This window comes from Triticum urartu, chromosome 4, assembly GCF_003073215.2.
Source record: "Triticum urartu cultivar G1812 chromosome 4, Tu2.1, whole genome shotgun sequence".
In the NCBI taxonomy this organism is placed as follows: Eukaryota; Viridiplantae; Streptophyta; class Magnoliopsida; order Poales; family Poaceae; genus Triticum; species Triticum urartu.
In genome coordinates this window covers 47,743,206-47,815,294 of record NC_053025.1, presented here as the reverse complement: position 1 = coordinate 47,815,294, position 72,089 = coordinate 47,743,206, and positions in this window count along the sequence as shown.

Below are 72,089 nucleotides of genomic sequence, written 5' to 3'. Positions count from 1 at the left end.
GATATGGAGATGGTGATATTAGAGTCATGCTAGTTGATTAGTTTTGAATTTGAGAAATACTTGTGTTAAAGTTTGTGTTTCCCGTAGCATGCACGTATGGTGAACCGTTATGTGATGAAGTCTGAGCATGATTTATTTATTGATTGTCTTCCTTATGAGTGGCGGTCGGGGACGAGCGATGGTCTTTTCCTACCAATCTATCCCCTAGGAGCATGCGCGTAATACTTTGCTTTGATAACTTGTAGATTTTTGCAATAAGTATATGAGTTCTTTATGACTAATGTTGAGTCCATGGATCATACGCACTCTCACCCTTCCATCATTGCTAGCCTCTCTAATACCGCGCACCTTTCGCCGGTATCATACACCCACCATATACCTTCCTCAAAACAGCCACCATACCTACCTATCATGGCATTTCCATAGCCATTCCGAGATATATTGCCATGCAACTTTCCACCATTCCGTTTACTATGACACGCTCCATCATTGTCATATTGCTTTGCATGATCATGCAGTTGACATTGTATTTGTGGCAAAGTCACCGTTCATAATTCTTTCATACATGTCACTCTTGATTCATTGCATATCCTGGTACACTGCCGGAAGCATTCACATAGAGTCATATTTTTTTCTAAGTATCGAGTTGTAATTGTTGAGTTGTAAGTAAATAAAAGTGTGATGATCATCATTATTAGAGCATTGTCCCAAGTGAGGAAAGGATGATGGAGACTACGATTCCCCCACAAGTCGGGATGAGACTCCAGACAAAAAATAAAATAAAATAAAAAGAGGCCAAAGAAGACCAAATAAAAAATTAGAGAAAAAGAGAGAAGGGACAATGCTACTATCCTTTTACCACACTTGAGCTTCAAAGTAGAACCATGATCTTCATGATAGAGAGTCTCCTTTGTTGTCACTTTCATATACTAGTGGGAATTTTTCATTACAGAACTTGGCTTGCATATTCCAATGATGGGCTTCCTCAAAATGCCCTAGGTCTTCGTGAGCAAGCAAGTTGGATGCACACCCACTTAGTTTCTTTTTGAGCTTTCATATACTTATAGCTCTAGTGCATCCGTTGCATGGCAATCACTACTCACTCACATTGATATCTATTGATGGGTGTCGGTGTCAAAACCGGCGGATCTCGGGTAGGGGGTCCCGAACTATGCGTCTAGGCCGGATGGTAACAAGAGGCAAGGGACACGAAGTTTTACCCAGGTTCGGGCCCTCTTGATGGAGGTAAAACCCTACGTCCTGCTTGATTAATATTGATGATATGGGTAGTACAAGAGTAAATCTACCACGAGATCGGAGAGGCTAAACCCTAGAAGCTAGCCTATGGTATGGTTGTTGTTCTGTATGTTTTCCTACGGACTAAAACCCTCCGGTTTATATAGACACTGGAGAGGGTTAGGGTTACACAAAGTCGGTTACAATGGTAGGAGATCTACATATCCGTATCGCCAAGCTTGCCTTCCACGCCAAGGAAAGTCCCTTCCGGACACGGGACGAAGTCTTCAATCTTGTATCTTCATAGTCCAGGAGTCCGGCTGAAGGTATAGTCCGGCCATCCGGACACCCCCTAATCCAGGACTCCCTCAGTAGCCCCTGAACCAGGCTTCAATGACGACGAGTCCGACGCGCAGATTGTCTTCAGCATTGCAATGCGGGTTCCTCCTCCAAGTACTTCATATAAGATTTTGAACACAGATAGTGTCCGGCTCTGCAAAATAAGTTTCCACATATTGCCATAGAGAGAATAATATTTACACAAATCTAATCTGCTGACGCATTCCGTAGTGTTTCACACCACGGCCAAGCCTTTATCCGAGTTGTTTCATTATCCCACCTCAGCGCGTCATGCGAGGCGGTTTCCTTGGCACGTCTTGTTAAAGCAGAGATCGTGTCCCCTTATTCCAGGATTCTCATCAATACGGGCGTGGGTAACCCAACCGCGCCATTGATTACAGTGCTTGGAGATAAGCGAGTTTTACCAGGCTGGTGGGGACACGTAGTTGCGTCCACCCATATAAGGGGATAAGGATCCACCTTTTCACCTACGCCTTCTTCCTCCTTTGCCTATCCATTCTCGCGCACTCGAGCTCCAGCGCCCAAGTCTGCACTCCCCACCTCAACCTTCTCCAGCCATGTCCGGAGTGGGAGGCAAGTGGATGGTCTCCTCCGTCACGGAGGGACACATCAAAAAACCGAGGAAGGCCGGATACTTCTCTAACGACATCGCGTACCGGCTTTCCGAAAAGGGGTAGCTCCTCCCCACCCCAAGGCCCCATGAGAGGGTAGTGTTCCTTCCCCACTTCCTCCGCGGACTGGGCTTCCCGATCCACCCATTCGTCCGGGGACTCATGTTCTACTACGGCCTGGATTTCCATGATCTGGCCCCGAACTTCATCCTCAACATCTCGGCGTTTATCATCGTGTGCGAGGCTTTCCTCTGCATCCGCCCCCATTTCATCCTATGGCTCAAGACTTTCAATGTCAAGCCGAAGGTGGTGCGCGGCAACCAGGCGGAGTGCGGAGGCGCCATGGTGGGCAAGATGCCCAACGTCTTATGGCTCGAGGGCTCCTTTGTGGAGACCCTGAAGGTGTGGCAATCGGGGTGGTTTTACATCACCGAGCCGCGCGACCCTGAGTGGGTCACAGCCCCCGAGTTCCGATCCGGACCCCCAACGCGGCTCATGTCCTGGAAGGAGACGGGCCTGTCGTGGGGCAACAAAGGAGAGGTCACTGGACTGCAAACATGCATCCAAACCCTGGTGGACAAGCAGCTCAGGCTTGTTAACATAGTCCAGGTTATGCTCATCCGCCGGATCCTCCCGTGTCAACAACGGGCCTTCAATCTGTGGGAGTTCAACCCGGCGCAGCACCGAACTCTGAGCAGGCTCTTCGACACGACATACGAAGATGTCTGGAAGGTGCTTTTCAAGGGCGCCGAGGCTCCTGCATCCGCTACCGAGGATCGCGAATTCAGCGCGTAGCGTCACGCTAGCGCGGTAAGTTGTTTGTATCTTTTACAGGGTATTAGTTTTCCATAGTTTAACTCTATGTGGGATCTAAGCTCCCTTAACTTTGACAGAGTTGGAAGGTGAAGTCCGGACAGATCGACTGTCCGGCTCCTTTGCCCGAAGACCCAGCCAATGCCCGCTTAGCGAAGCTGCTGGTTCCGGCACCCTATGTGGTGCTGGAGAAGAAGGCCACGAAGAAGGCCACGGGGACTCGAAAAAGTGCCTGACGCCAGGAGGTGTTGGGTTCGTCATCTGACGGCTCCGAGGCGCATTCCTCCTGTGAAGACGAGGAGGAAGAAGAAGAGACCTCTCCCCCTCCAGCGGGAGGAGAGAAGAAAAGGAAGTCCGCCTTCTTTGGGGAGGCCGGAGGGTCCAAGAAGGGGAAACCCTTCCTCCGGACTACTCCAACGACGCCAACGACGGCGGAGAGGAGTGGCTGCCCAGGGTCAAGCCCCTGGCGAAATTGTAAGTATCCGGATACCAGAGTAATTCATAGTATTCCTTCATCGCACAGCTTTCCCTTATGTCGGATATGATTATGCAGCCCACCCAAATACCGGCTCGACGCGTCGTCGAGCGGTTCACTGGACTCGTTGGATGTGAATTCGCTTCCGGCGGTACCTCCCCCCGCCCTATGGATGACACCGAAGTGTTGTCCCAACAGGTTCCAAGCCAGGAGGAGGTGGTCCTGGAGGCGCCGCAAGGCGACCTCCCGGATTCCAGGAGTGAAGGGGATAAAACCCCCCAGGGCTCCAAGTCCGGCTCAAGGCCGGACACCGCTCCGGAACCTTCAAAGGTTCCAGAGTCCGGCGGGCGACCTCCTTCCAAGAGGAGCAAGCCCACTGTGCCGGTGACCCCCGTCCAACCGGGGGCGCCGGACAATCTGTTGGAGGTGCTCGAAGGCGCCTCCATCGATGAGGAGCACCGCACTATTATGAGTGCGGTGGTCCAGAAGGCTCAGTCGCCAAGAGCGGACTGACTGAAGCTTGTACTAGCCTTTTAACAGGCTTTGAGGTAAGTAAAGAATGTGTAAATAATATTACCGCATAGACAGTAGCCCCTGATGCTCTGTTTGGCGTTCGGGAAGAAAAGCCAAATAGAGGATCAAATAAAATTCATAGGAGTCTAACAAAAAGGAGTCAATATGCGTATGCAGGCTTCCCTGCTGGCGTCCGCCGCACTGACTGCGGAAGTGGACACGCTAAAGCAGAACCTCGAGCAGTCCGGGCAAGAGCTCGAGCGTGCCAAGAAGCAGCTCGAGGACAATGAAGGTAAGAAATACCTTGTTTAAATATATATAAAAAGGTGCAATTGCAAAAAATGACTGGATTATCGTGGCTATTGTAGGGGCCACGTCTGAGGTGGCGACCCTTAAGCAAGCGCTGGTCGATGCCGAGAAGAGGGCGGCCACGGAGCGCACCGAGCGAGAGAAGTATGAGGCCCAGGTTGGCAAGGTGCGGCAAGAGCTCCAGGCTATCATGAAAAAACATGAGAGTTTGGAGCTTGACTCAAAGACGCGAGCGTCTGAGCTCGCGGCGGCTATTGAAAATGCCAAGTCTGCCAAGGCCGAATCCCAGAAGGCCCTCCAGGAGTTGGATGAGGTGAAAAAGATAGCGGCGGGTAAGGCATTATTTATGCAAAGCAAACACATAAACATGAGTTACTTGTTACTTACCCGAATCCGGAGCTCTCCAGGAGCGTTTGTAGATCTTCCCCGGAGTGTGTCTGATGCCGCCACATTCTATCGAGCCGAGGAGGGCAGCTCGACAGAGAAGGTGTTCTGGTCTCAGTACGTTGAGGCCGGACACCCCGTGCCCGTGAGCGACCAGCTGAAGCAACTGGTCGAGCTCCACAAGGCGGCCGAACAGGCCATGAAGGGCCTCATAGTTCGGCTGTGGCCTGGAGAGGCTCTACCTGGGAGCTATTTCGGGCTGGTGCGGCGGCTGGTGGGGGCCTGTCCGAGGCTCGAAGTCATCAAGCGCTCCGTCTGCATTGAAGGTGCCCGTAGGGCCCTTGCCCGTGCAAAGGTGCACAGGGGCAAGCTGGATGCTGAGAAGCTTGTGAAGCACGGGCCACCGCCGGGGAAAGAGCATCGCAAGCCCGAGAATTACTATAAGGATGTTCTGAAGGGTGCCTGCCTTGTGGCAGATGAATGTTCCAAGGATGTATTTTTTGAGTAAAACTCGCTCGTTTTGTCCTGTGCACTGAAAACTTGTTCATATGCGCTAAGCAATGCTGTTGGAATTTAAAATATTACCTTCTGTGCGGCTGTTTATCAATTCTGAGAGATGGCGAGTCGTCGGCTTCTGCCCCCGTGCCGCTAGTGCTGGGGTGTTCAGGGATAAACCTGAGCGTTCTTTTTCCCATGTTGGGTCCTTCGAGGGAGGCGCTCAGCCCAACGAACAAGGCAATCAGACTATAATGCGTGAACACTCTCACTTAGCCATAGAATTCTATAATTTCAAATTTCGGCGAAGCCCCTGGTATTCGGAAGACCGAGTTCGGGGCGCTATCCACGCCTTGGCCGGACAGAGCCGACTCCTCGCTCTAAGCGGCATAAGTCTTTAGGGACTCAAAAAACCCTCTCGAACAGCGACCAGCTCTCGCTTCATCATGACAGTCAGTTTTAGCTTTCTCCGCTGAGGTGCTCGACCCAGCTCAACTAGGGCACAATCGCAGTGGTTCTCCTAGTGCTACCTTAGCCGATATAACGGAATGTAAGGCACCAAAACATAGGAGCCGGGCAAACCCAACTATTGACCCAAGACATGATTCGGAGCCGATGCATATAATGCTATAAGTTCGGGGTGCCGCACTTGTTAAAGTGTTCGGACTTCTCACACCATATTGGTGGGTACTAAAGCCCCTGGCGTATTTTGACCGTACCAAAGTGTACGGGTGCAACATGTCGTTAAGGAACATATATTTTAAAAAAAGAGTAATGTGACGATAGGCAAAAGCTATGCATTGTTTATTAAAAAGGGGTGCGATCAAAGCAGAACGATACAAACAATGCGATAAGCAAAAAGGTTGGACTATTTAACATGTACGTTCTAGGGGCAGGCTGTGGAATGGTATGCGAAACAGGTATACTGCTCATGATAGAGACCACCTGGGAGTTCCGTAATGCGGCATGGCTTGTCTGCTTCCCCGGTTCTTGCATCGTTTGTGCGGTAATTGAATTGCCGAACAGGCCTTCCGAAGAATGGAGTCCTGAAAGTAAGACAGAATTAAAAAATTGGCAGCCCCTGGTGCGGTTTAAGCCGTGTTTCGGGCGTGCCGTGATGGTGCCCCTCCCCCTGTGCCCATGGTATTTCTGGAGCGTAGTTATGTACATGAAGCACCGGTGTCGCATTTTTTGAGGGCTGGGGCTGGGGCCGCATTGCTACGCCTGCTCGGAACATGCCAGGCGGTCTTGTTGTAGGTTACTCCGGGCACGCTTGACGGTGTCCGGACGTTTAATGGCCGGACTGGAGAACTGCCTGGAGAGGCTGCTTTGTACTTCTGCTTTAAGGGCCGCCGTGTGCTCCTCCGTTCTGAGGGAGCGTTCGGTGTTTCCATTGACCATAATTACTCCTCGAGGGCCTGGCATCTTGAGCTTAAGGTATGCGTAGTGCGGTACCGCATTGAACTTGGCAAATGCGGTTCGCCCGAGCAGTGCGTGATAGCCACTGCGGAATGGGACTATGTCGAAGATTAACTCCTCGCTTCGGAAATTATTCGGAGATCCGAAGACCACTTCAAGTGTGACTGAGCCTGTACAGTTGGCCTCTACACCTGGTATTACGCCTTTAAAGGTCGTTTTGGTGGGCTTAATCCTCGAGGGATCTATGCCCATTTTCCGCACTGTATCCTGGTAAAGCAGGTTCAGGCTGCTGCCGCCATCCATAAGGACTCTAGTGAGATGAAATCCGTCAATAATTGGGTCTAGAACCAATGCGGCGAATCCGCCATGACGGATGCTAGTGGGATGGTCCCTTTGATCAAAGGTGATCGGGCAGGAGGACCATGGGTTGAACTTTGGGGCGACTGGCTCTACCGCGTATACGTCCCTTAACGCACAGTTCCGCTCCCTCTTGGGGATGTGGGTTGCGTATATCATGTTCACCGTCCGCACTTGTGGGGGAAAACCCTTCTGTCCACTGTTGTTTGGCAGCCGAGGCTCTTCGTCGTCATCGCTATGCAGCCCCTTGTCTTTATTTTCGGCATCTAACTTGCCTGCCTGCTTGAACACCCAACAATCCCTGTTGGTGTGATTGGCCGGCTTTTCGGGGGTGCCATGTATTTGGCACAAGCGGTCGAGTATTCGGTCCAAACTAGACGGGCCCTTAGGATTTCTTTTGAATGCCTTTTTCCGCTCACCGGATTTATAGCCTCTGAATCCGGCATTAACTGCCGTATCCTCAGCATTGTCACCGTTAATGCGGTGCCTCTGCTTGTTGCGACGCGACCTGCCACTATTGTCCCTAGTATTCGAATTACCAGGGTTCTTGGTCATATTATTGCTACGAGCAAGCCAGCTGTCTTCTCCCGTGCAAAAGCGGGTCATGAGTGTCGTGAGTGCTGCCATAGATTTTGGCTTTTCCTGTCCAAGGTGCCGGGCAAGCCACTCGTCACGGATATTGTGCTTGAAGGCTGCTAGGGCCTCTGCGTCCGGACAGTCGACTATTTGGTTTTTCTTTGTTAGGAACCGTGTCCAGAATTGCCTGGCCGATTCTTCTGGCTGCTGAATTACGTGGCTTAGGTCATCGGCGTCTGGTGGTCGCACATAAGTGCCCTGGAAATTGTCGAGGAACGCGGCTTCCAGGTCCTCCCAACAACTGATTGATCCTGTTGGCAAGCTGTTAAGCCAATGCCGAGCCGATCCTTTAAGCTTGAGTGGGAGGTATTTGATGGCGTGGAAATCATCGCCGCGGGCCATGTGGATATGAAGGAGATAATCCTCGATCCATACCGCAGGATCTGTTGTGCCATCATATGATTCGATGTTTACGGGTTTGAAACCCTCGGGGATTTGATGATCCATTACTTCGTCTGTGAAGCATAGTGGGTGTGCGGCGCCTCTGTACTGGGCTATATCACGACGTAGCTCCAATGAGCTTTGTCTACTGTGTTCGGCCCTACCGGATTTGTGTCCGGCGTGACGGTTACCGTCTCGAGTCATGGGGCGACCACGCGATCCATAGATCGATCTTGTTTGCCTTGCCTTGTCCTCCAACATACCTCGCAGGTCAGGCGCATTTTCCCGTGCCTTGGTACGGGGTGCGGCTTGAGTGGAGGGCCGAGAGGCCTCTCTGTCGCGGCCACGAGGTGGCCGGTCGGCCGTATCAAGTGCTTCCTCCTCTAATCGGGGTAGCAATCTGCGCTTTGGGTAGCTCTTGGAGGGGCGTTCGAGTTTATGCTCTTCGGCCGCAAGGACTTCAGTCCATCTGTCGACTAGCAAATCTTGATTAGCTCTAAGCTGTTGCTATTTTTTCCTGAGGCTTCTTGCCGTGGCCATAAGCATGCGTTGAAAACGCTCTTGTTCGACGGGATCCTCTGGCACGACGAATTCGTCATCGTCGAGGCTTGCCTCGTCTTCGGAGGGAGGTATACAATTATCGTCCTCGACCTCTCTGTCTGCCGCTCTCTCATGAGGGCTGGCTTCTCCATCCTCCTGTGCTGAATCTTGCTGGAGGGGGTTTTCTTCGGCACTCTCCGGAGTATTGTTATCTCCCGTGCTGGAATCGCCGTATTTGTTTTGGCGGGATTTTGAGCGGCGCCGCTGACGCCGGCGCTTAGGCTGTTTCTTGGAGGGGTCATCCTCCACTGTTCCATCGCCATCTCCTTCTTTTGGGGTGTCCAACATGTATATGTCATATGACGAGGTGGCTTTCCAGGGCCTAATAGGCGCTGGTTCTTCATCGTCTCCTTCATCGGCGTCCATACTGTCGATGTCTTCGGAGTTGAAGTCGAGCATGTTGGTTAAATTGTCGACATTGGCTACAAAGTGGGTGGTGGGTGGGCTTTGAATTTCTTCATCGTCCGTACCCCAACCTTGCTGACCATAGTCCGGCCAGGGCTCTCCTGATAAAGAGAGAGACTTCGGTGTCTTCAGAATATCGCCGAAAGGCGAGTGCTGAAAGATGTCCGCGACAGTAAACTCCATGATCGGCGCCCAATCGGATTCGATCGGCAGGGGCGCGGAGGGTTCGGAGTCCGGCTCCTTGTATTCATGAGTCTCGCGGAGTGCGGGGCTGGTGTTCGGCATGATCGCCGTTGGGATCGCAGCCCCCGAGGCGGTGTCCAACCACCCATCCTCGATCGGCACAGTTGGCTCTGAATTAAGGGTCGAAGCTGATGCGGGTGCGGCCTCCAGGGCACTGTTTGGCGGCAGAGCTAGATCATGCTCGTCGTGACAATGCGGCACGCTCGGCAGCGGCTCGAATCCGTCGAATATCAAGTCCCCGCGGATGTCAGCCGTGTAGTTTAAACTTCCAAATATGACCTGATGGCCAGGGGCGTAGCTTTCGATCTGCTCCAGATGGCCAAGTGAATTGGCCCGCAGTGCGAAGCCGCCGAAGACAAAGATCTGTCCGGGGAGGAAGGTCTCACCCTGGACTGCATCGCTATTGATGATCGTAGGAGCCATCAAGCCTGACGGCGATGACACAGAGGAACTCTCAATGAAAGCACCAATGTCGGTGTCAAAACCGGCGGATCTCGGGTAGGGGGTCCCGAACTGTGCGTCTAGGCCGGATGGTAACAGGAGGCAAGGGACACGAAGTTTTACCCAGGTTCGGGCCCTCTTGATGGAGGTAAAACCCTACGTCCTGCTTGATAAATATTGATGATATGGGAAGTACAAGAGTAGATCTACCACGAGATCGGAGAGGCTAAACCCTAGAAGCTAGCCTATGGTATGGTTGTTGTTCTGTATGTTGTCCTACGGACTAAAACCCTCTGGTTTATATAGACACCGGAGAGGGTTAGGGTTACACAAAGTCGGTTACAATGGTAGGAGATCTACATATCCGTATCGCCAAGCTTGCCTTCCACGCCAAGGAAAGTCCTTTCCGGACACAGGACGAAGTCTTCAATCTTGTATCTTCATAGTCCAGGAGTCCGGCTGAAGGTATAGTCCGGCCATCCGGACACCCCTTAATCCAGGACTCCCTCAATGGGAATCTCCATAGCCCGTTGATATGCCTAGTTGATGTGAGACTATCTTCTCCCTTTTTGTCTTCTCCACAACCACCATTCTATTCCACCTAAAGTGATATGTCCATGGCTCACGCTCATGTATTGCGTGAAGATTGAAAAAGTTTGAGAATGTCAAAAGTATGAAACAATTGCTTGGCTTGTCATCGGGGTTGTACATGATTTAAATACTTTGTGTGGTGAAGATAGAGCTGATACATCCATTCCGCAGCATCATGCTTTTATATCGATATTTATTGCATTATGGACTATTATTTCACTTTATGTCACAATACTTATGGCTATTCTCTCTTATTTTACAAGGTTTACAAAAGGAGGGAGAATGCCGGCAGCTGGAATTCTGGTCTGGAAAAGGAGCAAATATTAGAGACCTATTCTGCGCAACTCCAAAAGTCCTGAAACTCCACGGAACGTCTTAAAAGAAATAAAGAAAAATCCACGCCAAAGATGAAGGCCAGGGGGCCCACACCCTGCTCACGAGGGTGGGGGGCGCCCCCCCCCTAGGGCGCGCCCCCTACCTCGTGGGCCCCCTGGTGGCTCTCCGACGTCCATCTTCTCCTATATGAGGTCTTTCGATGAGAAAAAAAGAGAAGGAACTTTTCGGGACGAGACTCCGCCGCCACGAGGCGGAACCTTGGCGGATCCAATCTAGAGCTCCGGCAGAGCTGTTCTGCCGGGGATACTTCCCTCCGAGGGGGAAATCATCACCATCGTCATCACCAACGCTCCTCTCATCGGAGAGGGCAATCTCCATCAACATCTTCACCAGCACCATCTCATCTCCAAACCCTAGTCGGCAGCTGGAATTCTGGTCTGGAAAAGGAGCAAATATTATAGACCTATTCTGCGCAACTCCAAGAGTCCTGAAACTCCACGGAACGTCTTAAAAGAAATAAAGAAAGATCCACGCCAAAGATGAAGGCCAGGGGGCCCACACCCTGCTCACGAGGGTGGGGGCGCCCCCCCCCCTAGGGTGCGCCCCCTACCTCATGGGCACCCTGGTGGCTCTCCGACGCCCATCTTCTCTTATATGAGGTCTTTCGATGAGAAAAAAATAAGAAGGAACTTTTCGGGACGAGACTCCGCCGCCACGAGGCGGAACCTTGGCGGATCCAATCTAGAGCTCCGGCAGAGCTGTTCTGCCGGGGAAACTTCCCTCCGGGAGGGGGAAATCATCACCATCGTCATCACCAACGCTCCTCTCATCGGGAGAGGGCAATCTCCATCAACATCTTCACCAGCACCATCTCATCTCCAAACCCTAGTTCATCTCTTGTATCCAATTCTTGTCTCCAAGTCCAGGATTGGTGCTAGTAGGTTGCTAGTAGTGTTGATTACTCCTTGTAGTTGATGCTAGTTGGTTTAATTGGTGGAAGATCATATGTTCATATCCTATATGCATATTATTACCCCTCTGATTATGAACATGAATATGCTTTGTGAGTAATTACGTTCGTTCCTGAGGACAAGGGAGAAGTCTTGCTATGAGTAGTCATGTGAATTTGGTATTCGTTTGATATTTTGATAAGATGTATGTTGTCTAGCCTCTAGTGGTGTTATGTGAACGTCGACTACATAACACTTCACCATTATTTGGGCCTAGAGGAAGGCATTGGGAAGTAATAAGTAGATGATGGGTTGCTAGAGTGACAGAAGCTTAAACCCTAGTTTATGCGTTGCTTCGTAAGGGGCTGATTTGGATCCATATGTTTCATGCTATGGTTAGGTTTACCTTAATACTTTTGTTGTAGTTGCGGATGCTTGCAATAGAGGTTAATCATAAGGCCATGTTCGGTTAATCCCCTTGCCACAGGGATTGAAGGGGATTGGGGAGGTTTGAGAAGGATTTTGACTTGCAAGGGATTTAATCCCCTTCAATCCCTTTCAAACCTCTTCAAACCCTCCCAAACCGAACAAGGCCTAAGTGGGATGCTTGTTCAAGTAAGAACAGCACCCAAGCACTGGTCCATCCACATATCAAATTATCAAAGTATCGAACGCGAATCATATGAACGTGATGAAAACTAGCTTAACGATATTCCCATGTGTCCTCGGTAGCGCTTTTCCTATTGTAAGAGTTTGTTCCGGCTTGTCCTTTGCTACAAAAGGATTGGGCCACCTTGCTGAACTTTATTTACTTTTGTTACTTGTTGCTCTTTACAATTTATCCTATCACAAAACTATCTGTTACCACTTATTTCAGTACTTGCAGAGAATACCTTGCTGAAAACCGCTTATCATTTCCTTCTTCTCCTTGTTGGGTTCGACACTCTTACTTATCGAAAGGACTACGATAGATCCCCTATACTTGTGGGTCATCAAGACTCTTTTCTGGCGCCGTTGCCGGGGAGTGTAGTGCCTTAGGTAGGTGGAATTTGGTAAGGAAAAATCTATATAGTGTGCTGAAATTTACTGTCACTTGTTACTATGGAAAGTAATTCTCTAAGGGGCTTGTTCGGGGTATCTTCACCCTGACTAGTAGAGCAAAGAGTTGCTCCTCAACCTACTGAACCTACTGAAAATGAAATTCCTTATGAGTATCCTTCGGGTATGATAGAAAAACTGCTAGCTAATCCTTTTACAGGAGATGGAACAAAGCATCCTGATGAGCACTTAATATATGTGGATGAAGTTTGTGGATTATTTAAGCTTGCAGGTATACCCGATGATGTTGATAAGAAGAAGGTCTTCCCTTTATCTTTAAAGGGAGACACATTGATATGGTATAGGCTATGTGATGATATGAGATCATGGGACTATAAAAGATTGAAGCTGGAATTTCATCAAAAGTATTACCCTATGCATCTTGTTCATCGTGATCGCAATTATATATATAATTTCTGGCCTCGCGAAGGAGAAAGCATCGCTCAAGCTTGGGGGAGGCTTAAATCAATGTTATATTCATGCCCCAATCATGAGCTCCCGAGAGAAATAATTATGCAAAGTTTTAATGCTCGGCTTTCTCATAATAATCAAACCATGCTCGATACTTCTTGTGCTGGCTCTTTTATGATGAAGACTATTGAATTCAGATGGAATTTATTGGATAGAATTAAACGCAACTCTGAAGATTGGGACCTCGACAAAGGTAAGGAGTCAGGTATGACACCTAAGTTTGATTGTGTTAAATCTTTTATGGATACTGATATTTTCCGTAAGTTTAGCACTAAATATGGACTTGACTCTGAGATAGTAGCTTCTTTCTGTGAATCTTTTGCTACTTATGTTGATCTCCCTAAGGAGAAGTGGTTTAAATATCATCCTCCCATAGAAGTAAAAGTAGTTGCACCTATTAAAGTTGAAGAAAAGACTGTCACTTATAATGATCCTATTGTTCCTACTTCTTATATTGAGAAACCACCTTTCCCTCTTAGAATAAAGGATCATGCTAAAGCTTCAACTGTTGTTCGTAAAAGCAATATTAGAACTTATACACCTCCTGAGCAAGTTAAAGTAGAACCTAATATTGCTATTGTTAAAGATCTCTTGTCTGATAATATTGATGGGCATGTTATTCAGTTCGAAGGTGAAACTGCTAGAATTGCTAAACCTTGTGTTAAAGATAAACATAGACCTGTGGTAGGCGTGCCTGTTATTTCTGTTAAAATAGGAGATCATTGTTATCATGGCATATGTGATATGGGTGCGAGTGCTAGTGTTATACCGCATACTTTGTACGAAGAAATTAAGAATGAAATTGCACCTGCTGAGTTAGAAGATATTGATGTCACAATTAAACTTGCCAATAGAGATACTATTTCACCAATTGGAATTGTTAGAGATGTTGAAGTCTTGTGTGGGAAAAATAAATATCCTGCTAATTTTCTTGTTCTTACTTCTCCACAAGATAGCCTTTGTCCCATTATATTTGGTAGACCCTTCTTAAATACTGTCAATGCTACCATAGATTGCACAAAGAATATTGTTACTGTTGGCTTGGATGATATGGTTCATGAGTTTAATTTCTCTAAATTTAGTAAACAACATCGTGAGGAAGAATTACCTAGTAAGGATGAAATTATTGGTCTTGCTTCTATTGCCATACCTCCTAGTGATCCTTTAGAACACTATTTGCTAGACCATGAAAATGATATGTTCATGAATGAAAGAAGGGAAATAGATGAAGTATTCTTTAAACAGGAACCTATTCTACATCACAACTTGCCTGTTGAAATCTTAGGGGATCCTCCTCCACCCAAGGGTGATCCCGTGTTTGAGCTTAAACCTTTGCCTGATAATCTTAAATATGCTTATCTTGATGAAAAGAAGATATATCCTGTTATTATTAGTGCTAACCTTTCAGAGCATGAAGAAGAAAGATTATTGAAAATTCTGAAGAAGCATCGTGCTGCTATTGGATATACTCTTGATGATCTTAAGGGCATTAGTCCCACTCTATGTCAACATAAAATAAATTTGGAAGCGGATGCCAAACCAGTTCGTGATCCTCAACGACGTCTGAATCCTAAAATGAAAGAAGTGGTAAGAAAAGAAATACTAAAGCTTCTGGAGGCAGGTATAATCTATCCCGTTGCTGATAGTGAGTGGGTAAGTCCTGTCCATTGTGTCCCTAAGAAGGGAGGTATTACTGTTGTTCCTAATGATAAAGATGAATTGATTCCACAAAGAATTATCACAGGTCATAGGATGGTAATTGATTTCCGCAAATTAAATAAAGCTACTAAGAAAGATCATTACCCCTTACCTTTTATTGATCAAATGCTAGAAAGATTATGCAAACATACACACTATTGCTTTCTAGATGGTTATTCTAGTTTCTCTCAAATACCTGTGTCGGCTAGAGATCAATCAAAGACTACTTTTACATGCCCTTTTGGTACCTTTGCTTATAGATGTATGCCTTTTGGTTTATGTAATGCACCTTCTACCTTTCAAAGATGCATGATGGCTGTAGTCTCTGACTTTTGTGAAAAGATTTGCGAGGTTTTCATGGATGACTTTTCCGTCTATGGTTCCTCTTTTGATGATTGCTTGAGCAATCTTGATCAAGTTTTGCAGAGATGTGAAGAAACTAATCTTGTCTTGAATTGGGAAAAGTGCCACTTTATGGTTAATGAAGGTATTGTCTTGGGGCATAAAGTTTCTGAAAGAGGTATTGAAGTTGATAAAGCCAAGGTTCATGCTATTGAAAAGATGCCATGCCCCAAGGACATCAAAGGTATAAGAAGTTTCCTTGGTCACGCTGGATTCTATAGGAGGTTCATTAAGGACTTCTGAAAAATTTCTCGGCCTCTGACTAATTTATTGCAAAAAGATATACCACTTGTCTTTGATGATGATTATGTAGAAGCATTTGAAATACCTAAGAAAGCATTAGTCTCTGCACCTATTGTTCAGCCACCTGATTGGAACCTACCCTTTGAAATTATGTGTGATGCTAGTGATTATGTTGTAGGTGATGTTCTAGGGCAAAGAGTTGATAATAAATAATATGTTATTCATTATGCTAGTAAGACTCTAGACAATGCTCAAAGAAATCATGCTACTACTGAAAAAGAGCTTTTAGTAGTTGTATTTGCTTATGATAAGTTCAGATCTTATATTGTTGATTCTAAAGTAACTACTCAAACAGATCATGCTGCTATTAAATATCTTATGGAAAAGAAAGATGCTAAACCTAGACTTATTTAGATGGGTTCTCTTGCTACAAGAATTTGATTTGCATATTGTTGATAGAAAGGGAGCTGAGAACCCCGTTGCAGACAACCTGTCTAGGTTAGAAAATATTCTTGATGACCCACTACCTATTAATGATAACTTTCCTGATGAACAATTAAATGTTTTTTTTGAATATTTACTGTGGGGTAAAACCCCACAGCCCATTTATTAGAAAAAGAAAAAGGTCCAGCAAAATACAAAGCACTGAGAAAGTGCCAAAACAAAAGGAGTCCTATCTACAACTTACCTAGAGTTAGAAGACCCAAGTTTAGCTGAAGCTATCCTAAATTTACAAAAGGGCATTGACCCGAGCTAACAGTTGAGCTCTAAGAGTACTGTTAAGTCTGTGAGACAAAAGGAGAATATCATGTACAAAATTGCACCTCTAGGTGGAAAAACGAGCCTGCTCTCCTCTAAAGATCCCCCCATTCCTGAGGATCCAAATATTCCATGTTGCAGTGAGCATCACCTCAAAGAAGAAAGGTTGACTAAAACTTGATCTGGCATTGGCAACACACTCCTAGATATTAGACCCCTGGGACCAGTCAATCTGGAGGTAGTTCCACACTCTTGAGCTGAAATTGCACTGGAAGAACAAATGAGATCTGTCCTCATGGACATAAGCATTACATATAACACAAAGATTATCCTCAGCTTGGGACCTCCAGTGTCTTCGAACCAGCATGTCTTTGGTGTTGAGTCTATCAAAGAACAATAACCAACCAAAGACTTTAATCTTCATGGTGCATCTGCTCTTCCATAACCATTTGCATGGCATAATAGTGGGCATATGGGAATGCATGATGGTATAGAACCCTTTGGCCGAAAAGGACCCAGATTTGGAAGGCCACACCCACTGGTCAGGAAGTAGAGGATCCCTTTGCAAGTTTAGCATCCAACCTTCTAGAATTGTTAACTCAGCAGCCGCTTCTTGTGAGATGGGCAGGTAAAACATGGAAAAAAGATCCTGGGTCTGAAACACATAACTGACTGAGACCTTGTCATCAATCACGAAAGAGAACAGTCTAGGAAGCCTCCTTACCAAGGGTAAGGAAGAACCAGCCACATGCCATGCATCATGCCAGAACAAAGCAGTGTCCCCCATGTTAATATGAACAGAAGCAATGGCCCTATAAGAATCATTCAGCTTGAAGACATCCCTCCACCAAAAAGAGCCAGCCAATACAGTTGCCTGAGGGACTATGTTGTCATAATAGGAATCCCATATTAAAGAGACCCAAGGAACATCATGCTTATTGAAGAATTTATGCAGATGTTTCATGAGCAGTCCCTGATTCTGGATATTGAGATTGAGAATACCCAGACCACCCTTATCTTTAGGTCTGCAAACCAGATCCCAAGCTGCCAGAGATTGTTTTGGTGTATCTGTATTCCCTCTCCAAAGACAGTGCCTGAAGATCCTATCCAACTGCTTAATGATGCCAAGAGGTATATGCAAGGTGCAGAGGGAATAGATTGGCATGGAAGTTAAGACTGAAGTCAACAGCTGCAACCTAGAGCCCTGGTTGAGCATGGCAGAACTAGTAGATAGCCTTCTTTCAATATTATCCACAAGGGGGAGAAGATCCACAATTCTGGGCCTGGTGGTACCAAGGGGTAGACCTAGATAAGTGAAAGGGAGTTCTCCCACCTTAGAACCCAGAAGAGTAGCCAACCTGAGAGACTCCTCATTAGATATATTCAAAGGTATCATAGAGGACTTGGCAAAATTCACCTTGAGACCAGTAGAATGCTGGAACACAGCCAACATATTCTTAAGGGCCACCAGTTGTTCATCCACAGCTGGCAAAATGATGATTGTGTCATTTGCATACTAGATAATTGGGTAGTTAGGATCATGGGATGGGATTGGGAGTGTCAGAGTCCCTTGAGCCCTCATTTGGTTGACCACAGACTGCAACAGATCAGCAGTAATAACAAAAGGTAGTGGGACAAAGGATCACCATGTCTGACCCCACACCTACATTTAAATTGCTTCCCTAGAATGCCATTAAGTAATACAGAAGATGTCCTAGATGACAAAATCTCTTTAACCCAAGCAATCCACTTGCTATCAAAACCTTTATGATGAAGGACTTGTAAAATTACCTCATGCTCCACTGTATCAAAAGCCTTGGCAAAATCCAGCTTCAGGATTATGATTGGCCGCTTTGACTGCTTGCATTGATGTATATACTCAAATGCCCATGCAAGGCAATCCTGAATGAACCTACTTTTCAAAAATCCATACTGGTTCTTATGAATACATTGCAAAATTACTTTCTGTAATCTGTTTGCCAACAGTTTGGTGAGGAACTTCGGACAGCTGTTTGTAAGAGAAATGGGCCTGAAATCATCAGGCCCTTGAGGAGAAATCATCTTAGGAATAAGGGTGATGAGAGAACCATTGATGTTCTCCAAAGATATCTGTCCATCATAAAAGGCCTGTATGAGATGCAAAAAGTCATGTTCAATGATAGGCCAGCATTTCTTGATAAACATGCCATTAAAGCCATCCGGTCCAGGTGCTCTGTCAGTGGGTAGCTTCGCTAAAACTTTGTTTATTTCCTCCTGTGAGAAGGGAGTAGAGAGTACATCAAGCCCTTCCACTGGTTGGATCAACTGTGGGAGATCAAATCCCATGTTAATACCCTGAGCATGACCCATCCTATTCTTAAAGGAGGACCACAAAATACCAGCCATTTGTGTATGATCAGAGACTGGATCATTCCCATCAACCCTAAGACTAGCAATTGCATTTTTCCTCAATCTTTCTGAAGCCATTGCGTGAAAGAACTTTGAATTCTCCTCCCCCACCTTGATATATCTGATTGTACACCGCTGTTTCCAATAAATGTAATGGATACGCAGCAAGTTCTCATGGTGCAACTTGACTATCTTTCTGAAGTTAAACTCCGGAGTTGTGAGAGGCCTCCATTCCTCAAGCCCATCAAAATGCAGGATGACCTTGGCACAATTCAAAGTCAGCCTTTTAATGTGAGAGATGCTTTTGCTCCACACTTTGAGGTCCATGAGCAGTCGTTTGAACTTTCGGGAGATAATTGCAGCCGCAGATAGATCAGAAAAAACCGGCTCCTCAAAAGACCTCTTAACACAATCCATAAAACCTGGCATGTCAACCCAATAATTCTCAAAATGAAAAACCCTGGCTTTTGGAATAGTGGTGTCAATGGAAACCACACATGGCACATGGTCAGACGAAGTTTTCGCTAGAGGAAGTACTACAGTATTTGGATAAATGGAAATCCAATCTGAAGTTGTGAAGAACCAATCAAGTTGCTCGAGCAGAGGGTTTTCCTGCATATTTGACCATGTGTAACTTCTCCCTTTCAAGGGCGACTCCAAGAGACCCAAATGACCAATTATCTCATTAAAAAGGAAGATGTCATTAACATTTCCCCCCGGCAGGTTTCTGTTATCCATAGACCTTATAAAGTTGAAATCCCCGAGAAGTCAGTAGTAGGGATAGTCAGATGGTAAACCCAATGAACAAAATCATCGCGAAGAGGCCCATCACAAGGCCCATAAACGGACACTAGGGTCCAGGTCTCAGCATTGTGCAACGAAGTAAACGAGACCACAACACCGAATCTCTGCATCTCAATGAGTGTGCCAGTGAAGACACCAGAATTCCAGATGACAAGAATACCACCAGATGCACCTACTGCTGAGCAAAAACAAAACGATCAAACCGCCGCGGGCAGAAGGTTCTAATCGTCCTAATATCAAACTCCTCGCATTTGGTTTCCTGAAGGCACACAATTGAGCACTGACTCTCTTCAATTTTCGATCGAACATCTCTCTGCCTGTCCACAGAATTTAGACCACGGACATTCCAGCACAAAACACGCCAGTTACGATATGATGTACTAGCCATTAAAAAACTATATAGCAGGGATAATCCAGCCCACTGCTTAATAGTGCAGCTTCAATAACCACAAAGTTCAAAACATCCATACACGATAAACCCATAGACTGCCGGTAGTGCTTAGATATAAAAAAACATAAAAGGGATAACCGTGGGCCACAAAATGCAAAGTCAAATAGGCCCACAAAACACCCCCACCACTTCATAGAGAAGTACTGATAATCACTCATCATTGGAAACTGCATCCTCATCAGACTTCTTAGAGGGAGCCATAAGCTTCTCCTCTGTCAGATCAACAGCTGGGATGCCCAAAGCATGGTCGACCGCCTACATAACCAGAATTGGGGTTTTCGGTGGCAGCTGAGCCTGCTCCGTGGACTCTTCCTCAGATATCTTCAGTTTCTTCCCTCGTGGTCTCCTCTTGGGTGATGGTTTAACCAAGATTGCAGAGATAGGTTTGAGCCCTGAAGATTTAGCGCAGCTCCTAGTCATTCTCCTCGTGGAGAAATCTGGAGTAGCAGCAATAGGCGCGACAAAACGAGCACGCTTCCCCCCATATTGCCTCTTCCCAAGCACAGATTCTGTAGGTGGTTTAGTGGCTGAGAACAGAAAATCATAGTCTGCAATCCTGTTGTCTTCAGAAGAAACTGCGTCAGGTAGACTTGGAGTGACCAAGGAGGAATCAGCATCCGATATTTCCTGAATAATGACCTAAGATCTACTTGCTGGCATAGGCGGCCCTTGAAGGAGGAGGGACATCCGTTTCTGTTGATCCGGCTTCAACTGGCCCAGAGAAATAACTGACGGTGGCAAGAAAAATCCTGGTAGAGCAGATGGCACCTTCTTGATGAGGAAATCCGGTAGAAGGGACGAAAACGATCTTGCCCAGATCATCTCGGGTGGCAGGACCGAGCCATACACAATTCTGACAATTCTTAAATGAATGGGATCCATTGGCATAACTGAGTGGGGCTGGGGCTGCTGCACTTCCTCCATATCCACTGCATCATCACCAGAATCCAAAGATGGGTTGAGGATCATAGAGTTCTGATCCTGGACTTGCTCGTTCACCTGAGCCTGTTGCTGCGGCTCCTCAGGCTGTTCCCAAGCACCCCAGCCATCCGCCTGCTGCTCTGCGTGTCCTCCATTGATATGTCCAACAAAAGGTTGCGGATGATTGTGGAGCACTGCGTTCCAGCCCAAAGCAGGGTAAGGTGGCATCGCCCAGAAAGGTTGCGGTGGATTTACCCCTGGCATGGGATGGGGATTTCCATCCAGTGGCATTGGGTCCTCATCCGCAGGTATAATTGCCTCTGCAAACTCCCCAGTTAAGATATAACAGCCAGCAGTCCAAGAAACTACAGCTCCTCCCCAAGTCGCAAAGTCTCTGAAGACGACCGAGCGTGGAACGAGGGCATTGTCAGGAAAAGAGCATCTGACCACAGACCGGACCTTGCGACTATCAGTGCCGTTCCAGTAATGACATTGTCCAAACGTGCTAACAATCTCCGCTAGGTTAGTGGTATTCCTATAATCCAATGGCACTCCAATGAACATCAACCAGCCAGTCCTATGACCCTGGATAGCTCGAAATCCTTCCCCTGATTGTGCGGAATAAATCTGACGAAAAACTCATTGCCCTCTGCATCCAGACCCAGCAGGAAAGGTGGGTGCTGCGTGAAAGAGGCACGCACCACAAGATCTTCCATCTCAAATAAACCCACCCCCTAGAACCAAGTCTGAGCAGATAGGACAGGCACTTGCATGTTTTGTGTGAGAAAGTTCAGAACCTGCTCTCGCCGGGTTGCCACCAAGTGAGCCGGAGGGAGGGGCTCGACGATTGCCACCATGAACTGCTCATGCCGCCATGGTGGCGGGACCGCAGGTGAGTAGTAGGTGCGTGGCAGCCTGTCCTCCCCACCATCTACCACATCAAAGCCCGCAGGGAGGAAGCGATGAGGGTCAATGGCATACACTGCCATTGGGGAAGCTGGTTGCCTATCCTGAAGCGGCGAACTGGTGGGAGACGATGCAGGCGAAGGAGCGTCAGATTGGGGCGGCGAAGGAGGGGAGCTGGGTTGCAGGGAAGGACAGGGAGACGATTGGGGTTTTGGCTGCGGTGTTGCAGTTGTATTGGAAACCGAAGAGGCAAGCGAGTCCTCCCTGTTGGGGCGAGCTCCAAAGCCGCTCGATGGGATTTTGGGGACCCAGATGGATGTGTCAGGCGGCTGACCGGAACAGTTCTTTTTAACGTGACCAGAACAAAAACATAACCTGCACCTCACCCTGTTCTTGCAAGTCTCTGACTTATGACCCATGCCCAAACAGTACTGACAATCCCAGTAGCTTGCAGCCATGTCTTCAATCATCTCATCAAGACTCTGTAATCCTTTGGTAATATTTTCCGGAGAGAGCGGCTCAAAAAAATCCAAAGGAGACGCGTCGGTCTCATCATCCGAAAGAACAATGGGCCTTAAAAGGGAGCCCATTTGCCAAGGCGGTGGTATCGGGCTGGCTTGGGACGATGGTGACGATTCCCCAAAATCCGGTCCAACAAATTTGAAGGTTCCTGAGGATCCGGAGTTGCCGCCAACAGAAGTGATCCTATCCGGAGATGACGGGATCGACCCAAACTGAATGAAGGGGCTCGCCGCCGTCGTCGATGAACTTTCCGGCGAGGCAGAGGTTAACAGTGAAGGGCTAAGCGAACCAGCCTCATGTGATCCAACAACATAACCAGCTTCACGGATCGTCTGGACATCGATGCGTGTAGGATTATAACTATAACCTTTTCGAGCTGGATAATTAATGAACGTCGCGAAACGCAACCTCTTCTTGGGATCACTGGATGGGTGGCCAGAACGGAGGGAAGATTTACTAGGACGATGATGCATAGCCTCCATACCCATGGCAGCCCTACGCTTGGATGGGCTCACTAAGATCCATTCCTGCTGACACTCAAATTGCCAAGATCTAAACTCTTTATCCCAATCCGGACCCCCATGGCCCCAAAGGTGAAAATAGCATTTGAATTGAGGGCAAACAAAGCTTTGTTGATGCAGAATAAAAAAGCCCACCTCTTTGCATGACACATTGAAAGAGAAAACACCATTGCTAAGGAGAGATACCTTGAGTTGAGAACAGTAACCTCCAAGAGCAGATTCCAGCGCCAAACCAACATTCTCCTCATCCAGACGAAAAGAATGTCTGGCAAAGGAGACCACCATGATGAAGTGCCCCGTGTCCCTCGATGGATGAACCGATCTGCCAAAGGTGCGCTGGATCTCTTGGGAAAACTTCATACCCGGGGTGAAGTCCAAGCCCATGGAGATCGCCGCATGGACCGCCATGAGGAAGAAAATAACCAGCAGAGGGAGGACGGGACGCCGGAGAGAATGCCCCGATCAGATGGCAACACCCACGGTGGGACGTGGAGATCGTCGGTGGTCGTGGGTGGCTAGGGTTAGGGGGGCGGCGGGTGGGTGGACATCCTTGACGACGCTTTACACAATCCCTGAACAATTAAATGTTATAAGTACTTCTCGTAGTACTCCATGGTATGCTGATTATGCTAATTATATTGTTGCTAAGTTTATACCACCTAGCTTCACATACCAACAAAAGAAAAAGTTCTTCTATGATTTGAGACATTACTTTTGGGATGACCCACATCTTTATAAGGAAGGAGTAGATGGTGTTATTAGACGTTGTGTACCCGAGCATGAACAGGAACAGATCCTACGCAAGTGTCATTCCGAGTCTTATGGAGGACACCACGCTGGAGATAGAACTACACATAAGGTATTGCAATCTGGTTTTTATTGGCCTACTCTCTTCAAGGATGCCCATAAGTTTGTCTTGTCTTGTGATGAATGTCAAAGAATTGGTAATATTAGTAGACGTCAAGAAATGCCTATGAATTATTCACTTGTTATTGAACCGTTTGATGTTTGGGGCTTTGATTATATGGGACCTTTTCCTGCCTCTAATGGATACACACATATTCTAGTTGTTGTTGATTACGTTACTAAGTGGGTAGAAGCTATTCCAACTAGTAGTGCTGATCATAACACTTCTATTAAAATGCTTAAGGAAGTTATTTTCCCAAGGTTTGGAGTCCCTAGATACTTAATGACCGATGGTGGTTCACACTTTATTCATGGTGCTTTCCGTAAAATGCTTGTTAAATATGTGTTAATCATAGAATTGCATCTCCTTATCACCCACAGTCTAGTGGTCAAGTAGAGTTGAGCAATAGAGAGCTCAAATTAATTTTGCAAAAGACTGTTAATAGGTCTAGAAAGAATTGGTCTAAGAAACTTGATGATGCGTTATGGGCTTATAGAACTGCATACAAAAATCCTATGGGTATGTCTCCGTATAAAATGGTTTATGGAAAAGCATGTCACTTACCTCTCGAACTAGAACATAAGGCATATTGGGCTATTAAAGAGCTTAACTATGATTTTAAACCTGCCGGTGAGAAGAGGTTATTTGATATTAGCTCACTTGATGAATGGAGAACCCAAGCTTATGAAAATGCCAAGTTGTTTAATGAAAAAGTTAAAAGATGGCATGACAAAAGGATACAAAAGCGTGAGTTTAATGTAGGTGATTATGTATTGCTATACAACTCTCGTTTAAGATTTTTTGCAGGAAAACTTCTCTCTATATGGGAAGGCCCCTATGTTATCGAAGAGGTCTATCGTTCCGGTGCCATACAAATCAACAATTTCGAGGACACAAATCCGAAGGTGGTAAATGGTCAAAGAATTAAACATTATATCTCAGGTAATCCCATAAATGTTGAAACCAATATTATTGAAACTGTAACACCGGAAGAATACATAAGGGACACTTTCCGGAACGTTTCAGACTCTGAAAAGGAATAGGTATGTGGTACGGTAAGTAAACCGACTCCAAAACAATTTTTAAGGCAATATTTCTCTGTTTTGGAATATTTAGAAAAATAGAAAAATAAGTAGCAGTCCGGGAAGGACACGAGGGCCCCACGAGGGTGGTGGGCGCGCCCTACCCCCTGGGCGCGCCCCCCTACCTCGTGAGCACCTCGTGTGCTTTTCGGACTACGTTTTCTTGCACATTACGTATTTTGGTCGGTAAAAATTCATTATATATTCTCCCGAAGGTTTTGACTCCCGTATCACGCAAAAACCTCCTGTCTTTGTTTTGAGCTGTCCCGTTGCAGATTAAATCAACATGTCTTCCCAGGATTCGGAAGGAGAAAGCTATGTGGATGATTACTTAGCAAATCCAAAGGTCTATGGAGATGTGGAACATAATGGATGGACCACGGAGGAAGAAGAGGACTATGAACCCAAGGAGAAGGAGGAGACGATCTCAGATGAAGATGAAGCACCATTACCTCAACCTGGGGACATGCACGTGGAGTTCAAAAAGTCAAGTCTCCCTGATAGGGTAAAGAAACCCAAGTTCGAGTTTATCCCTTTTCGTCTCTTGCAGGAAAATAAGCAGGACCTATGCAAAAATATATTAACCCTGGAGTGGGAGATTGATGATCTGAGGGAGCAAAATGCCGTCCTCAAGCGCAAATTAAGGGAGAAGCCTAAGCCATCAACTAAGCCAACATCACCACCACCTTCTTCACCAACCAAGGAGATATAATCACATGGGTATGGGCACTCCCCTTGGCAACTGCCAAGCTTGGGGGAGGTGCCCCGGTATTGTATCACAATCACAACTCCTATCTTTACCGTTTTTCTTAGTTCGATCCTATTAATGGTATCTTGATCTAGTAGAATAAAGTTTATGGCATGATCTAGTTTTGAGTTTTGCTTTATGATCTCTCTATGTAATCGAGTCCGTGAGTTATATATAATAAAGATTAGTGTTGAGTCAAGGGCTTGATTATTTTGCCATGATCTTGGGTGAATAAAAGAAAAGAGAAAAAGAACAAAAAGAAACAAAAAGTTCATATTGATATTAGTGAGAGTAATGACTTCACATAGAAAGAGTATGATGATTAAAAGTTGTTGGGAGTTGGCAGACATAGCTTTGGTCATTGTTGCAATTAATAGGAAGTAATAAGGAAAGAGAGGTTTTCACATATAGATATATTATCATTGACATCTTCTATGATTGGGAGCACTCATTAAAATATGACATGCTAAAGAGTTGATGTTGGACAAGGAAGACAACGTAATGAGTTATGTCTTTCTTATATCTGAGATAAAGTATGTTGTCATGGATCCTCTAACTTGTTGAGCTTGCCTTTCCCCCTCATGCTAGCCAAATTCTCAGCACCAAGTAGAAATACTACTTGTGCTTCCAAATATCCTTAAACCAGTTTTGCCATGAGAGTCCACCATATCTACCTATGGATTGAGTAAGATCCTTCAAGTAAGTTTTCATCGGTGCAAAGCAATAAAAATTGCTCTAAATATGTATGATTTATTGGTGTGGGAGAAATAAGCTTTATACGATCTTGTGATGTGGAAGTAATAAAAGCGACGGACTGCATAATAAAGGTTCATATCACAAGGGGCAATATAAAGTGACGTTCTTTCGCATTGAGATTTTATGCATCCAACCATAAAAGCGCATGGCAACCTCTGCTTCCCTATGCAAAGGGCCTATCCTTTATTATTATCTTCTACCTTATGCAAGAGTCATGGTGATCTTCACCTTTTCTTTTTCATTTTATCCTTTGGCAAGCTCAGCAAGTTGGAAAGAACATGATATATATATATCTAATTGGATGTAGGGGAGCATGAACCATTATTGTTGACATTACCTTTGAGGTAAAAGGTTGTGGGGCAAAACTATAAGCCCCTATCTTTCTCTGTGTCCGATTAAAACTCCGTAACCACAAATATCGCATGAGTGTTAGCAATTATGGAGGACTAAATGATAGTTGAGTATGTGGACTTGCATTTTAGCTCTGACATAGACTCTTTCCGATGTTATGATAAATTGCAATTGCTTCAATGACTGAGATTATAGTTTGTCGGAGCCCAATAAGGTTTATGATTTATACTCTTGCATTGTGAATAGATCATCACTTGAACATAAGTAATCATATGACAAAATCTATATATGTTGTTGTTATGAGAATAATCATGATGCCTTCATGTCCGTATTTTATTTTTATCGACGCCGCTACCTCTGAACATGAGGACATATTTATTGTTATCGGCTTTTCGCTTGAGGACAAGCGAGGTCTAAGCTTGGGGGAGTTGATACGTCCATTCTGCATCATGCTTTTATATCGATATTTATCGCATTATGGACTTTATGTAACAATACTTATGGCTATTCTCTATTATTTTACAAGGTTTACATAAGGAGGGAGAATGCCGGCAGCTGGAATTCTGGTCTGGAAAAGGAGCAAATATTAGAGACCTATTCTGCGCAACTCCAAAAGTCCTGAAACTCCACGGAACGTCTTAAAAGAAATAAAGAAAGATCCACGCCAAAGATGAAGGCCAGGGGGCCCACACCCTGCTCACGAGGGTGGGGGCGCCCCCCCCTAGGGCGCGCCCCCTACCTCATGGCCCCCCTGGTGGCTCTCCGACGCCCATCTTCTCCTATATGAGGTCTTTCGATGAGAAAAAAATAAGAAGGAACTTTTCGGGACGAGACTCCGCCGCCACGAGGCGGAACCTTGGCGGATCCAATCTAGAGCTCTGGCAGAGCTGTTCTGCCGGGGAAACTTCCCTCCGGGAGGGGGAAATCATCACCATCATCATCACCAACGCTCCTCTCATCGGGAGAGGGCAATCTCCATCAACATCTTCACCAGCACCATCTCATCTCCAAACCCTAGTTCATCTCTTGTATCCAATTCTTGTCTCCAAGTCCGGGATTGGTGCTAGTAGGTTGCTAGTAGTGTTGATTACTCCTTGTAGTTGATGCTAGTTGGTTTAATTGGTGGAAGATCATATGTTCATATCCTATATGCATATTATTACCCCTCTGATTATGAACATGAATATGCTTTGTGAGTAATTACGTTCGTTCCTGAGGACAAGGGAGAAGTCTTGCTATGAGTAGTCATGTGAATTTGGTATTCGTTTGATATTTTGATAAGATGTATGTTGTCTAGCCTCTAGTGGTGTTATGTGAACGTCGACTACATAACACTTCACCATTATTTGGGCCTAGAGGAAGGCATTGGGAAGTAATAAGTAGATGATGGGTTGCTAGAGTGACAGAAGCTTAAACCCTAGTTTATGCGTTGCTTCGTAAGGGGCTGATTTGGATCCATATGTTTCATGCTATGGTTAGGTTTACCTTAATACTTTTGTTGTAGTTACGGATGCTTGCAATAGAGGTTAATCATAAGTGGGATGCTTGTTCAAGTAAGAACAGCACCCAAGCACTGGTCCACCCACATATCAAATTATCAAAGTATCGAACGCGAATCATATGAACGTGATGAAAACTAGCTTGACGATATTCCCATGTGTCCTCAGTAGCGCTTTTCCTATTGTAAGAGTTTGTTTCGGCTTGTCCTTTGCTACAAAAGGATTGGGCCACCTTGCTGAACTTTATTTACTTTTGTTACTTGTTGCTCGTTACAATTTATCCTATCACAAAACTATCTGTTACCACTTATTTCAGTACTTGCAGAGAATACCTTGCTGAAAACCGCTTATCATTTCCTTCTGCTCCTTGTTGGGTTCGACACTCTTACTTATCAAAAGGACTACGATAGATCCCCTATACTTGTGGGTCATCAAGAACATAGCCAGACTATATGATTTTGTAGGGATAACTTTCTTTGGCCATGTTATTTTGAAGAGACATAATTGCTTAGTTAGTATGCTTGAAGTATTATTATTATTTCTATGTATACCTACGTACCCCCAAACGATCAGATACGGAGTCAAAACCCTAATTCCACCACCGTAACTTTCTGTATCCATGAGATCCCATGTTGGGGCCTGTTCCGGAGCTCCGCCGGAGGGGGCATCGATCACGGAGGGCTTCTACATCAACACCATAGCCTCTCCGATGAAGTGTGAGTAGTTTACCTCAGACCTTTGGGTCCACAGTTCTTAGCTAGATAGCTTCTTCTCTCTCTTTGGATCTCAATACAAAGTTCTCCCCCTCTCTTGTGGAGATCTATTCGATGTAATCTTCTTTTGCGGTGTGTTTGTTGAGACCGATGAATTCTGGGTTTATGATCAAGTTTATCTATGAACAATATTTGAATCTTCTTTGGATTCTTTTATTTATGATTGGTTATCTTTGCAAGTCTCTTCGAATTATCAGTTTGGTTTGGCCTACTAGATTGACCTTTCCTGCAATGGGAGAAGTACTTAGCTTTGGGTTCAATCTTGCGGTGTCCTTTCCCAGTGACAGTAGGGGCAGCAAGGCACGTATTGTATTGTAACCATCGAGGATAACAAGATGGGGTTTTCATCATATTGCATGAGTCTATACCTCTACATCATGTCATCTTGCTTAAAGCGTTACTCTGTTCTTATGAACTTAATACTCTAGATGCATGCTGGATAGCGGTCGATGTGTGGAGTAATAGTAGTATATGCACGCAGGAGTCGGTCTACTTATCTCGGACGTGATGCCTATATATATATATGATCATACCTAGATATTCTCATAACTATGCTCAATTTTGTCAATTACTCAACAGTAATTTGTTCACCCACCGTAAAATACTTATGCTCTTGAGAGAAGCCACTAGTGAAACCTATGGCCCCCGGGTCTATCTTCATCATATTAATCTTCCAACACTTAGTTATTTTCATTGCCTTTTATTTTACTTTGCATCTTTATCATTACAATACCAAAAATATTATCTTATCATATCTATCAGATCTCACTCTCGTAAGTGACTGTGCAGGGATTGACAACCCCTTATCACGTTGGTTGCGAGGATTTATTTGTTTTGTGTAGGTGTGAGGGACTGGCGCGTAGCCTCCTACTGGATTGATACCTTGGTTCTCAAAAACTGAGGGAAATACTTAAGCTACTTTGCTACACCACCCTTTCCTCTTCAAGGGAAAACCAACGCAAGTGCTCAAGAGGTAGCATCCCTCTTTATGTAAACCTTGTAAAATAAGAGAGAATAGGCATAAGTATTGTGACATAATGTGTAATAACAGCCCATAACGCAATAAATATCGATATAAAAGCATGATGCAAAATGGACGTATCAGTAATGTCGGTCTGAGCCGCTTCATCCAACAATACCGCTGAATCAAGAATCAACTAGTGACGGCAAGCAATATGTATATACCCATGCCCACAACTCCTTTGTGTTCTACTCGTGCATATAACATCTACGCATAGACCTGGCACGGATGCCACTGTTGGGGAACGCAGTAATTTCAAAAAAATCCTACGCACACGCAGTCTTCAATCTTGTATCTTCATAGTCTAACAATGGGCCTTATTGGGCTTTAGGGGAGAGAGAGGGGCTGCCTAGGGCAGGCCGCGCGCCCCCCAAGGCCTAGTCCGAATTGTACTAGGGGGAGGGGCAGCGCCCCCTCCTTCCTTCTTTTCTCTCTTCCCCTTCCTTCTCTCCTACTCCTACTACATGGAAGGGGGGAATCCTACTCCCAGTGGGAGTAGGACTCCCCAGGGCGCGCCATAGTAGAGGGCCGGCCCTCCCCCTCCTCCACTCCTTTATATACGGGGAGGGGGCACCCCATGGACACACAAGTTGATCATTGATCTCTTAGCTGTGTGCGGTGCCACCCTCCACCATAATACACCTTGGTCATATCGTCGTAGAGCTTAGGCGAAGCCCTGTGCCGGTAGCTTCATCATCACCTTCATCACGCCGTCATGCTGACGAAGCTCTCCCTCGACACTCTACTAGATCGTGAGTTCGTGGGAAGTCACCGAGCTGAACATGTGCAGATCGCGGAGGTGTCGTACATTAGGTACTAGGATCGGTCGATCGTGAAGACATACAACTACATCAACCGCGTTGTCATAACGCTTCCGCTTTCGGTCTACGAGGGTACGTGGACAACACTCTCCCCTCTCGTTGCTATGCATCACCATGATCTTGCGTGTGCGTGGGAAATTTTTGAAATTACTACGTTCCCCATCAGGGGCACGCCCCCTCCTAGGCTCCCTTCTCCTCTCTCCCACTATGGCCCAATAAGGCCCATATACTTCCCGGGGGGTTCCGTTAACCTCCCAGTACTCCGATATATGCCCGAACTCACCCGGAACCATTCCAATGTCCAAAAATAGGCTTCCAATATATCGATCTTTATGTCTCGACCATTCCGAGACTCCTTGTCATGTCCGTGATCTCATCCGGGACTTCGAACAACTTCGGTACATCAAAACACATAAACTCATAATACCGATCGTCACAGAACGTTAAGCGTGCGGACCCTACAGGTTCGAGAACTATGTAGACATGACCGAGACTCATCTTCGGTCAATAACCAATAGCGGAACCTAGATGCTCATATTGGTTCCTACATATTTTACGAAGATCTTTATCGGTCAAACCGCATAACAAAATACGTTGTTCCCTTTGTCATCGGTATGTTACTTGCCCGAGATTCGATCGTCGGTATCTCAATACCTAGTTCAATCTCGTTACCGGCAAGTCTCTTTACTCGTTCCGTAATGTTACATCCTGTAACTAACTCATTAGTCACATTCTTGCAAGGCTTATAGTGATGTGCATTACCGAGAGGGCCCAGAGATACCTCTCTGATACACGGAGTGACAAATCCTAATCTCGATCTATGCCAACTCAACAAACACCATCGGAGACACATGTAGAGAATATTTATAGTCACCTAGTTACGTTGTGACGTTTGATAGCACACTAAGTGTTCCTTCGGTATTCAGGAGTTGCATAATCTCATAGTCGCAGGAACATGTAAAAGTTATGGAGAAATCAATAGCAGTAAACTAAACAATCATCGTGCTAAGCTAACGGATGGGTCTTGTCAATCACATCATTCTCTAATGATGTGATCCCGTTTATCAAATGACAACTCTTTGTCCATGGCTAGGAAACTTAACCATCTTTGATTTACCAGCTAGTCAAGTAGAGGCATACTAGTGACACTTTGTTTGTCTATGTATTCACAAATGTACTAAGTTTCCGCTTAATACAATTCTAGCATGAATAATAAACATTTATCATGATATAAGGAGATATAAATAACAACTTTATTATTGCCTCTAGGGCATATTTCCTTCAAGTCCTACTTGGACTCTCGGTCCAAGTAGGATTCCCCCTCCCCCTTTCCTATTCCAAGAAGGAGAAGGTGGAAAGAGAGGGTGGAGAACAAGGAAAGGGGGTCCCCCCATGGGTCCACGACATGGCAAACGAGGAGGAGGCAGTGGCCAGGTGGAGGCACGCGCCCCCCAAGCCCAATCCCATTTGTCATCGGTATGTTACTTGCCTGAGATTCGATCATCGGTATCTCAATACCTAGTTCAATCTCGTTACTGGCAAGTCTCTTTACTCGTTCCGTAATGCTACATCCCATAACTAATTCATTAGTCACATTACTTGCAAGGCTTATAGTGATGCGCATTACCGAGAGGGCCCAGAGATACCTCTCCGATACACGGAGTGACAAATCCTAATCTCGATCTATGCCAACCCAACAAACACCTTCGGAGACATCTGTAGAGCATCTTTATATTCACCCAGTTACGTTGTGACATTTGATAGCACACAAGGTGTTCCTCCGGTATTCGGGAGTTGCATAATCTCATAGTCAGAGGAACATGTATAAGTCATGATGAAAGCAATAGCAATAAAACTAAATGATCAGTATGCTAAGCTAATGGATGGGTCTTGTCCATCACATCATTCTCTAATGATGTGATCCTGTTCATCAAATGACAACACATGTCTATGGTCAGGAAACATAACCATCTTTAATTAACGAGCTAGTCAAGTAGAGGCATACTAGGGACACTCTATTTTGTCTATGTATTCACACATGTACTAAGTTTCTGGTTAATACAATTCTAGCATGAATAAAAAACATTTATCATGATATAAGGAAATATAAATAACAACTTTATTATTGCCTCTAGGGCATATTTCCTTCAGTCTCCCACTTCCACTAGAGTCAATAATATAGTTCACATCGCCATGTGATTTAACACCAATAGTTCCCATCACCATGTGATTAGTTCACATCGCCATGTGACTAATACCCAAAGGGTATTACAAGAGTCAATAATCTAGTTCACATCGCTATGTGATTAACACCGAAAGAGTACTAAGGTGTGATCATATTTTGCTTGTGAGACAAGCTTAGTCAATGAGTCTGTCACATTCAGAGCCGTATGTATTTTGCAAATTTTCTATGTCTACAATGCTCTGCATGGAGCTACTCTAGCTAATTGCTACCACTTTCAATATGTATCTAGATTGAGACTCAGAGTCATCCGGATCGGTGTAAAAGCTTGCATGGGCATAACTCTTTACGACGAACTCTTTATCACCTCCATAACCGAGAAATATCTCCTTAGTCTTCTAAGGATAATTTTGACTGCTGCCAAGTGATACACTCCTGGATCAATATTGTACCCCCTTGCCAAACTTATGGCAAGGTACACAATAGGTTTGGTACACAACATAGCATACTATATAGAACCTATGGCTGAGGCATAGGTGTCACAGCCTGATTTTTGGCCCTTTCTTTTTCATTTGTTTTTCTGAGATTTTTGCTCGAGTTTTCTTGCTCCGTGGCTTTGTGGTCTGGAAACTGAAGAAGATGACCTCTTCTTTGCTTCCAGAGTGGCTTGTCAACCTCAAATCCTTCCCTATACCTTTCCATTTTCATCCTAGCCCAAATCCCAATATTCTTTTTATTGGGAATATTCCTTTTCTATTAAAGGAATAACTCAATTTGCCCTAGGTTGTGAAGCAACCTATATTTCTATCACTCCTAAAATTCCCAAATAATTCTAATAATTTTTTTGGGTCATATCTTTCTCAAATATGGCAAAATATTTCATTGGCCATGTTTCCCATCATGATCAATTAATTCTATTCCTATTCTGTCCTGAGTGGCAGATTGTGAAGCAAGTGTCATTTATATTTTTCCAATTGACCCCAAACTTCTTGTACACCTTTTCATGTCCAAATAATTGCCCCACGACAAATTTCAACTTAATTTTCCTAGTAAATATTCCTCAGCAATTTTTCAAAGTTCCTGTCTAAGGGAATTGGTTGTGAAGGAAGTACTAGCTAGGCATATCCAAATAAGTTTAAATTTATGCATGACCTCAATATCATCATATAATAGCTATCCGCAAGATTTGAGCTCATGTAATGCCTCCATGTGAGCACAGCTTCAAATCTTTGTTTCTGCCCAAATTTTTAGTTAGTGAAGCAACTATATTTTATCTTGCTCCATTATGTCTAAAAAAATTCCTAGGCCTTATCTTATCCGTATAACCTATCTCTATCCAATTTGGGCATATTTCATCTAGCCAATATTCCTCTAGAATTTCTGCAAGTTTCTAGACAGAGAGAATAGCTATGAAGGAAGTACCATTTTTGTGAATCCAATTGGTATGAAAGTATCACAGAATCTCTATATGTCCAAATCATAATGCCTTGCCAAATTTCAGCTCAAGTGGCTTCTCCATTTGAGTGCACCATCATGATCTTCATTCTGGACCAGATTACTTAGTTATAAAGCAACTATATTAATTATTGGTCCATTTCCATCCAAAATTCACAGGAGCGTAGTCCTTCCTATCTTAATCACCCCAGACAACTCCGTTTGACTCAATCAAGTTCCTGTTGATCAGCAGTACTTAGCCAAAACTAATACATCAAACTTAAGGCGATCACTCACATCTCTCATTGGCACTTCTGCGTGATCCATCACCTCCCTCGGCCTCTAGTATGTAAGGACTAAACACTAGACAACGTTTCCCTGCCTCTTGTGTCCCGTCCGTGCCGGTCATAGTGGTGACCGCGTCGTTTGCACGCGCGCTGGCAGCGTTGGACGTGCTCTGGGCGTCGGGACACGCCGGCCAGTTCTGCATCGACGGAGCTCGCATGTCCGCTGGTGCCTACCTGACTCCCCCTCCCTCTGACGTCGCCCTCGACCTGTTGCCCCCTCTCCAAGCCTCCTCGTCAGAGCTAGACGTCGCGCGTCCACGGGCGCACAGTGCCGACAAGGTATTAATGGCGACGTGGCTTCTTCCCTCTGTTGTCCCCGAGCCCCTCTCGTCTCCGTGACCCTCGTCAACTTCTCCCTCGTCGCCGTTCGAGCTTGGCCGCGAGCACACGCGTCCGCGACGCCGGACACGCGTCCGTGGTGGCAACCGAGCTCGAACCGCCTTGCCTCGGCTATTTAAGCCCACCCCGAGGTGCCCCGACCTCACCAAGCCACTCCTCCACCTCCCAGGACCCCGCCCTGCTTCTCTCCCGAGCTCAAAGAGCTCTCTGTCCCTCCCATGGCCGCCATGGCCGCTGCCTCGGACCTCCTAAATTAGCCCAAAGCCCAAGCCCTATCCACTCCCTGACCACACCATCATCTTCCCCGGAGTCCGGCGCCCCTCCCAAACTCCTCGTTTCATCGCCGGAGCGCCCGTGGCCGCGTGCCCCAAGATCAACTGCCGCCGTTGCCCTCGGCCTCCGCGAGCCGCCGTCACTCCAGGCCTCCCCAGCGCCTTTTGCTGCTCCAGGAGGGAGGAGCACTACGTTCCGCGCCCTCCGGTGGTCCCATCTCCACCGGGGACGGCCGGAGCTGCCTGGGCCATCGCCGGCGGCGCACGGCCTCGCCTCTCCCTGCTTCTGTCGAGAGGAAGAAGGAGACCAGCGGGAGGAGAGAGAGAGTGTCGCGGGACCCACCTGTAAGCGAGCCAGGAGCCAGCCCCGCGTTGACCCTGCGCCGCTGACGTGGTTAAGTGGAGACGTACGCCACGGAGTACGCTTTCCCTTAACCGAAAGCGTATTCCTTTTCTTCTTCGGCCGCAAGTACACTTTCCTCTCTGGAAAGCGTATTTTTTTAAAACCGCCTCTGCCTTATCCGCTCAGGGACCTGTTGGTGATGAAAATATTCACAGATTGGTCCTTCATGTTCCACACCTCATATCTCCGCAACCGTAACTCCGAATGAGGTGAATCCAATGCCCACTTCTTCGTTTCATCGAGCCTGTTTTGATGGAACCTTTTTCACTATGTTTCACCATTCTGAAAATGACCATTTTGCCCTTGCCCCAATCAGCCCCCTTCGAGAGAGTACCCTTTCCGGCGATTCCTTCCGCGGTCATTCCGCACTTCTTCCCGGAAGCTTCTCCATCCCCAGGCAAGCCACAACCACCATTTGTATGATAGCCATGTAGAAGCATTGGTTTCCAACTTGAATCTTTAATAACTGTTTGATTGTTTTGCTACTGCTGTTTTTATTTCGGTTATTCTTATGGATCGATGTTTACCGTCATGCTATGTTTTCTTGCGCTCTGTTATTATGCTTTTCATGCTAGTATTACTTTCTTGTGGACCATGTTTGGTAGTAGTACATGCTGGTGATGGTCTTCGGTGCCTGACTATCGTCGGTTCCAAGTACCGTTGTTATGCATGTTCCTTTGCATCCAGTTGATTAAATAATCGCATGGTAGTTTTATCGGTATGTTCTTGCATGTTATTTATGTTGATGCTAGTGGTCATGTTATGCTATGAGTAGTGTTCTAGTTGTGATATTCATGCTCGTCAGTATGCCATGCTCATCTGGATAAATGATTGAATGTTGTTGTTCTGCTCGTTGATTATGTTGCACCTCCATGCTTATTTTGATATCATGTTCATGCATTGTAGTTGCATCATGTTATTTTATCATGGCTCAGCATATTGCATTCAAGTTTAACCGGATTAAATTGAACTTGAACAATTGTTGGCTGAGTCATGGTTCCACCATATCGATCTGACCAGTGCAACCACGCTTACCCTAGGGGGGGTCCTAACTGGGTCTATTGTCATGCCTCTCACCGGTGCCTCCCGCGAGGGAAGGTTATGCGTGGGCGCTACCTTGGCCAGGTAGGACGGCATAAGCCTTGTGTGCCCATGTCTGGTTTGAGCTCATGTCCCCGTTTGGGACCGTTTTGCCACGACGGTGGTCGTTGGTGCCTTTGGTAGGCACGGGGCCACCCAGGACTTAGCCCAAAGGGGAGTTGGTCGGAGTGGCCGGGAAGTGTCATGGCAGTAGATCGGTTTTGTCGGAACACCGTGTCCGCACGTATGGGAGTGCAAGACCATGGGTTCCGTGGTGTGGGTACAGTGTGCTGCTAACCTCTGCAGAGTGTGTGTTTAATCTATCGATAGCCGTGCCCGGGATAAGGGCCCAGTTGAAAGTGCTAGTGATCGACTAGAGGGGGGTGAATAGGCGATTTTTATGAAAGTCTTCAAAACATGTAAGTTTCAAAGACAAACGATAGAAATAAACCTATTACCATGCAGCGGAAGGTAGACTACACTAGGCAAACCATAGTCAAGTATTCAATGAAGTGAAAGCATAATGACTAATAGCAGCTAGGCAGTAAGGATCAGGTAGGAAGATATTGTGAAGCCAATCAGAACAAGTAATCACTCAGTGAAGCCAAATGGTGATGCAATCGTACAATGACTTCACAAGGACCAACAGTAAGTAAAGGGAAGGGAAGGATGAAACCAGTGACTCGTTGAAGACAATGATTTGTTGGACCAGTTCCAGTTGCTGTGACAACTATACGTCTGGTTAGGGAGGCTGAGATTCAACTCAGAAGACCTCGTCTTCACCTTATTCCCCTTGAGCTAAGGACACCCAGTCCTCGCCCAATCACTCTGGTAAGTCTTCAAGGTAGTCTTCCAAACCTTCACAGACTTCGTTCACCGGCGATCCACAATGACTCTTGGATGCTCAGAACGTGAAGCCTAACCGGCTGGAGGATTCACATTCCTCAAGTGTAATAAGTCTTCAGATCACACAGACAGGAAGACTTAAGTGATGCCTAACACTCTTTGGCTCTGGGTGGTTAGGGCTTTATCCTCGCAAGGAATTCTCTCTCAAAGGCTTCGAAGTGGGTTGCTCTCAAATGACAAAAGCCATGCTTTAACTCTGAGCAGCCAACCGTTTATGGTTGTAGGGGGTGGGCTATTTATAGCCACTAGGCAACCCGACCTGATTTGTCCGAAATGACCCTGGGTCACTAAGGAACTAACACGTGTTCCAACGGTCAGATTTCAAACACACATGGCAACTTTACTTGGGCTACAAGCAAGGCTGACTTATCCAACTCTGGACAAGATTTGCTCTCATAGTCTTCACTCGAAGACATAGGATTTTGGTTAAGCATCACTTCAGTCATTCTGACTGGTTCTCTTGGACCCCACTTAACAGTAAGGTGGTTCCTATGACTCAACAAAGAAAAACAGAGAACGACGAAACTGCTAAGTCTTCGCGCTCCATAGTCTTCACGCGATGTCTTCTCTTGTCATAGTCTTCAATGTGAATGTCTTCACATACCACCTTTGACTTCAATGTCTTCATACATTTTTAGGGGTCATCTCTGGTAGGAAAACCAAATCAATGAGGGACTTCTACCTGTGTTATCCTACAATTCTCACAAACACATTAGTCCCTCAACTAGGTTTGTCGTCAATACTCCAAAACCAACTAGGGGTGGCACTAGATGCACTTACAATCTCCCCCTTTTTGGTGATTGATGACAAACTAGTTGAAGTTTTCAACGGGGAATATAATATGTGAAATTGTTAAGGATAGGGGATTGTCTTCATAAGTTGTAAGGGCTCCCCCTGAAGATGCGCATATAAGTAATTTGCTTTTGGAATGCAAATGCACATGGCAGGTTGTACTTGTGGAGATCCTCTTCAACTTATGATGACAATTCATCATGCATGAAAAGTATGTGAAGATAATGACATGCATAATGAAAAATGGACGTCTGCAAAATGATCTAAGTGCGGAATTTATCGTCGCACATGCGGAATTTATCATCGCATCACAAAATAGCAAATAAGTAGCAGACGACCATCGAGTTTAAGTGTTACAACTCAAAGAACCAAATGTATCAAAACGAGAGTTGTAAACACTAGGCAAAATATAAAGCAACCGCCCCGCCCATATGGACCCGCTTGAAGACTATCAAACTCATATGCTTCTCCCCCTTTTGTCAGTAAGGACCAAAAAGGTTTGAAGACATAGAGCATCTACTCGTTCCCATGAGGAGTAGGTGAAGCAGCAAGGTCGTCGGTGTTGTTAGGCGGTGCAGACGAACTCGGGGCAGTGTGGATGCGTGCAGAAGTAGGGGGCGGTGAAGTAGCATCATCTTCGTCATCGATCACTCTGGCATTCACAGTTGCCGCGGAGGAAGAGAACTCAGAGTCTTCAAGAGACGGAGTTTGTGGCAGCACAGTCCTTCTTGGAGGTGTGGAGTCAAACTTGAAGCGTTCAGAGAAGCCATCCTCTTGAAGATCATCCTCAGAGCACATAAGCGTCAGTCCTTTCCATGTACGCCAACAGGTTTCATGGGCAACAAAGGCATTCTTGGTGGCAAGATTGCGAATCCTGTTTACGTCCACCAAGAGGCTTTGCATTTGGCGCTTCAGCCAGTCATGATGCCTATCCTGTTTCTGATGAAGGGCAACCAGAAGCTCTCGGTCATTGAGAACACGAGATCGCTTCTTGGGCCGTTGGGCAATGGTGCTTTCAGTGGCTTCAGTGAGGGCACGATGAGGTGCACGTGTAGTACCAGCCAGAGGATAAACACGAGTGACTGCTTCAACTCCTTCAATGTTTTGAGAGAAGCTTTGATGCTCAGCATTCTGAAGACTAAGAGGCTCCTTGGCAGGCTCTGGATAGATGGCTTCAACGGACATATCAACGTCAGGCAGAAAGATCCGGTGATTGCGAGCAGAGGGCTGATATGAGACAGCTGAGTGTAGTTTGATCAGCCGCATTATCCATGGAGCGTAAAACTTCAAGCCAAAAAGATCAGATCCTGATGCAGCAAGTTGGCGGATGAAGAAGTCTTGTGCATTGAAGCATTTGCCGTGAAGAATATGAAAGACCAAAGTCTTCATTGCACCTTCCAGCTTTGCATGTGGAGAATGTCCTTTGATGGGCAGAGAGTTCGCCTTATAATGTGATAGATAGTGCGTGGCAGATACTCAAGGTCTTCAACAAAGAACTCCTTAGGATATGCAGCATCTGGAGGCAAAGGCTTCATCATGCTAAGCATCCGACTCATGTTTGGTTCAGGCTTCTGAAAGATGCTCTCCATAGCTGCACTGTGAAGCTGACAACCAGGTTCATAAAGATCTCCAGGAGTGGGCAGACCAGTGAGCTCAATGATATCAAAGGCTTTGGCTTCGTGATGAACATTTCCGGTCATCCACTCAAGGACCCAAGTCTTCGGATCTCTGTTGTAGCCACGAATGTGAAGAGTGGCATAGAATTGGAGCAGCAATTCTTCGTTCCAGTGCTCTTTGTCGGTGACGAACGGCAACAATCCAGACTCTTTGAAGCAATCCAGAGCTTCTTCCAAGCAAGGCAGACCAGTTATGGCTTCAGTGTCAAGATGCATATGAGGGAAAATGCGACCTTGATTGTACAGAATGCATGAGTAATAACTTCGCTGCGGATAGCTCCAGAACCGATCAGAAGATATTCTTTCCCTTGAGTAGGGGTTCTTGGCGCTATTGAAGAAGGTGTTGTCTGCTTTGAAGCCGTTGACATTAAAAGATCCGGGTGCCGATGCAGGACCTGGAAACCTGGGCAACCTTGGCATTGGCTTCAGTACCTGAGGCCTGTGCTCAACGTGATAGTCAAACTGAGGACCAGCAGCAGGTGCAAGAACAGGAGCAGTGGCAACAGAGGCGTTAGGCTGCACAACAGAGGCTTCAGGAGTAGTTGCATCATTGGCTTCATTGACTTCTGGCACATTGGTTGGTGCAGGTTCCACATTTGCTTCAGCCATGACTACGTCATTGGCTTCATTTGTGTTGGGGGTGGCAGCCTCAAGATTCTCAACCTCCACTTGATGAGCTGGAGGGTCGGGCACAGACACGTTCTCCTCGAGAACAGCTTCTTCAGTAATGGGGGGAGTAGGGACACGTTCTTCTTCTTGTGTGTCGTCGGCTGATGCAGCCGGAATGTCTTCAGCAGCTTTAGCCTCAGACTCGGAGACATTCACAGTAGGAGTGGCATCTGGAAACACTTGACGTGCAACAGATTGGTGGGGCACTTCTCCTTCTGGAACGCTCGAAAGAGGGACTTGAGACCTTGGTCCTTTGCGAAGCCTGCGTAACGCTGGTGACGCCTTTGGAGATGGAGTTGGCTGGGCCTCAAAGTCATCTTGTTCTTCTTGCCGGGGTGGTGTGACTTTTTGTTGGGGAGTACTCGGGGTGTCTTGTTGTTGTGGGTGATCAGCCCATGATGCATCCTGAGCAATTGGCGTCAGAGGACGACCAATGCTGATGAGTTCGATGTGCGTAAGCACAGGCGATGATACCAGTTGGTGCTCGATCTGAGGAAGAACTACATCATCTTCAACATTGTCATGGTGACCAATGTCTTCAGCAGCGGTGGAATCAACTGCTGGAATGTCTTCAGCTTCATGAGCCTCTGTGGAAGCAGACTCATGGACAATCAGTGGTGCTCTTGATGTTTAGATGCAGGGCGAACCATTGAGATAGGTTCAACAACTAAGGGCTCTGTGGGAGCAGCCCGATCCTTCTTGGTTTTGCGCTTCTTGGAGGGAGCAGCATCAGAGGCTTCAGGATGTTTCCTCTTTCTCGCTTCAGCCTCAGCAGTCCTCGTCTTCTTCAGTTCTGAAGCGGTTGACCTGACCATTGGCTTCAAGCCAGTCATGCTGGCTGGGAAGACAATGGGATGTGCTTCCTGCCTTGGTGCTTCGGGTTCGGCCACAGCTGGCTTCTTCTTCTTCTTTGCAGCCATCCTGGGATCGATGCCAGGATGACCAAGAGCCTTGCGCTTCTCAGCCTTATTGTAGACTTGCACACACTTGTCAGCCAGGCTCTTCATGCGTTCACGAGAACCTTGAGCTTCTGCATGTTTTTTGAGAAAGGCTTCCTTGAGCTCGTGCAGCATAATCTTGAAGTTTTTCACCTCTTGCACGCTGAGCTTGGCCATGTGCTTCTTGAACTGAGCTTTCTCAAAGTCGATCTTTTGCTTCAGTTCAATGATGCGCTGAGCTAGAGCTAGCTCTGAAGCAATGGCGCCATGGAAGGCGACACTGAGGCCAATTGGAAGTTGCAGATCTTCAAAGCTAAGGTTGGGCATGTCAAACCACTCATCAATGAAGTTGTGGATGATTGCCACGTCAAAGAGAGGCAAATCATTGAAGATTTCTGCTTCTTCTTTGCTCTTGATCAGTTGCTCAAGAGCGTCATCTGCAAGATCTTCATCGCTGGACAGATCAATGACGTCGTTGCGTAGAATAGCAGCAGCAGTCAGTTCTTGGCTGGTGTGTTGCAAAGGCATCTTTACTCTCGAGGGCTTGGAGATGCGTGACAAATCTTCAGACTGCACACTGTCTTCAGGAGGTGCAGTAGCCAGTGGCTTTGCCCGTGAGATTTTTGGTGCTGAGGCAGGCTTTGAAGCTTTAGGCTTCTTCAGTTTCTTTGGCTTTGGCGGTGCAGGCGCTTCATCAGATTCAGCGTCATCTGCAGGCTCATCCACGGCTGTCCCTTGAACCATGATATGAGTGATGAGACCTTCCAGGTTGTAGAAGGGCCCAACAAGATTGGGTTCAGCTTCGTGGGTGCCATCGGCACGGGGTGCAGAAGGGCCAGGGTTGAAGTCAAGTCCCCATGACTTCTTGTTTTGCTTTCCCGAATTCTTGGCAAACTGGAAGTTGCACTTGAACAGATTGTCGTCACGACACCATAGCAATTACGATGGGTGTGCATCCGCAGGCTGTGGTCCATGGACCATGCAGGGATAGAAGCCTTGTTCAATGGCTTCATCTCTGGACCTGGGTTGAAGATTTCTGTATAGGATGTCTCCCCATGGTCGCTTGATGGCATTTTTCTCAGCATATTCCTGGGTTACAAACCTATACTTGAACCATTGTTCTGCCCAATATCTTCGAATCCATTGGATTCGGGTTTTGCGCTGATTGTAATCCTCTTCAGGATCTGTCTTGTAAAGCTATGAGAGGTCATCAGGCAAATCTCTTGACGTTCCCCCACGACGCTGTCTGCCACCCTTCCTTACTGATTTCTCTGCAGCCATGAACTTCAAACTGAATGGCTTCAACACGTTCAAAGGCTTCAAAGGCTTTCGCTTGCTGGACAAATAAGAACTGACTTCGGGAGAATTTATATGATGCTGTAAGAATTCTGCAAATGAATGCAGACTATGAGAACCAAGGGATTCTCCCACGGACATGTACATGTGACAGCATTAAGGTGCGAGGGAAGGGGAAGAGGTCATATGCATTCTCAGAAGATTTTGAAGATAAATCAGTTTAGAGGACATTGACCTCATAGTGTGAAGACATTCACTCATAGATAGAGAGTTGGTTCCAGATTTGTACGAATCCATGAATAAGTACAAGTGAGGAATCTAACTACTTTGTGAAGCATAAGTGAACATACTAGGCATATTATGAGATGTAGTATGAAATAGACCCAACTTGTGTGAATAGAAACTTCTTGTGGCAGAAAGTGATGAGTCTATAGGATCAAAGGGGCCGTAAAAAGGAAGTTTTATTTACCACACGAAGAACTGCTAGACGGAGTGGGAGAGGAGGCCAAGCAGTTCGATCGTCCGTGCCCTAACTTGGCGACGGAGGACACCTACGGCGACGGCGGAGAAGATGATGTCCGCGGCCGACGTGAAGACGGCGTCGGAGAGGTCGCGGCAGCTAAGCGCTTCGTCGCCGGCATCGTCGAGGGCTAGCGGTGGCGCTAGGGTTTGTGCGAGAGTGGAAGAAAGGATAATGACTGTGGTGAGGCGTGTATTTATAGGGTCAGGGACGGCACAGTGTTATTACACAGGTGCCCCTGGCGATTCACATCTGAAGGACACGTGGCCATCATGCAACATATCAGAAGTTGTTCCACGTTCCCACGCACGCCTGGATTGTCGGGTGGTCGTTCCCACTTCTCCGGGTTTCAGGTGAAAGGAATTAGCATTGAAAGCGGACTTAATATTTGTCTCTGTATCTTCTGCTGACAAGGACGCAGAGAAGACATTCGACAGTTTCAAGAGAATGCATATGATTTGGAGAGATAGAGTTTGAGATAGAAATCATAGAGAGGTTAGGGTCCGATCACATTCACTTAGTTCAAAAGATTCAACAAGAAGACGTAACTATAAGTGAATGTTGTAGAGGACAGAACACTAGTATATATATACATATACATATATATATATATGAGAAAGACAATCACATCAACATAGTGAAGATAATCATGAAGACAAGTTGAGAATGAAGACAAACAAAATGTGAAGACATAGCAAATGTAACGCCATGGGTAAAACACTTCAAACAGAAGAATTTGGTGGTGGCGTTACCCACCGTATAGGAAGTATTAGACCCAGACACGGTGCACAATTATCATGGCGCTCCGAAGTCAAATTCCACATTAATGTATTCACACTTAGAATGTAAGTCTTCATTGATTGAAGATATACTTTACTTCGTGTGTTGCACATCTAAGTCATCAATATGCATAAGTGTTAGGATGTGTGCCTGATCACAGGACATTTGAGGATTCCAAGATATTTAGCTCACACCGTAACTTGCAAAATCTCTTCTCATCCAAGGGCTTGGTGAAGATATCTGCCAATTTCTCTTCAGTGTTGACGTGTATGATATCAATATCTTCCTTCACAACATGATCACTGAGAAAGTGATGACGAATTTCAATGTGCTTTGTCTTCGAGTGCTGAACTGGGTTGTTGGCAATCTTGATGGCGCTTTCGTTGTCGCAGTAGAGTGGCACTTGCTTCAGATGAATGCCATAGTCTTTGAGTGTTTGCTTCATCCACAGAAGCTGAGCGCAGCAAGATCCAACAGCAATGTATTCAGATTCAGCAGTGGAGAGAGATACACAGTTCTGCTTCTTTGAAGACCAACATACAAGTGATCGTCCCAGAAAATGACATGTGCCTGATGTAGACTTGCGATCCACCTTGTCACTAGCATAATCAGCATCCGAGAATCCAACTAGATCAAACTCTGAGCCCTTTGGATACCATAATCCTAGTGTTGGGGTGTAAGCCAAATATCAAAGAATTCGCTTCACAGCTAAGTGATGCGATTCCTTTGGTGCCGCTTGGAATCGAGCACACATGCAAACACTAAGTATAATATCTGGCCTAGATGCACATAGATAAAGTAAAGAACCAATCATGGAGCGGTATACCTTTTGATCGAACTCTTTACCATTGTCGTCGGGACCCAGATGATGTTTGGCTGGCATTGGCGTCATGAAGCCTTTGCAGTCTTGCATCCCAAATTTCTTCAGGCAATCTTTGAGGTACTTCTCTTGAGATATGAAGATGCCGTTGCGTTGCTGACGTATTTGAAGACTAAGGAAGAACTTCAGCTCACCCATCATGGACATCTGATATTGCTCTTGCATCATATATCCAAACTCTTCACTGTATTTCTGATTGGTGCAGCCGAAGATAATGTCATCCACATATATTTGGCACACAAACAGTTCACCATCATATGTCTTCGTGAAGAGAGTGGGGTCGAGGGAACCAGATTTGAAGCTTTTGCTCTTCAGAAAGTCTTTGAGTGTGTCATACCAAGCCCGAGGGGCTTGTTTGAGGCCATACAGTGCCTTGTTGAGCTTGTACACCATGTCAGGATGTTTTGGATTTTCAAAGCCAGGTGGTTGTGCAACATACACTTCTTCAATCTTGCCATTGAGAAAAGCGCTCTTCACATCCATTTGATACAGAAGAATGTTATGATGATTTTGCATAGGCCAGCAGTATGCGTATGGCTTCAAGTCTAGCCACAGGAGCAAATGTTTCATCGAAGTCAATCCCTTCAACTTGAGTGTACCCTTGAGCAATGAGACAAGCTTTGTTTCTAACAACTTGACCATGCTCATCTTGCTTGTTGCGATATATCCATTTGGTGCCTATTATATTGTGCTTGCGAGGATCAGGACGCTTAACCAGTTCCCATACATTATTCAGCTCAAACTGTTGAAGCTCTTCTTGCATAGCTTGAATCCATTCAGGTTCCATGAAGGCTTCTTCAACTTTCTTGGGTTCAGATATTGAGACGAATGCGAAGTGCCCACAGAAATTTGCTAGCTGTGTTGCCCTTGAACGAGTGAGTGGACCTAGTGCATTGATGCTATCAATTATTCTCTCAATCTGTACTTCATTTGCAACACGAGGATGTACAGGACGAAGATTTTGCTCTTGCTGATCATTGCCATCGTTAGAAGGATTGTCTTTAGGCTGAGCATTGTCTTCAGTTTGATCAGGTGCGGAGATGATAAGTTCCTCTTCAGGCTAAGATTCAGATGGTATGATTTCTCCAGTTCTCATAAGTTTGATTGATTCATTGGATGGAACTTCATCTAGCACATTTGGCAAGTGCTCTCTTTGTGAGCCGTTAGTCTCATCGAACCGCACATCCACTATTTCAACCACTTTATAATGAAAAAGGTTGAAGACTCTGTAGGAGTGCGAATCCTTTCCATATCCAAGCATAAAGCCTTCATGTGCTTTCGGTGCAAATTTTGAAGTGTGATGTGGATCCTTGATCCAGCACCTGGCGCCAAATACTCTGAAGTAACTGACATTTGGCTTCTTGCCAGCAAGGAGCTCATAGGATGTCTTGTTCAGAACCTTGTGAAGATAAACACGGTTGATGATATGGCATGCAGTATCAATGGCTTCCGGTTAGAATTTTCTTGGAGTCTTGTATTCATCAAGCATCGTCCGGGCCATTTCAATAAGTGTTCTGTTCTTGCGTTCGACGAAGCCATTCTGCTGTGGTGTGTACGGAGCTGAGAATTCATGTGTGATGCCTAAGGTATCAAGATATGTATCTAGGCCAGTGTTCTTGAATTCAGTGCCATTGTCACTTCTGATGTGCTTTATCTTGGTGCCATAGTTGTTCATTGCTCGATTGGCGAAGCGTCTGAAGACATCCTGCACTGCAGTCTTGTAGAGGATTATATGCACCCAAGTATATCTTGAATAATCATCAACAATGACAAAGCCATAGAGACAAGCAGTAGTAGTAAGAGTTGAGTAATGAGTGGGACCGAAAAGATCCATGTGGAGCAGTTCGAAGGGTTGAGTCGTTGTCATGATTGTCTTCGAGGGATGCTTGGCCCTCGTCATCTTTCCTGCTTCACAGGCACCGCATAAGTGATCCTTCTTGAACTTGACGCCCTCGATGCCTATGACATGCTTCTTCCTTGCAAGGGTGTGCAGGTTCCTCATGCCAGCATGCCCTAGCCTCCGATGCCAGAGCCAGCATTCAGAAGCTTTTGCTAGAAGACATACGGCAAGTTGTGGTCCTGCTGAGAAATCTACCACGTACAAATCATCTTTCCGATACCCTTCAAACACTAGAGACTTGTCAGATTCCATTAGAACAAGGCAACGATATTTTCCAAATATCACAATCATGTTTAAATCGCAAAGCATTGAGACAGACATTAAGTTGAAACCAAGGGATTCAACAAGCATGACTTTATCCATGTGTTGATTCTTTGAGATTGCAACTCTACCTAGACCCAATACCTTGCTTTTACTAGTGTCAGCAAATGTGATGCGACTTTTGTCAGATGGACGTAAGGTTGAGTCCATGAGAAGACTTCGCTTACCAGTCATGTGATTAGTACACCCACTATCAATAATCCATTCTGAAGCAGCTGGTGTCGTACCCTACAGTGCAGTTAGGGGTATAGGCTTCACGAAGAGAATTGTGAAGCATAAACATTTGACGAGCAAGTGGATTATGAAAGCTTAGATCGAGGTTAGGACTGATAGGGCAAGTGGCAAGCGACTCAGGAACAAAGTACATAATAACACCATTTGGGCATTTGATCTTGCGCCCTACAAGATGTTTAAGGTCCCCAGAAGTAGCTTCAGACGATTTTGGTTTTCGGCTGGAGACCTTTCCCGACAAAAGAGAGTTAAGCTTTCTTAGCCACCCACATCTTCAAGGGTGGCTTCGAAGCAGTGAGTCTAAGTGCAGCATCTGAGAACTTTGGCTTTGGGGCCCTAGCAAAAAGTCTTGCAGGTGGACAATAGTACTCATAAGGATAAGCAGAATAGTTTTTGGTCTTATGAACATGGCGGTTTGATGAAACGCGCTCATATTCATAGGCCTGAGTAAGGTTTCCCTGCAAAACATTTGCGTTAGTGCGACTCAGGTGAGTCCTCTGTCTGTATGGAGCCTTTGGGCCATATGAAGCCTATGGTCTGGGATTTGTCTTCTTCACTTGTGGTGTCATGACGACATTCACAGGAAGATTCTCCAAACATCTTTTCGGCACCCAGACTTTCTTCATAGGCGGCTCATTCCTGCAGTTAGTACCAATATACCTGGCAAACACTTCACCATTCTGATTCTTAAACAGTTTATAGTTTGCATCAAAGGATTCATCAATAACAATGGGATTAGCACAAGTGAAGCCAGATAGGGTGGATGGATCCGCTGAAGGTTCCTTTGCAGTTGTAACACCCCGGATATGATTTACCTAATATGTAATCCAACTCTTGCCGTTTCCGGCGCTAAGTTATTTTATTTCCTCGGGTTCAGGTTTTTGTCTCCGTGTGTTGTTATCATTGTCATGCATCTTATATCATGTCATCATGTGCATTGCATTTGCATACGTTGTTCGTCTCATGCATCCGAGCATTTTCCCCGTTGTCCGTTTTGCATTCCGGCGCTCCGTTCTCCTCCGGTGGTCATTTCTACCTTTCTTTCGTGTGTGGGGGTTAAACATTTCCGGATTGGACCGAGACTTGCCAAGCAGCCTTGGTTTACTACCGGTAGACCGCCTGTCAAGTTTCGTACCATTTGGACTTCGTTTGATGCTCCAACGGTTAACCGAGGGACCGAAAAGGCCTCGTGTGTGTTGCAGCCCAACACCCTTCCAATTTGGCCCAAAACCCTCTCCATCATCTAGAGCGTTCGATCACGATCACGTGGCTGAAAACCGCACCTCATTTGGACACTCCTAGCTCCCTCTATGCCTATAAATACGCCCCCTCCGAAATTCTCGTTTTCCTCTCCCCGAAACCCTAGATCCATCTCCACCCGCCGCCGCCGGACAAAATCCTGTGGTCCGGACATTGTCCGCCCGCCGCCGTCGACCTACTGGGGCGCGCCACATGGCAGCGGGCGCCCCACATCGCCGCCGACTCCGCGCGGGCCCGCTCGGCCCGTGGCCGGCCCCCACGGCCCGGGCACCTTCCACCGCCGCCCGGGTCTTCTCCTACCTCCGCCGCCTCTTCTCCTCGCGGCCGAGCCGCCTCGCCGGCCGGAGTAGCCGCCATCGATGCCCGACGCAGCCACCTCGCTCCGGCGCCGCCCCGCCGCGCCGCTCCCGCCGGCTGACACCGCGGCGCTCCGGCAACCGCGTTCTGGCGACCCGGGCGACCGGCCCCCCTCCCCCTCCACGGCAAGTCCGGCTCCGATGAGCTCCTCGCCGAACTCCGGCGCCGACCTCCGGCGATCCTCGAAGAGCGCGTCGCCCGATCTGGATCCGGATCCGGGTGAACAGTAAACCCTAGGGTTGACCTTTTTTTCCCCAAGTCCCAGATTATATTGCCATGTTCATTGTGCCGTAACTTTGCATCCGTAGATCCGTTTTGGGCATATGGCATATCAAAATTTTCGTCTCAGAGAGTGCATCATTTCATCTCATTACATCATTTTCATTTGAGTTCATATTGATGCCCGAAATGCTGTTGGAAGAGTGCTATTTGAGTTAATTGTCAGATCTGCTGCTCCAAATAGCTATTTGTCATTTTTGCCATGATTATTGTGTGCATGATATGCCCCTGAGCTCTACATGAGTTTTGTTATATGCTTTGCCATCTTTCCAGAGGTGCAATCCATGTATTTTTGTGATGTGTGTGGTGACTAGCAGAAGCTTGCAAAGTGGAGCATTTGTTAATGCTGATTTCAGGGACTTGGCAATTCCACAAAGTCCTTGGACTGTTTTTATCAATATGCCATATGTTCATGTTGTTTCCTACTGATCCGTGCCTCTTTTGAGGATGATCAGTAAGGATGATTTGTTAATCTTGTAGTGCTCTATCCATCCGTGCCTTTGTTTGCAATTATGGAGCACCCTAGCTTGAGTCAATCGAGCTCTACTTTTGCTATTTCGTGAATCTGGGCAGATTGTCTACTTGTTAGCAATTTTGCCGAGGATGTTGTAGTTGATCCATGCATGCTATGTTATTGTTCTTGCCATGTCTAGCTTGTATAATGTTTATTCTTGATGGGTGTAAGCTTAGATTGTCATGACATGCTCTGTAGTGAGTGCATCGAGCTTGTAAACATGCCTACTTGATATCTGATTTTCATGCTCCAGTTTTTCACTAAGTCTGTGATCTGATTATGTTTTTGCCATGTTCACATGCTTGCAATTGTATTTTCTGATCCCTTTTGGCTCAAGGTCACTAAGGGACTTTTGTTAAGCTCTTTGAGTAGCTCCATGTCATGCCTTGCTTTGCCATGTTAAGTTCCTGTAGCATCTAGTTTTCTTGCTCCAAAGTGTGCTACCTGATCTGAAATTCCAGACAAGTGTTAATTTCACCAAGTCTGAAACCTGTTTACCAATTGCACTTTTGCCATGCTTGTTTGAACCTGTTAATGGATGAATTGGCCATAGCTCAGTGTTCATATTTTGTTAAGCTTCATGAATGGATCCCTCCCATGTATTTTGTGCCATGTTTGGGTGCTATAGAATGTTTAACTTGTTGCATTTAGATGGCTACTTGTTGTATATCGCAGACCGGTGCCATATTTGAATTGCTTGCCATTTCCAAACCGTGTCTCCCATTCCGGTGTTCTTTATATCGATTTCAACCGAAATCACCTCACCTTTCCAGTGGCACACTTGGATTTCCAAGTTGAGGCCAGGTTCATTCATTCCTTGTCAAATCTTGCATATGCATCACATTTCGCATCCCGCATAGCATACCATGTTTGCATCATGTTGTTTGAGCTTTGCACGTGGTTGATTGTGTTACTCTTGCTTGTTTGTATTGTTTGGGTAGAGCCGGGAGACGAGTTCTCTAACGAGGAGCCCGTTGAGTTTGCTTTCTAGGATCCATTCAACTCTGACAACTTTGCAGGCAAGATGATCATACCCTCGAAATCACTTCTATCTTTGCTTTGCTAGATGCTCGCTCTTTTGCTATGCCTATGCTACGATGCCTACCACTTGCTTATCACGCCTCCCAAATTGCCATGTCAAACCTCTAACCCACCATGTCCTAGCAAACCATTGATTGGCTATGTTACCACTTTGCTCAGCCCCTCTTATAGCGCTTGCTAGATGCAGGTGAAGATTGGAGGTCGTTCCTTGTTGGAACATTATTTACTTGTTGGGATATCATTATATGATCTTGTTATCTTAATGCATCTATATACTTGGTAAAGGGTGGAAGGCTCGGCCTCTCGCCTGGTGTTTTGTTCCACTCTTGCCGCCCTAGTTTCCGTCATATCGGTGTTATGTTCCCGAATTTTGCGTTCCTTACGCGGTTGGGTAATAATGGGAACTCCTTGGCAAATCGCCTTGGATAAAACTTCTCCAGCAATGCCCAACCTTGGTTTTACCATTTGCCACCTAGCCTTTTTTCCCTTGGGTTTCCGGAGCCCAAGGGTCATCTTTATTTAAACCCCCCGGGCCAGTGCTCCTCTGAGTGTTGGTCCAAACTAGAGTCTTGTTCAGCGCCCCCTCGGGGAAACTCGAGGTTTGGTTTTAGTTGTATGGAGCGCTCATCTGAGTGTGCCCTGAGAACGAGATATGTGCAGCTCCTATCGGGATTTGTCGGCACATTCGGGCGGTGTTGCTGGACTGGTTTTAACTTGTCGGGTTGTCTTGTAGAACCGGGATACCGAGTCTGATCGGAATGTCTCGGGAGAAGGTATATCCTTCGTTGACCGTGAGAGCTTGTCATGGGCTAAGTTGGGACTCCCCTGCAGGGATTTGAACTTTCAAAAGCCGTGCCCGCGGTTATGGGCAGATGGGAATTTGTTAATGTCCGGTTGTAGATAACGTGAACCTTAACTTAATTAAAATGAATCAACTGTGTGAGTTACCGTGATGGTCTCTTCTCGGCGGAGTCCGGGAAGTGAACACGGTGTTGGAGTAATGCTTGCGCAGGTTGTTCTCTAGTTCTTTGTTCGTGCTTTGCCTTCTCTTCTCGCTCTCTTTTGCGAACAGGTTAGCCACCATATATGCTAGTCGCTTGCTGCAGCTCCACATATTACCTTGCCTTACCTATAAGCTTAAATAGTCTTGATCGCGAGGGTGCGAGATTGCTGAGTCCCTGTGGCTCAGAAATTACTTCCAAACCAGATGCAAGGCCTGATGACTCCGTTCCAGATGACGCGCTTGAGCTCAAGTGGGAGTTCGACGAGGACTCACGCCGTTACTATTTGTCTTTCCCTGATGATTAGTAGTGGTGCCCAGTTGGGGCGATCGGGACCGTGTCGCATGTTGGGTTGATCTTTTATTTTGGCACCGTAGTCGGGCCATGAGTGATTGAATGATGTAATGCTATTTATGTACTTTGTTTGATGTGGCGAGTGTAAGCCAACTATGTACCTTCCCCTTTTATTATCTATTTACATGGGATGTTGTGAAGATTGCCTTACTTGCGACATTGCTTTCAATGCGGTTATGCCTCTAAGTCGTGCTTCGACACGTAGGAGATATAGCCGCATCGAGGGTCGTTACACTATTGCACCAATTGGAATTGTTAGAGATGTTGAAGTCTTGTGTGGGAAAACTAAATATCCTGCTGATTTTCTTGTTCTTGTCCCACAAGATAGCTTTTGTCCCATTATATTTGGTAGACCCTTCTTGAACTGTTAATGCTAAGATAGATTGCAAAGAATGTTGTTACTATTGGCTTGGATGATATGGTTCATGAGTTTAATTTTCTCTAAATTTAGTAAACAACACGTGAGGAAGAATTACCTAGTAAGGATGAAATTAACACTTCACCATTATTTGGGCCTAGAGGAAGGCATTGGGAAGTAATAAGTAGATGATGGGTTGCTAGAGTGACAGAAGCTTAAACCCTAGTTTATGCGTTGCTTCGTAAGGGGCTGATTTGGATCCATATGTTTCATGCTATGGTTAGGTTTACCTTAATACTTTTGTTGTAGTTGCGGATGCTTGCAATAGAGGTTAATCATAAGTGGGATGCTTGTTCAAGTAAGAACAGCACCCAAGCACTGGTCCACCCACATATCAAATTATCAAAGTATCGAACGCGAATCATATGAACGTGATGAAAACTAGCTTGACGATATTCCCATGTGTCCTCGGTAGCGCTTTTCCTATTTTAAGAGTTTGTTCCGACTTGTCCTTTGCTACAAAAGGATTGGGCCACCTTGCTGAACTTTATTTACTTTTGTTACTTGTTGCTCTTTACAATTTATCCTATCACAAAACTATCTGTTACCACTTATTTCAGTACTTGCAGAGAATACCTTGCTGAAAACCGCTTATCATTTCCTTCTGCTCCTCGTTGGGTTCGACACTCTTACTTATCGGAAGGACTACGATAGATCCCCTATACTTGTGGGTCATCAAGAACATAGCCAGACTATATGATTTTGTAGGGATAACTTTCTTTGGCCATGTTATTTTGAAGAGACATAATTGCTTAGTTAGTATGCTTGAAGTATTATTATTATTATTATTTCTATGTCAATATTAAACTTTTGTCTTGAATCTTTCGGATCTGAATATTCATACCAAAATTAAGAAGAATTACATTGAAATTATGCCAAGTAGTATTCCACATCAAAAATTCTGTTTTTATCATTTACCTACTCGAGGACGAGCAGGAATTAAGCTTGGGGATGCTTGATACGTCTCCAACGTATCTATAATTTTTGATTGCTCCATGCTATACTATCTTCTGTTTTGGACATTATTGGGCTTTATTATTCACTTTTATATTATTTTTGTGACTAACCTATTAACCGGAGGCCTAGCCCAGAATTGTTGTTTTTTTGCCTATTTTAGGGTTTTGAAGAAAAGGAATATCAAACGGAGTCCAAACGGAATAAAACCTTCGGGAACGTGATTTTTGGAACGAACAAGATCCAGGAGACTTGGACCCTACGTCAAGCAACCAACGGGGAGGCCACGAGGTAGGGGGAGCGCCTACCCCCCCTCCCAGGCGCGCCCTCCACCCTCATGGGCCCCCTGTTGCTCCACCGACGTACTCCTTCCTCCTATATATACCTATGTACCCCCAAACGATCAGAAACGGATCCAAAACCCTAATTCCACCGCCGTAACTTTCTGTATCCACGAGATCCCATCTTGGGGCCTGTTCCGGAGCTCCGCCGGAGGGGGCATCGATCACGAAGGGCTTTTACATCAACACCATATCCTCTTCGATGAAGTGTGAGTAGTTTACCTCAGACCTTCGGGTCCATAGTTATTAGCTAGATGGCTTCTTCTCTCTCTTTGGATCTCAGTACAAAGTTCTCCCCCTCTCTTGTGGAGATCTATTCGAAGTAATCTTCTTTTGCAGTGTGTTTGTTGAGACCGATGAATTCTGGGTTTATGATCAAGTTTATCTATGAACAATATTTGAATCTTCTCTGGATTCTTTTATTTATGATTGGTTATCTTTGCAAGTCTCTTAGAATTATCAGTTTGGTTTGGCCTACTAGATTGACCTTTCCTACAATGGGAGAAGTACTTAGCTTTGGGTTCAATCTTGCGGTGTCCTTTCCCAGTGACAGTAGGGGCAGCAAGGCACGTATTGTATTGTTACCATCGAGGATAACAAGATGGGGTTTTGATCATATTGCATGAGTCTATACCTCTACATCGTATCATCTTGCTTAAAGCGTTACTCTGTTCTTATGAACTTAATACTCTAGATGCATGCTGGATAGCGGTCGATGTGTGGAGTAATAGTAGTATATGCATGCAGGAGTCGGTCTACTTGTCTCGGACGTGATGCCTATATATATATGATCATACCTAGATATTCTCATAACTATGCTCAATTTTGTCAATTACTCAACAGTAATTTGTTCATCCACCGTAAAATACTTATGCTCTTGAGAGAAGCCACTAGTGAAACCTATGGCCCCCGGGTCTATCTTCATCATATTAATCTTCCAACACTTAGTTATTTTCATTGCCTTTTATTTTACTTTGCATCTTTATCATTACAATACCAAAAATATTATCTTATCATATCTATCAGATCTCACTCTCGTAAGTGACCGTGCAGGGATTGACAACCCCTTATCACGTTGGTTGTGAGGATTTATTTGTTTTGTGTAGGTGCGAGGGACTGGCGCGTAGCCTCCTACTGGATTGATACCTTGGTTCTCAAAAACTGAGGGAAATACTTAAGCTACTTTGCTGCACCACCCTTTCCTCTTCAAGGGAAAACCAACGCAAGTGCTCAAGAGGTAGCATCCCTCTTTATGTAAACCTTGTAAAATAAGAGAGAATAGGCATAAGTATTGTGACATAATGTGTAATAACAGCCCATAATGCAATAAATATCGATATAAAAGCATGATGCAAAATGGACGTATCAGTAATGTCGGTCTGAGCCGCTTCATCCAACAATACCGCTGAATCAAGAATCAACTAGTGACGGCAAGCAATATGTATATACCCATGCCCACAACTCCTTTGTGTTCTACTCGTGCATATAACATCTACGCATAGACCTGGCACGGATGCCACTGTTGGGGAACGCAGTAATTTCAAAAAAAATCCTACGCACACGCAGTCTTCAATCTTGTATCTTCATAGTCTAACAGTGGGCCTTATTGGGCTTTAGGGGAGAGAGAGGGGCTGCCTAGGGCAGGCCGCGCGCCCCCCAAGGCCTAGTCCGAATTGTACTAGGGGGAGGGGCGGCGCCCCCTCCTTCCTTCTTTTCTCTCTTCCCCTTCCTTCTCTCCTACTCCTACTACATGGAAGGGGGGAATCCTACTCCCAGTGGGAGTAGGACTCCCCAGGGCGCGCCATAGTAGAGGGCCGGCCCTCCCCCTCCTCCACTCCTTTATATACAGGGAGGGGGGCACCCCATGGACACACAAGTTGATCATTGATCTCTTAGCTATGTGCGGTGCCACCCTCCACCATAATACACCTTGGTCATATCGTCGTAGAGCTTAGGCGAAGCCCTGCGCCGGTAGCTTCATCATCACCTTCATCACGCCGTCGTGCTGACGAAGCTCTCCCTCGACACTCTACTAGATCGTGAGTTCATGGGAAGTCACCGAGCTGAACATGTGCAGATCGCGGAGGTGTTGTACATTCGGTACTAGGATCGGTCGATCGTGAAGACATACGACTACATCAACCGCGTTGTCATAACGCTTCCGCTTTCGGTCTACGAGGGTACGTGGACAACACTCTCCCCTCTCGTTGCTATGCATCACCATGATCTTGCGTGTGCATTGGAAATTTTTAAAATTACTACGTTCCCCATCAGGGGCATGCCCCCTCCTAGGCTCCCTTCTCCTCTCTCCCACTATGGCCCAATAAGGCCCATATACTTCCCGAGGGGTTCCGTTAACCTCCCGGTACTCCGATATATGCCCGAACTCACCCGGAACCATTCCGATGTCCAAAAATAGGCTTCCAATATATCGATCTTTATGTTTAGGGGATATGTCTCATGATTTTAATTTTGCTATATTTCGTAGACAACCCCGTGATGAAGAATTGCCTAGTAAATATGAAATAATTGGTCTTGCTTCTATTGTCGTGCCTCCCACTGATCCTTTAGAACAATATTTGCTAGACTATGAAAATGATATGTTTATGAATGAAAGAAGGGAAATAGATGACGTATTATTTAAACAGGGACCTATTCTGAAACACAACTTGCTTGTTGAAATCCTAGGGGATCCTCCTCCACCCAAGGGTGACCCCGTGTTTGAGCTTAAACTATTACCTGATACTCTTAAATATGCTTATCTTGATGAAAAGAAGATATATCCTGTTATATATTATTAGTGCTAACCTTTCAGAGCATGAGGAGGAGAGATTATTGAAAACTCTGAAGAAGCATCGTGCTGCTATTGGATATACTCTTGATGATCTTAAGGGCATTAGTCCCACTCTATGTCAACATAAAATAAATTTGGAAGCGGATGCCAAACCAGTTCGTGATCCTCAACGACGTCTGAATCCTAAAATGAAAGAAGTGGTAAGAAAATAAATACTAAAGCTTCTGGAGACAGGTATAATCTATCCCGTTGCTGATAGTGAGTGGGTAAGTCCTGTCCATTGTGTCCCTAAGAAGGTAGGTATTACTGTTGTTCCTAATGATAAAGATGAATTGATTCCACAAAGAATTATCACAGGTCATAGGATGGTAATTGATTTCCGCAAATTAAATAAAGCTACTAAGAAAGATCATTACCCCTTACCTTTTATTAATCAAATGCTAGAAAGATTATGCAAACATACACACTATTGCTTTCTAGATGGTTATTCTGGTTTCTCTCAAATACCTGTGTCGGCTAGAGATCAATCAAAGACTACTTTTACATGCCCTTTTGGTACTTTTGCTTATAGATGTATGCCTTTTGGTTTATGTAATGCACCTTCTACCTTTCAAAGATGCATGATGGCTATAGTCTTTGACTTTTGTGAAAAGATTTGCGAGGTTTTCATGGATGACTTTTCCGTCTATGGTTCCTCTTTTGATGATTGCTTGAGCAATCTTGATCGAGTCTTGCAGAGATGTGAAGAAACTAATCTTGTCTTGAATTGGGAAAAGTGCCACTTTATGGTTAATGAAGGTATTGTCTTGGGGCATAAAATTTCTGAAAGAGGCATTGAAGTTGATAAAGCTAAAGTTGATGCTACTGAAAAGATGCCATGTCCCAAGGACATTAAATGTATAAGAAGCTTCCTCGGTCACGCCGGTTTTTATAGGAGGTTCATTAAGGACTTCTCAAAAATTTCTTGGCCTCTGACTAATCTATTACAAAAAGATATTCCTTTTGTCTTTGATGATGATTGCATAGAAGCATTTGAAATACTTAAGAAAGCATTGATTTCTGCACCTATTGTTCAGCCACCTAATTGGAATTTACCCTTTGAAATTATGTGTGATGCTAGTGATTATGTTGTAGGTGTTGTTCTAGGGCAAAGAGTTGATAATAAATTAAATGTTATTCAATATGCTAGTAAAACTCTAGACAAAGCCCAGAGAAATTATGCTACTACTGAAAAAGAATTTTTAGCAGTTGTTTTTGCTTGTGATATGTTCAGACCTTATATTGTTGATTCTAAAGTAACTATTCACACTGATAATGCTGCTATTATATACCTTATGGAAAAGAAAGATGCTAAACCTAGACTTATTAGATGGGTTCTCCTGCTACAAGAATTTGATTTGCATATTGTTGATAGAAAGGTAGCTGAGAACCCCGTTGCAGACAACTTGTCTAGGTTAGAAAATGTTCTTGATGACCCACTACCTATTGATGATAGCTTTCCTGATGAACAATTAAATGTCATAAATGCTTCTCGAACTACTCCATGGTATGCTGATTATGCTAATTATATTGTTGCTAAATTTATACCACCTAGTTTCACATACCAGCAAAAGAAAAAGTTCTTCTATGATTTGAGACATTACTTTTGGGATGACCCACATCTTTATAAAGAAGGAGTAGATGGTATTATTAGACGTTCTGTACCTGAGCATGAACGGGAACAGATCCTACGCAAGTGTCACTCCAAGGCTTATGGAGGACACCATGCTGGAGATAGAACTGCACATAAGGTATTGCAATCCAGTTTTTATTGGCCTACTCTCTTCAAGGATGACCGTAAGTTTGTCTTGTCTTGTGAAGAATGTCAAAGAATTGGTAACATTAGTAGACATCAAGAAATGCATATAAATTATTCACTTGTTATTGAACCATTTGATGTTTGGGGCTTTGATTATATGGGACCTTTTCCTTCCTCTAATGGGTATACACATATTTTAGTCGTTGTTGATTACGTTACTAAGTGGGTAGAAGCTATTCCAACTAGTAGTGTTGATCATAACACCTCTATTAAGATGGTTAAAGTAGTTATTTTCCCGAGGTTTGGAGTCCCTAGATATTTAATGACTGATGGTGGTTCACATTTCATTCATGGTGCCTTTTGTAAAATGCTTGCTAAGTATGATGTTAATCATAGAATTGCATCTCCTTATCACCCACAGTCTAGTGGTCAAGTAGAATTGAGTAATAGAGAGCTTAAATTAATTTTGCAAAAGACTGTTAATAGATCTAGAAAGAATTGGTCAAAGAAACTTGATGATGCATTATGGGCCTATAGAACTGCATATAAAATCCTATGGGTACTCCGTATAAAATGGTTTATGGTAAAGCATGTAACTTACCTCTTGAACTAGAACATAAGGCATATTGGGCCATGAAAGAGCTCAATTATGATTTCAAACTTGCCAGTAAGAAGAGGTTATTTGACATTATCTCACTTGAGAATGGAGAACCCATGCCTACGAGAATGCCAAACTTTTTAAAGAAAAAGTTAAAAGATGGCATGACAAAAGGATATAAAAGCGTGAGTTTAATGTAGGTGATTATGTATTGCTATACAACTGTCGTTTAAGATTTTTTACAGGCAAACTTCTCTCTAAATGGGAAGGTCCTTACATTATCGAGGAGGTCTATCGTTCCGGTGCCATAAAAATCAACAACTTCGAAGGCACAAATCCGAGGGTGGTGAACGGTCAAAGAATCAAACATTATATCTCAGGTAATCCTATAAATGTTGAAACAAATATCATTGAAACCGTAACCCCGGAGGAATACATAAGGGACACTTTCCAGAACGTTTCAGAGTCCGAAAAGGAATAGGTATGTGGTACGGTAAGTAAACCGACTCCAAAACAGTTCTAATGGCATTTTTCTCTGTTTTGGAATATTTAGAAAAATAGGAAAATAAGAAGCAGACCAGAAAGGACACGAGGCTTCCACGGGGGTGGAGGGTGCGCCCTACCCCCCTGGGCACCCCCTGCCTCGTGGGCACCTTGTGTGTTCTCCGGACTCCGTTTTCTTGCACGATACTTCTTTTGGTCGATAAAAATTCATTATATAATCTCCCGAACGTTTTGACCACCGTATCACGCAAATATCTCATGTCTTTGTTTCGAGCTGTTTTTCTGACAGATCTAGGTCATCATGTCATCTTCATGTGCCCCCAAGGACAAGTTCTTCGAGAAGGTCATCAATCCCTACCTTGCGGAGGTGCTGCAACACCCTCAAACCATTGAGATGCTTGAGGGGTTGTTGCACATCCGCGATGTCGAGGGACCAAGGAGGACCGGAAGCACGGAGACAAGGCTCGAGGCATTGGAGCAACAAGTTTTCAAGTGTCAAGAGATGGTGGAGCGTGGACTTGACTCCAATCACATAATGATCACGGATTTCACCAACAACCACAAGCTGGACATCAAGGACATTGGGGAGGCCATCTTCAAGCTTCATGAGAAAATCGAGCACCTCCAAGCCCAGATCTATGACCTGCAAAATCAAAACTGTGAGTATGAATATAGATTCAAGAGGATGAGTTTGGCTGCAGATTTGAGGACTCAGGAGACTCGATCATCCTTCTATGATGGTGAGCCTATGCCTTGGAAGAGGGACGACAAGCCTACATCATCAACAACTCCAATTCCTTCACCGGCAAAAGAGATATAATCACATGGGTATGGGCACTCCCCTTGGCAACTGCCAAGCTTGGGGGAGTGCCCCAGTATCGTATCACCATCACAACTTTTATCTTTACCGTTTCTCTTAGTTCGATCCTTTTGATAATATCTTGATCTAGTAGAATAAAGTTTTAGTATGATCTAGTTGTGAGTTTTGCTTTATGATCCTTCTATGTAATCGAGTCCGTGAGCTATATATAATAAATATTAGTGTTGAGTCAAGGGCTTTATTATTTGCTATGATCTTGAGGGAATAAAATAAGAGAAGAAATAAAAAGAAACAAAGAGATCATATGGATCTTATGGAGAGTAATGAGCTCACATATAAAGAGTATGATGAATAAAAGTTGTTGAGAGTTGACAAACATAGTTTTGGTCATCGTTGCAATTAATAGGAAGTAATAAAGAAAGAGAGGTTCACATATAAATATACTATCTTGGACATCTTTTATGATTGTGAGCACTCATTAAAGTATGATATGCTAAAGAGTTGACGTTGGAGAAGGAAGACAACATAATGGGTTATGTTTTCTTTCATCTGAGATAAATTATATTTTCATGGATCATCCAACATGTTGACCTTGCCTTTCCCTCTGTTGCTAGCCAATTTCTTTGCACCAAGTAGAGATACTACTTGTGCTTCCAAATATCCCTAAACCCAGTTTTTCCATGAGAGTCCACCATATCTACCTATGGATTGAGTAAGATCCTTCAAGTAAGTTGTCATCGGTGCAAGCAATAAAAATTGCCTTCTAAATATGTATGCCTTATTAATGTGGAGAAAATAAGCTTTATACGATCTTGAGATATGGAAGAAATAAAAGCGACGGACTGCATAATAAAGGTCCATATCACAAGTGGCAATATAAAGTGACGTTCTTTCGAATTAAGATTTTGTGCATCCAACTATTAAAGTGCATGAAAACCTCTGCTTCCCTCTGCGAAGGGCCTATCTTTTACTTTTATCTTCTACCTTATATAAGAGTGATGGTGATCTTAACCTTTCCTTTTTACATTTTATCCTTTGGCAAGCACAATGTGTTGGGAAGATCCAGATACATATAGCTAATTTGATGTGAGTCTGCATGAGCTGACATTACCCTTGAGGTAAAACGTTGGGAGGCAAAACTATAAGCCCTTATCTTTCTCTGTGTCCGATTAAAACTCCATACCCATAAATATTGCGTGAGTGTTAGCAATTGTGAAAGACTAAATGATAGTTGAGTATGTGGACTTGCTGAAAAGCTCTTATATTGACTCTTTCTTATGTTATGATAAATTGCAATTGCCTCAATGACTAAGATTAGAGTTTTTTGGTTCTCAATGAAGTTTATGATTCATACTTGAAATTGTGATTGAATTGTTACTTTAGCATAAGAGATCATATGACAATATATATATATGTTGTTGTTCTAAGAATGATCATGATGCCCTCATATCCGTATTTTATTTCTATCGACACCTCTATCTCTAAACATGTGGATATATTTTTTCGATTTCGGCTTTCGCTTGAGGACAAGCGAGGTCTAAGCTTGGGGGAGTTGATACGTCCATTTTGCATCATGCTTTTATATCGATAATTATTGCAATATGGGATGTTATTACACATTATGTCTCAATACTTATGCCTATTCTCTCTTATTTTACAAGGTTTACATAAAGAGGGAGAATGTCGGCAACTGGAATTCTGGGCTGGAAAAGGAGCAAATATTAGAGACCTATTCTACACAGCTCCAAAATTCCTGAAACTTCACTGAAGTTATTTCCAGAATATATAAAAAATATTGAGCGCAAGAAGTACCAGAGGGGGGCACCCACCAGCCACATGGGTGGGGGCGTGCCCCCTTGCCTCGTGGCCCTCCAATGCCCATCTTCTGCTATATGGAGTCTTTCATCGAGGAAAAAATCATAAGCAAGCTTTCGGGACGAGACTCCGCCGCCACGAGGCGGAACCAATTTAGGGCTCCAGCAAAGCTGTTCTGCCGGGGACACTTCCCTCCGCGAGGGGGAAATCATCACCATCATCATCACCAACGATCCTCTCATTGGGAGGGGGTCAATCTCCATCAACATCTTCACCAGCACAATCTCATCTCAAAACCTAGTTCATCTCTTGTATCCAATCTTTGTATCCAAACCTCAGATTGGTACATGTGGGTTGCTAGTAGTGTTGATTACTCCTTGTAGTTGATGCTAGTTGGTCTACTTGGTGGAAGATCATATGTTCAGGTCCATTATGCATATTAATACCCCTCTGATTATGAACATGAATATGCTTTGTGAGTAGTTACGTTTTTTCCTGAGGACATGGGAGAAGTCTTGCTATTAGTAGTCATGTGAATTTGGTATTCGTTCCATATTTTGATGAGATGTATGTTGTCATCCCTCTAGTGGTGTCATGTGAACATCGACTACATGACACTTCACCATTGTTTGGGCCTAGAGGGAGGCATTGGGAAGTAATAAGTAGATGATGGGTTGCTAGAGTGATAGAAGCTTAAACCCTAGTTTATGTGTTGCTTCGTAAGGGGCTGATTTGGATCCATGTGTTTCATGCTATGGTTAGGTTTACCTTAATACTTCTGTTGTAGTTGTGGATGCTTGCAGTGGGGGTTAATCATAAGTGGGATGCTTGTCCAAGTAAGGACAACACCCAAGCACCGGTCCACCCACATATCAAATTATCAAAGTACCGAACGCGAATCATATGAACGTGATGAAAACTAGCTTGACAATAATTCCCATGTGTCCTCGGGAGCGCTTTTCTCTATATAAGAAATTGTCCAGGCTTGTCCTTTGCTACTAAAAGGATTGGGCCATCTTTATGCACTTTATTTACACTTGTTACTTGTTACTCGTTACTAATTACCTTATCACAAAACTATCTATTACCGATAATTTCAGTGCTTGTAGAGAATACCTTGCTGAAAACCGCTTATCATTTCCTTCTGCTCCTCGTTGGGTTTAACACTCTTACTTATCGAAAGGGCTACGATAGATCCCCTATACTTGTGGGTCATGAATTACGCGTACGCGTACGCTTACGTGAGATGGTTCTACCGACGTGCTTCGCACACAGGTGGCTGGTGGGTGTCAGTTTCTCCAACTTCAGTTGAATCGGATTCAATGAACAAGGTTCTTTCTGAAGATCAAAAAGCAATCACTATACCATGTTGTGGTTTTTGATGCGTAGGTAAGAACGGTTCTTGCTTAGCCTGTAGCAGCCACGTAAAACTTGCAACAATAAAGTAGAGGACGTCTAACTTGTTTTTGCAGGGCATGTTGTGATGTGATATGGTCAAGACATGATGCTAAATTTTATTGTATGAGATGATCATGTTTTGTAACAGAGTTATCGGCAACTGGCAGGAGCCATATGGTTGTTGCTTTATTGTATGAAACGCAATCGCCATGTAATTGCTTTACTTTATCACTAAGCGGTAGCAGTAGTCGTAGAAGCAATAGTTGGCGAGACGACAATGATGACACACGAGTATAGGGGATCTATCGTAGTCCTTTCGATAAGTAAGAGTGTCGAACCCAACGAGGCGCAGAAGGAAATGATAAGCAGTTTTCAGTTAGGTATTCTCTGCAAGCACTAAAATTATCGGTAATAGATAGTTTTGTGATAAGGTAATTTGTAATGGGTAACAAGTAATAAAAGTAAATAAGGTGCAGCAAGATCGCCCAATCCTTTTTGTAGCAAAGGACAAGCCTGGACAAACTCTTATATAAAGGAAAACGCTCCCGAGGACACATGGGAATTATCGTCAAGCTAGTTTTCATCACGTTCATATGATTCGCGTTCGGTACTTTGATAATTTGATATGTGGGTGGACCGGTGCTTGGGTACTGCCATTCCTTGGACAAGCATCCCACTTATGATTAACCCCTCTTATGAAGCAACTCATAAAATAGGGTTTAAGCTTCTGTCACTCTAGCAACCCATCATCTACTTATTACTTCCCAATGCCTTCCCTAGGCCCAAACAATGGTGAAGTGTCATGTAGTAGAGGTTCACATGACACCACTAGAGGAGAGACAACATACATCTCCTCAAAACATCAAACGAATACCAAATTCACATGACTACTTATAGCAAGACTTCTCCCATGTCCTCAGGAACAAACATAACTACTCACAAATCATATTCATGTTCATAATCAGAGGGGTATTAATATGCATGAAGTATCTGAACATATGACCTTCCACCGAATAAACCAACTAGCATCAACTACAAGGAGTAATCAACACTACTAGTAACCCACAGGTACCAATCTGAGTTTTGAGACAAAGATTGGATACAAGAGATGAACTAGGGTTTGAGATGAGATGGTGCTGGTGAAGATGTTGATGGAGATTGACCCCCTCCCAATGAGACGATCGATGGTGATGATTTCCCCCTCCCGGAGGGATGTTTCCCCGGCAGAACAGCTCCGCCGGAGCCCTAGATTGGTTCCGCCAAGGTTCCGCCTCATGGCGGCGGTGTTTCGTCCTGTGAGCTTGCTAAGTAAAAAAGCAAAGGAAATAACTAAGTATTGGAAGATTAATATGATGAAGATAGACCCGGGGCCCATAGGTTTCACTAGTGGCTTCTCTCAAGAGCATAAGTATTCTACGGTGGGTGAACGAATTACTCTTGAGCAATTGACAGAATTGAGCATGGTTATGAGAATATCTAGGTATGATCATGTATATAGGCATCACGTCCGAGACAAGTAGACCGACTCCTGCCTGCATCTACTACTATTACTCCACTCATTGACTGCTATCCAGCATGCATCTAGAGTATTAAGTCATGAAAACAAAGTAACGCCTTAAGCAAGATGACATGATGTAGAGGGATAAACGCATGCAATATGATGAAAACCCCATCTTGTTATCCTCGATGGCAAAAATACAATACGTGCCTTGCTGCCCCTACTGTCACTGGGAAAGGACACCGCAAGATTGAACCCAAAGCTAAGCACTTCTCCCATTGCAAGAAAGATCAATCTAGTAGGCCAAACCAAACTGATAATTCGAAGAGACTTGCAAAGATAACCAATCATACAACAAAGAATTCAGAGAAGATTCAAATATTGTTCATAGATAGACTTGATCATAAACCCACAATTCATCGGTCTCAACAAACACACCGCAAAAAGAAGATTAAATCGAATAGTTCTCCACAAGAGAGGGGGAGAACATTGTATTGAGATCCAAAAAGAGAGAAGATGCCAACTAGCTAATAACTATGGACCCGTAGGTCTGAGGTGAACTACTCACACTTCATCGGAGGGGCTATGGTGATGATGTAGAAGCCCTCTGTGATGGATACCCCCTCCGGCAGAGCTTCGGAACAGGCCCCAAGATGGGATCTCATGGATACAGAAAGTTGCGGCGGTGGAATTAGGCTTTTGGCTCCGTATTTGATCATTTGGGGGTACGTAGGTATATATAGGAGGAAGGAGTACGCCGATGGAGCAACAGGGGGCCCACGAGGGTGGAGGGCGCGCTTGGGGGGTAGGCGCGCCCCCTACCTCATGGCCTGCTCCTTTGTGTCTTGACGTAGGGTCCAAGTCTCCTAGATCATGTTCGGTGAGAAAATCACGTTTCCGAAGGTTTCATTCCGTTTGGACTCCGTTTGATATTCCTTTTCTTCGAAACCCTAAAATAGGCAAAAATAGCAATTCTGGGCTGGGCCTCCGGTTAATAGGTTAGTCCCAAAAATAATATAAAAGTGGATAATAAAGCCCAATAATGTCCAAAATAGTAGATAATATAGCATGGAGCAATCAAAAATTATAGATACGTTGGAGACGTATCAATGATACCCCGAACAAACCCCTCAAAGGATTATGTTCCATAGTAACAAGTGACAGTAAATTTCACTACACTATATAAATTTATCCTTAACAAATTCCACCTACCAAAGGCGCTTCATTCCTCGGCAACGGCGCGAGAAAAGAGTCTTGATGACCCACAAGTATAGGGGCTCTATCGTAGTCCTTTCGATAAGTAAGAGTGTCAAACCCAACGAGGAGCAGAAGGAAATGATAAGCAGTTTGCAGTAAGGTATTCTCTGCAAGAACTGAAATTATCTGTAACAGATAGTTTTGTGATAAGGTAATTTGTAACGGGTAACAAGTAATAAAAGTAAATAAGTTGCAGCAAGATGGCCCAATCCTTTTTGTAGCAAAGGACAAGTCTGGACAAACTCTTATATAAAGGAAAACGCTCCCGAGGACACATGCGAATTATCATCATGCGAGTTTTCATCATGTTCATATGATTCACGTTCGGTACTTTGATAATTTGATATGTGGGTGGACCGGTGCTTGTGTGCTTCCCTTCCTTGGACAAGCATCCCACTTATGATTAACCCCTCTTACGAAGCAACTCATAAACTAGGGTTTAAGCTTCTGTCACTCTAGCAACCCATCATCTACTTATTAGTTCCCAATGCCTTCCCCTAAAACCAAACAATGGTGAAGTGTCATGTAGTCGATGTTCACATGACACCACTAGAGGAGAGACAACATACATCTCATCAAAATATCGAACGAATACCAAATTCACATGACTACTTATAGCAAGACTTCTCCCATGTCCTCAAGAACAAACATAACTACTCACAAATCATATTCATGTTCACAATCAGAGGGGTATTAATATGCATAAAGGATCTGAACATATGATCTTCCACCGAATAAACCAACTAGCATCAACTACAAGGAGTAATCAACACTACTAGTAACCCACAGGTACCAATCTGAGGTTTTGAGACAAAGATTGGATACAAGAGATGAACTAGGGTTTGAGATGAGATGGTGCTGGTGAAGATGTTGATGGAGATTGACCCCCTCCCAATGAGAGGATCGATGGTGATGATGATGGTGATGATTTCCCTCTCCCGGAGGGATGTTTCCCTGGCAGAACAGCTCCGTCGGAGCCCTAGATTGGTTCTACCTCATGGCGGCGGAGTTTCGTCCCGTGAGCTTCCTTATTATTATTTTTTCCAGACGAAAGACCTCATATAGCAGAAGATGGGCATAAGTATTGTGACATAATGTGTAACAACAGCCCATAATGCAATAAATATCAATATAAAAGCATGATGCAAAATGGACGTATCAGACAACGATGCTTCGATGGAGATCAAGGTGTCAAGCCGGTGACGATGGTGATCATAACGATGCTTTGGAGATGGAGATCAAAGGCACAAGATGATGATGGCCGTATCATATCACTTATATTGATTGCATGTCATGTTTATCCTTTATACATCTTATTTTCAGTACAAAAAAATACACTTCCGTGATAATACGTGTTTGTCACAGTAGGTCGCATTTTCTGTCATGCATGTACATCCATGACGATTTTATGACAGAATCAAGATAGTCATACTTGTGCTGTCGTACAAGTGTTCCATGACATTACCTAAATTATCATCACGGAAGTGTCCACTTCCATGACGATAAATTGCACATCACAGAAGTGCTTTCGTCAAGGGTGACCAGCACGTGGCATCCACCGTAACGGAACGCCGTTAAGCTATCGGGTCGGGTTTTGGATCCAATAACCCGTTAACAGCCCCGACCAATGGGGATTTCCACGTGTAAAATCATCATTGGCTGGAGGAAACACGTGTCGGCTCATCGCTAGGACAGATGTCATCCACTCATTGGACAGAAGGCGCCTATGATACGTTGACACGTGGCACGGCCCAACAGAGGCCCATTCCTGTGAAAAGGCCGGCCCGTTTGACTTGGTCAAAAGGTGGCGGGCCGGCCCATGGAAAGGCCGTTAACGGCCTGTTCACATATAGCCCATTTACAGCCCGCTAACCCAAGGCCCGTTACGCCCTATTCGAATTAGGCCCAGTAGCGTCATCTGGGCCATCCAATATGATTCCGGTCCGTTTTCATTTCTAGCCCATGTATGGCCCATGACGTCTTTTAGCCCATATGAGGCCCTATGTAACTCTTGGCCTATTAACGACCCGTGGTGAAACTGGCCCGTAATGAACAGTGTATCACTTTACACCCATTAATGGCCCGTGGTGAAACTGCCCCGTAAAGAACAGTGTATCACTTTATACCCGTTAACGGCTCGTTATTCCGTTGGGCCATTTCCAGCCCATGTTATCTTTCGGCCTTCTCAGAGCCCATTTATTCTTGGGCTATTTTCCAGCATTCGTTTACTTATGGCCCGTTACTGTCATTTTCTGCTTGTGGGCCAAATTCAGCCCGTGGTTATAGTCGGCCCGTTTGTGGTCCGTTAATACGTTGGGCCGTTTTCATAGCATCATCAAATACGGCCTATTAAGGATGGCCCGTTATGGTTGGCCCATGAACGGACGATTCCAACTCTAGCCCGTTTACGGCCAGAATGCGGTCTGTTTGGCCCATGTTTGGCCAATCGATCATACGGCCCATATAAGGCCCATTGATGATACGGCCCATAGAAGGCCCATTGTTTCTACGGCCCGTAGAAGGCCCATTGTTTCTACGGCCCATAGAACGCCCACTGTTTCTAGGGCCCGTAGAAGGCCCACTGTTTATACGGCCCGTAGAAGGCCCACTGTTTCTACGGCCCGTAGGAGGCCCAGTGTCACTACAGTAAATATTAGCCCATGGTTATTGTGGCCTAGTTTTAAAAAATAGGTTATTGCAGCCACTAGCAAACCCCAGAAAAAGAACTGCACTGACTACAAGCAAACAAATAAACAAGACAATAAGGAAATAAATAAGCAAGCAACTTACACTAGGCTATCACGGCTATTACACATATTACATCCACTGGGCATCAAAGTTCGCCACCAGTGGAAATATAGGGAACACATCAGCATATAAACGCCGCAGCAAAACAAGTCCAGAACTGAAACCACTTCAGAAGAGCTCAAGAAACAATATCCTAGGTACCCATAATGCTGGCAAGATGCTTAGCAAGCTTATTAACTTTCTCTTGTTTGGCGCTTAAGTCCTCCAGCGCTTGCTGTTGCACCAGAAAGTATGCATCTGAATTCTGCAGGGACTTCCTCAGTCCTTCGGCTTCCTGTCGCATAACATTTGATCGATGTATTTCAACTTGAAGTTGAGAATCAAGAAGCCGAACTGATTCAGGCAACGAGTTCGAAGAGCTGGTGCCAGCAGTGGTAGCCAGTAACTCAAACACTACATCAAGACAGGACTTTGTGGTTGTCTCAGTGTCTTCAATATAGTTTTTATCAGCTTTCTTGGAGACCAACAGGGATGTCTCACTATCTTGAACCTTATCTGCATTACTTCCTTTACCATTGCATAACAGGGTACTCTTCTCCAATATTTTATCCGCATTCTAAAAGAGAAACAAACAAACACATCTCAGGTTTACAATGTAGTATATGAAACTCATTTTGGTAAACCAGTTCAGTAGTAAGGTGGACAGGATAACAGCATGAAACAAACATATATCTATGTAGTATGTTCACTTTATGGTCTATATCATTCTAGTTTATGTTGCCAAATCAAGATAGATACAGTTCAAATCATATCTATTTAAGACAAAGCAGCATAGACAGAATATAAGTGTCGGAAACTACACAGCAATAACAACACTTGTAATGTGCATGGCATGAGAACATAACTGTTTATTCAATTGAAATTGAAATCAACATAGAGCAAGTTACAACAACAAATAGCCAAACACGTTGAAGAAACAGGTTTAAAACATACCTGTTGCGCTATTGGAGTTTTAATTGCATCCTTCAAATTTGAAATTAGTTGGTATCAGTAAATAAGTGATGCAAGAGCAAAGTAGTATGAACCATAGCTACGGAACCTGACCTGAGAACAATTCTTCTTTTGCTTTAAGCATTGACTTCAGGTTCGGAGTGGTGGTCCTCGTGATTTGGGCACTGCAGTTGCCTTACTAACTGCTCGTGTTTGGGTGCTCTGTGGTGGAGACGGTGCTGTGTCAACGGGAACTGGGTGTCTATCTGCTGGGGTTGGGGTTAGAAGGGTGTAGCTGGTTCTTTGTCCAACCGGGTAGGGGTACAATCTGCATGAGTGTGGGTTATGTGTGGTGGGGCTGGTTCTTGGGCAAGTACAACCATGGTTCTATCTGCATCGACAGGTAGCATGATCTTTTCTGAAGACCGTGTTTTTACTCCCACAGATACTGCCATCACTCCCTCCAATTGAAATGGCTGATAAACAAGAAAAGTAATTGAATGTACAGACATTGTAAGATAGACAGGTGCAATGGATAGTAGGGAAGAAAACGGGGCATGAAATAATTCACATTTATGTTGTCTAAGCAAACAGAATAGCATGACATAATTTCACATATATGATGGCTAATTAAACAGGATAGCATGACACAATTTCACATGTATGATGACTAACTAAACAAGATAGAATGACATACTTCAAAATATGATGACTATGTAAACAGGATGACATGATATAACTATACGATGTGTCTATTAAAGTGATTGGCATGCCATAAATCACAAACATGCCGTCGATGGAAACATGATGGCATGATATAATTCACAGATAGAATGACATAATTTAAAATATGATGACTATGTAAACAGGACGAGATGATATAACTATATTATGTCTTTAGAAAATGGGTTGGCATGCCATAATTCAGATACATGCTGTCTATGTAAGCATCATGGCATGACATAATTCAAATATATGATTTATATACTAAGGAAGTGAGCAGAGGGCAATCGCATATATGATGTGTCAACTAAGGAGATGGCATTCAATATTGTGTATATGATGTAAAAACTAAGCATTGCAATACAACATATGCATTATATGAGTAATATAACCCTGCCAAGTTTGAGAATACACCTCAGGGGGATAATAGGACTGGTCATCTGCCTCTGAATCCTCCTCTGAAGAGCTATCTGTAACCAGCAAGATATCTGCTTCAGCGGGTAGCATTGTGTGCTCTGAAGACCTTGTTTTCACTCCAGATTTCTCCATCACCAATTCAAATGGCTGATGCACAGGAAGAGCAGTTGAATATACAAACATTGTCGACAAAAGCAATCAGAAATACAAAAAAAGGACGGCATGATATAATTCACATATATGATGCTTGCCTAAACAGCATGGCATTGCATAATTCACATACATAATGCCTTGCAACAAGATAACATTGCATAATCCACATATATAATGTCTTGCAACAAGATGGCATTGCATAATTCACATATATGGTAATTAGACACTAAACAGGTGGCATTCACACAAAGCATGTCTAAACTAAGCAAATGACATAGCAATGCAAGATACCATACGCACGATATGAGCAACATAACCCTGCCAAGTTAGGGCATGCACCTCAGGGGGGGGGGATATGACTGGTCATCTGTCTCTGAATCCTCCTCTGAGGAGC